General features: G+C 57.4%; 1 protein-coding gene across 2 annotated transcripts; it reads left to right on the top strand.

The window, feature by feature from the left end:
• Nucleotides 1-26,573: 26,573 nt before the first annotated feature.
• Nucleotides 26,574-55,230, top strand: EPHB3 (EPH receptor B3). 2 transcript variants are annotated; one of them, XM_059479041.1, is made up of 16 exons: nucleotides 26,574-26,728; nucleotides 40,074-40,138; nucleotides 40,542-41,214; nucleotides 48,197-48,352; nucleotides 48,487-48,822; nucleotides 49,611-49,735; nucleotides 49,891-50,059; nucleotides 50,154-50,259; nucleotides 50,627-50,724; nucleotides 50,891-51,013; nucleotides 51,112-51,359; nucleotides 51,591-51,806; nucleotides 51,889-52,038; nucleotides 52,132-52,325; nucleotides 52,480-52,635; nucleotides 52,954-55,230. In XM_059479041.1, the coding sequence occupies exons 1-16, from the start codon at nucleotides 26,632-26,634 to the stop codon at nucleotides 53,060-53,062; spliced, it is 3,021 nt and encodes a 1,006-aa protein (XP_059335024.1). In that variant the 5' UTR covers nucleotides 26,574-26,631; the 3' UTR covers nucleotides 53,063-55,230. The 2 variants fall into 2 exon arrangements, with proteins under 2 accessions (XP_059335024.1, XP_059335025.1); XM_059479042.1 differs by having other exon boundaries at nucleotides 50,672-50,724.
• The last annotated feature ends 5,718 nt before the right edge of the window (nucleotides 55,231-60,948 follow it).

Genomic DNA, 60,948 nt, shown 5'->3' on the forward strand with positions numbered 1-60,948 from the left:
GCTGCACTTTGTGTATTTGTGCCTGCACACATTTCAGCTTCCCTGGGCATGCTGTTCAGCATGGTGGCTGTGCCCCATGATACTGGGCTCTGCACTCTGAAGCCATCGTTGTCCAGTGGGCAGCAGGTGGTGCAGGCAAACTCCAGGCAGGAACAGACAGCATCCTGCTGCCAGTTCTGTGGAGTATCAGTGTGTTCACAGCAGCTGTCAACCAACATCAGCTGGGCAAGCAATAAGTGGTGCCACCTCAGTAATTCTGCAGCTCTGAGCTGCCACAGCTTCCCTGCAGTGCACAGGAGCTGAACCAGAGCTCCCAGAGGAGGCTTGAGCAACCTGGGCAAGCCTGGGTGCTTCTGAACTGGGGACAGTCCAAAGGAGGCAGCCAGCCAGCCCTCAGCACTGCCACACAAATGTTTTATGGTCCCTGTCACCACGGGCTGGGCACTCAGCAGGATCTGGAGTGCAATGATGACTCTGCCAGACAAGACTCAGGCTGCCTGTGTTATCCTCAGGGTGGATGGCTGGGCTCCCTTGGCAGGTTTGGAGAATAAATGCTGGGGAAACCTGGTCCCTCCTGCTGGGTGACAGAGATGACAGAGGTGACAGAGGTAACAGAGGTGACAGAGACCTCACAGCCTGGCTCTGTGGGCAGCTGGGTAGGAGAGGGACAGACAGTGACTTGACTGGGTATGAGGGCCATACCAGCTTTGTGTGCAGATCATCTCCAAGAATGATACATATCCAAGACTGCCTGCCCACGAACACCTCAGGGGCAAAGCACCATGCCACAGTGACAGGGGACAGCATTGCCATCATCACCTCCCCTGCACATCAGATCTTGGAGAGTGCAGTGTTCTGGACTGAGAAGACACCACCACATCCCCTCTCACCAAGAGAACAACTGCCCTTGCTGGGCCACCCCTCTCCTCCTACTGCCTCCAGGCTGGGGGACCTTGCTGAGTGCCACCAAATATTTTTGCTTTGGAATGGCATGGGGACACATTGGAGTTGGGGACCTGGAGCTGCAAAAGGGGATGATTCAGTGCTGTCCTTTGCAGAGTGAGGAGGGCACCGCTTTGTGTTTAGCAGCACAGTCACTGGCACTGGATGAACTGTCACCCAGCTGCCCTTGCATGGGGACAGCAGGGCAAATGCAGGGTCACACACAGGGCAGGAGCAGCCCTTGGCCGTGCAGGCCAGCACACACAGCTTCCTTCATGGCACCGTGCCCGTGACTGTGGGACTGGCCCTGCTGGGCCACATCCCTCATCCTGCCAGGCAGGAAAGGCTCCGGCCCCCTGCTCCTGCTCGCCTCTCCACATCCCCTGGCCTCTGCCCCGCCACCGCCGTGGACAACCCCGTGCTTGCCAGGTGACTTCCAGCCTCGCTGCTCTTCGGGCTGTCTGAGCAGCTTGTGATCTTGGCAGGCAGCTCAGAGTCCTACCAGTCATCATTACAATGATTATTTGTGTCTTCCCAGCTCAAAAGGGCTTTCCTCTTACCTCTCCCCTGGCTGGCCTCGAGCCAGGTGGAACTGTGGATGGAGAAAGGGGAGAGGGCAGCATCCTGCACTGTCAGAGCAGCGGACTGGAGTGGCATGCAGGAGATGGGACAGAGGGAAGGACAGATCTTGTCCCTCCTCCTGAATGCTCAGATTGGAAATCAACACCCTCTTGGTTAACTCATTAGCTTTGATTAGCAGCTCTGAAGCTCTGACCAGCTAATGGGCTCCCTCCCTCTGGTTAATCTCCAAGAGGAGCTCAGCAAGGTTATCTGAACCAGGAATGGCAAGGGAAGGATGGGGATGAGTGCAACTGAATTAGGAAGCTGTTAAATGAAGAAGCCAAACTGAGCCAAAACACAGCCATTGTAAAATGTCCCCATGGCTAAAACATGGGGTAGACCATCATTAAAACATGGGGCAGAACACAGCATTATGGTTGCACTCATCTGGATCAGGGCTGGGGCTGGGGCAGCGAGTCCCTGTGGACACCAGCCCAGCCTGGGGCTTGGGGTCATGTTTGCCAGCTCCACCCCACACAGATCCCTTCACCAACACCTTCATCTCCCTACGTGGCTGCATCTTCCTCCAGGTGGGGGTTCCTCTGCAGCCTGGATTTTGCTGTTGATTAAATTAGCTCAGCAGTAACCTATTTGTGATGATGATGTGAGGTAGCAACCTTCAGTGTTTTCATTAAAATATACATGTATATATTTGTTTTCTGCGGTTATGAATGTAATTCCACAATCCACCGAGGAGCCGGTAATTTTCTGGCTGAGGTGGGAAGTTGCTGACATCTTGTGATACATGACAAGATTGATTGTATTTGCTTACCCTTTAACCTAATAAAGAAAAATAATGTTCCTTAGTCTCACTAATTCTCTATAAACTTGGACATTGCTTTAAATCAGCTGGAAGTGCAGGCGCTGAACCGTATCATTGCTGGGGCAGGAATCTCGCTCCCCAGGCCCTCCCCATTCCCAGATGAGGGGGACCAACATGACAGCACTGTCCCCAAGAGCACCCAGCACCTCTGGGTCTGAGAGGACTGCGGTGGTCGTGGCAGGGAGGTGGCCTCTGCACCCCGTTCATCCTGCTGGCTGGGAAAGCATTAACCAATTTACTGCTAATCGTGTTATCACCAGCACATCTGAGCAGCTGCTGGGGCAGCACAGGCCAAAGCAAACACAGCCCAGTGCCCTGAGGACACGGAGCAGTCAGAGGCAGCTGCGCCTACTCTCGGGTTTCCAGGTCCCACATCTCCCACCACAGTGGTCCAGTTGGCCTCTGGAAGGAAGGAGGTTGCACAGGACAAACCCAGAACTGCAGTGGGCAGCAGGGATGCTGCAGCAGGGAGGGTGGGAGCTGTCCTGGTTGAATTTGGGCTGGTGCCCTGACACCAGTGCCTGGGTGACCTGGGGTGTGCTGCACAGTGGGTACCGTGTCTGCAAAACATCCGCCTTCCTTCACTGGGTGATCAGATGTAAGAGGTGAAGGAGCAGGGTGGGTGTCAGGGTGCTTACAGCAGTGGGTCTGCTATCCCAACACACCATCTCCTCCATCCTCCTTCCCCTTCCAGGGGAAGAAATTACAGGGCAGGGCAAGCAATTGCCCTCTCAGTTGCCCATCCATCCTCTGGGGAATCATCAATCCTGAGTTGTTCTTAGTTCCTCAACCCTGCATATCTTTGCTTCTCCATCCTTCTCCACAGCACAGCACCCAGCAGACAGGGCATAAATGTGTCTCAAAGTCAACAGCATCTGTCATTGTGTTGTCCCAAAGTGATGGGCTGTGCCCACAGCAGAGTGCCCCTGGCCTGGGCATGTGTGGGTGAAGGTGCTGCAGCCTGGGGAAAGGTTTTCCCTGCTCTAAAACAGGGGCTGCTCACCTGCCCGGCCTGGTGGTTTGACAGCCAGCTGCCAACCAGCCGGGAATTGCCTTTGCCTTTGCTGGTGTGCTTAAAAATAACCCGCTAGCTTGTCAAGGTTATAAAGAGAGAGAGAACAAATTGCTTTCTGAGTTGATTAAACTGCTCAGCGTGGCTGCGCACGCGGCGCTCCCCGTACGGCTGGGACAGAGTCTGGCGCGTTAATTTGCGCTCGGCAGTTCCTGTGCTAATAAGGGCTTGATGAGCTGCCTCCTCACACCCTCATCACCGGCCCCTCTGAGCAAGGAGCAATGCTTGACTGGGCCCCGAGGCAGTTGGGGCACGTTGTCTATTCAAAATGTCCCTTTTTTTGTTGCCTTTCTGTTGCTTTTGAGCAGTGCCATATCCGGAGCTGCCCTGGAGCCACTGGACCAAATCTCCGGAGGATTTCAGCAGGTCCCTGCTTCATCCCAGGGCAGCCGAGGGAGTTCAGGCAGAAGAACAATCCAAAACTCAGCTGCAAGGAGAAAAACCCACCTGTGGCCACAAATTGCTGCCAGATATTTCTCCATGGCAGTGCAACAGCCGCCCTCACCACCGTGCCGCTCAGCGTCACCCCACGACGCTGCCGCCACAACGGGGTCTCCGTGCTTGAAAGAGGTTTCCAAATATAACCAGCCCCTCGCTACCCCCACCCTCCCCCTGCAACTTTCTGGGAAAATCCCTTTCTGCCTAAAATTATCCAGATGTGCTTTACAGCTCGAGGGGAGTTTGTGGGAAAAATACGAGGTTCACTGGATGAGATGTTTCCTGAAGTGTGGGGCTGGGAGCTGGTTCCACTTTGGAGCAGACCCGCGCAGCTCACGCGCCGCCACTGCCAGAGCTTGGCTTAGTCAGTTAAACCAGATTGACTTTATCTCTTAATAAGAACGAGGGAATGAAAGCGCTTTTTTCTTTTTTCTAACCTTTTTTTTTAATTCATACTCCATGTTGGGAAAAGGCAGGAAAGGATTTACTAAGCAGATTGGTGCTTCCGAGCACTCTGGCTCTGGTGTCCCTCTGGTAGGTGCCCTTTGCGGTTTATGTGGCTCATTAGCTCTGTGGGTTCCTAGTGATGCCCTGCACCCCAAAGGGCATCCCAAGGAGCTGACATCAGGGATCCATCCAGGGCCCAAACTGGGGACCAAACTGTGCAAAGCAATCCAGGGGCTGCATCCTTCAACTGATGAAGGAATTTTCAGTGACGACAAAGCAGCGGTGGGTGCAGACCCTGGGCTAGGGGCTTCACATAAATCGTAGCAATTTGCTGGCTCTGCCACTCTAAATCCTGTCTAATTATACCAAGTGCAGCATCTGACATTAATTTGTTACAGTGTGTGTGTATAGAGCACCAGACATTTTGGGGACCGATTTAAGAGCAGCCTTTAGATCTTTGCCCTTGCAATCCACTGCCAGTCACAAATGATTGCATTTGGCCTCCTAGTTACCTGCCTACACTGGAAAATTGGTTATTTTGAAGTCTCAAATATTATTATTACTTTCATTTACAATCAATTTAAAGATGCAAAATTCAAGGCTGCATTCAGGCACCTTTGAGGGGAAAAATAAAAAATAAAAAGAAATATTGGCCCTCTTTGCTCCTAGCTGCCCTTTTCAGTCTCTGACCTGTAAAATAAGATTGACAGTGACTTCGAGACACCAGCAGCAAAGCACAGCCCAGGTCACAAGCCTGCAGAGCACTCTGGAGGGGAGGATGCCTGGGATCCAGGCTGAGGAGTAGCTGGTGTGGACTGAGCCGTGCGATGTCAGGTTTTTAACCAGCTTGCTGGAGCTCTTTGAGGATATTACTGCTTTGCTAGATAAGAGAAATTCAAGGGATGTGCTATACTTAGAGTTTCAAAACACACTTGGCATCAGTGCAGATCAAAGCCGAATGGTACAGGCAGCATCCCGGAATAGAAGGTGAAAGAGGGAAAAGATTTGGAATTTACTGGGAGGAAAAAAAATATGCTGAAACGAACAGCACAAGGCTGCTGAGCTAAAAATAGCAAAGAAGGTATTAGCAGTGGCTCCACACACAAACTGACACTCGGCTCCACTTCCCAGCCTGGGAAGAAACCTTCCCTCCAAGTGGGAGATGCTCGAGGAAAGCACAGAAGTCCCTGCAGAGTGCACTGCCCCAGCCCAGCTCCCAGCCCAAACCAGTGGCACCAGTAAGGTTTGGGAGAACCCCAGCAGGGCAGGCTCTGTGTCAATCTGTCCCCTCAGTAGCCCATCATCTCCCTGCTATGTCAGGTTATCTGTGCTCCTCCAGCAGCTGTTTCCAATCCCATAAACTGCAACAGTGCTGCTTTGTCAGCTCCCACGCTGGTGGCAATCCATGGCCAGGGGGTTTTATACAACCACCCTGTCCTGCCCTGGGCCGTGGTGCTGCCACCACCACAGTGGGGCTGGGGAGTTCATACCCTCCCCACGATGTCACACACCAAGTGTTTCCCCAGCCCTTCGTCTTCCTCACTGCTACTTTGTGCTCATGGCAGCAGAGACAAATCTGTGCCTTGTCACCCAGGCTGGCCAGGGGAGTCCAGGGAGGGCAAGGTGACCACATCCCCCACATCCCCCACATCCCTCTGTGGTACCTCTGGTCAGGGCTGTGCCTCAAGACAAGATTTCCCTACAATGTCCAGCCAGCAAGGAGGAATCACATTCTCAAACCTACTCTTGAAGCACCACAGTTGCCTCACAAACCTGCAGCAGAGCCAGGAGCACTGGCTAAAGCATCTAAAGCATCAGCTGCTGGGTGACAGGGTTTAGCTGGGGGAGATCAGAGCCAGGGAAAGTCCCGTGGAGGGACACCTGTGAGTGATGGATGGCTGGGGCTCCTATAAACATCTCACATGGCCCTGGCTGCGTGATGGGGTGTTTCTTGTAGTACAGAATGATTTGGGCTTTAAATTATGGAGGGATTTGTCTCCTATATGCTCTTCCTGTCCCTCTTCTGCTTGTGGATTCAAAGATGAAAGTCATTCTCCCCTCTCTGGGAGGGAGGAATATTTCTGGAGCACCTCAAGCCATGGAGCCCCTCTGCTAGGTTAGTGCAACTGAGCTAATTGCAGCTCTGCAGGGGACAGGCAGTCCCTGACACACGGGACCCCCTAACTCCTGCTAGGCTGAAAGGGACAAGTCGGCTAGAGCAGAGGTGTTTGGAGCTGGTGACATTCCCCATGGGTCCTGGCAGCTCCTCTGGTGGCTGGCAAAGGACTTAATCCTGTACCCCTGCAGCAACGCCTCCTCAAAAAGGGCAGAATCCCAGGGTGATGCTGTGTACCATTTCTGAGCATGCACATCCTCAATCCCAGGGCAGCCCTGAGCCAGACCCCATCCCAGGGGTGCCAGTTCACCCTGCCCCATGCCTGGCACAGGGGCAGCTCCCTGGCTGGGGTGGGTGCTGGAGCAGAGCCATCGTCCCGGTCCCGCCGCGCTTCCTCTGAGCCGTGCCAGGCTCCTGCCAGCTGAGCCCGAGATGAGGCATTCACACTGGTATCTCTGTTAATATTGCCATAAAGCAATAAAGGTAACTTGATTGCGGAAAGGCAGGGAGACCAGTGGGTTTGGAGCCGTTCCACAGCAGCGCTATTAGAAAGCTCGAAATGAGAGTTATTAAATTACTGCCAGGTACTGCAGGTTTTTCCTAACAGGGAGACTTCGGCTTGGCTCGGAAACTTAAGCTCTGGCTTGTTCAGGTTAATTAAAAGAGAGCTGGACATCTTCCAGGGCCTTGCTTCTCATTCCTGAGGGCCACCCCCTCCCCTCCAAGGCATGGGCAGAGTGTGCCACGAGCACCCATGAGCATTACCCCACTGGGGGAGCACTGGGCAGGGCTGACGGCCCAGGGAAGCCAGGCTGGATGTCCTGTAGGATGCTGGCCTGAGTGTCACTTGCTTTTGTGCCATGTGTCCTGGCATGCTGTTCCTGGGCCCACGGAGCATGGCAGGTGCTGGGGCTGAGATCCCTGCCCTCTGTCCCAGGCAGGGGCCTCAGGCACCCAACACAAGTTACAGCCAGAGGTGTCTGTGATGCTCTGCATTTGCCTGTTGCCCCTGGTCCCCAGCAAATTCCTGATTCCTTTATAGGGAAACAAGGGGCAAGTACAGTACAGTGAGAGAATGGCTGGTGGGAGGTAGGGGGCAGGCAGGCAAAAAATGCCCATGCTGTCCCTCTTCCCACTCTTTTCGTTGCATTGCTCTTGGCATCTGACATGTTCGTGCTGCTGCACAACTGGCACTTAGGGGTTCATGTGGCCTCTTATCACAGAGAGCAGGAAACACAGTGCAAACAGGAAAGAGAGGGCAATTTGGGCTAGGTTTGGAGAGGATTGCCTTCTCTGACCAGGAGCAATTTTCCTTTCACCTGCATTTAGTCATCCCTGCTGCTGCTTTGACTCCGGCCTCGGCCTCTGCAGGTATTTTCCTGCTGCCTCACGGGGTGATGGAAAGTTTTCGGCAGCCCCCTCTCCTTCCCCTGGAGCAGATCACCTGCAGAGTGGCCTTTGTAGGGCTGGGGGTGCAGGCAGGTGGCTGCTCTGCCTGGCCCCCTCTGGCTGGGACTACAGACACAGGGGATGGGGAATCAGGGCTGTGCTGACCCTCCCTCCCCCTGCCTGTCTTTGATTCCCTGGTGCAGGGAGAGAGAAGAGGGTTTACCCAGACATTCAGGCCCCAAAAGCTCCCATTGTGTTCTTCCAGCATGGCTCTCTCCTGCTGTGCCTGACCTCCAAGCAGAGGGGGACAAAGGCAGTGGCACACCTGAGAGGCACTGAGCTGGGTCCCCCCAGTCTGTCCTGCTGTCCCTGGGGAAATGAAAAGCAGCCAGGGGTGTCGTGCAAGGAAAGTGCATCCCACTGCCAGACTGGTGGGCATGGGGTGATGCCAAAGTCAGGCTGCCATGGTGGGGAAGGATCCTGTCTCCATCTCCTCCCCAAAAACACCTTTGGGAGAGCAGGGAACACCCCCAACTCTGACTCCTCCACCCACCCCAAAACCTCCAGGTGGCAGAGGGGTGCCTGGACTTGGGACCAATACCTGGAAGGGCTGGGGCAGTTGCCCTGTGTGTGAGCACTCCCAGACCCCCTCAGGACAGCGAGAGGGGGGTGAAGAGGGGTGCTGTAGCTGCTTGCCAGCCCCCACCCCTCTCCTGGCCTGGCCAGGCAGCCGGAGGTGAGGATAAATGCTGCTCACAGCTCCGCTAGTGACTCAACCCCCCAAAACACTTCTTGGACTCATTTTCCCAGAGAGAGTTTAATGGGGTTTGTCGTGCCAAAACCCCAAGCTATGCCTCACTTTCATCCCCTAATGCAAGCCATATATCAAGAGACACTAACAGAGCAGGGAGGGTTTCTGACAAGGGGATCCTGGGAACAATCAGCCAATACCCCCCTCCCCAGGCTGCGCCCCCCTGTTTTGTGCATTCCTGGTAATGTAAATAGAGAGGCGAGCGCTTGCAGCTCTCTCGGACCCGAGGAGCCGTCTGGGGACGGCGCCAGCAGCTCTGCTGTCAGTCTGCTCTCGGGGGCTTTGCCTGGTACCGTTTGAAGTGTCTCAAGTATCAGCGTCAGCGCTGTGTCCCTGGAGAGAGCATCCCCGGGGCCGGCAGTGCCCCCGCGCTTCCCTGCTGCAAACACTCCGCACTTCGGAGGTGGGAGGATCCAGCTAAGCCTAAATAGTCCCCTTTCCCCCCTGGAAAGCCACCCATCCTGCCAAAACAGCCTTCCTCTAGCAGGCCATGAGATGAGGATGGAGGATGCAGCACTGACAGCATCCTGAGGAGCCCCTGGGCCCTGAGGCCCTTCAGGGTAGCAGCTGCTGGGTCTGCCTCCTTCCACGAGCACCCTGAGGTGCCTCCATGCCCTGGCTCTCATGAGGGGACGGATGCAGCTTCCTTGCTCCAGTGAGGTGGGGATGGCTGATGCAGCAGGTCAGGGCTCTCACATCCCATTTAGTACAGCACTGGGTCCTGGGGAGCAGGTGGTGGTTTGACACTGCGCACCATCTCCAGGGTGGGTGGGTGCCCCCTCTGTGGTGTTTTATGAGGCATGGGAAAATCCAGAAGAATAACTTTTCTTGATTTAAACACCCATGTGTTTAAATTGCCTGCTGTGCATGTCAGCAGCGTGGGATTAAGCTCTCCCGGAGGACCCTGGTCATGTATGGCATTGTGTCACTTGGAGGGGACCTGCATGCCAGCCTGGACATGCATTTTTGTTCCCACAAACTTCACTCACCATCCCAGCAGAAACCCAAAGCTTCTTCAGGCAGGGCCAGGGAACCCAACCGGGCACACTTCATCCTTCTAAGGGAAAAAAATATTCAAGCCAAAAAGCCTCCCCTGGGAGAGTTTCCAAAACAAATCTCAAGCCTTGGCTCACCACACAAAAGCAGGAAACCTCCTGAAGGTTTTCCTTCAGCTTGTCTGGATGAGAATCCCCAACAGCTTTGCAGCCAGGGCCAGGGACATGGGACCCAAGGTGCCACCATGACCCTCAGGGCAGGAGGAGCAGACACAGCTGGGAGCATCAGGGTGCAGAGGAGGCTCCTGTGCTCAGAGCAGGGTGGGCTCTGGCTGTGAAACACTCACAAAGTGCGAGGCCAGCAGGAGAAATCCCTGAGCTGAGGGCCTTGGTGAGCACAGGCAGCCCATGGGACCATCCATGTGTGCCTGGGAGAAGCTCCAAGGAGAGAAGGAGCTGGGATGGTGGCATGCAAGTGGTCTCACCATGAGGAGGAGAGACCACAGTGGAGATAGGGACCCCTCAGGACCACCTTCCTGCTCCCCAGCCTGCCAGGCAATGGGGACAGTGACTCAATGGAATGGAGCTGCTCCCCTCTGTCATCCACATGTCCCCAGCAAGGCTGCAAGGAGGTCTCCCAAAGCAGAGAAGTGGTACCCCTGAGCTCCCTCCTGACTCTCTTTGGTGTCAGTAATTCAACCAAGGCTGGGGAGAACAGGAGGAGGAATGCTGCAAATCCTCATGCAGTGATTGCTCGGGGAACATAGGAGAGGTTGCCCCTGGCTGCAGTGGAAGCACTCGAGGGGCAGGAATGGCACTGCAGCAACTCATGGCTGAGCGAAAGCTGTTCTGAGAAGAGGGCACCCAGCTCCATGCCATGAGGGGTGTCCCTGTGTGGATACCTTCTCTCTGTGGGACCCTTCCCCAGGGACCAGCCACCAGATCAGAGCTGTCCCTGGCTGTCCCTGGCCTTGCCCTCTCCCACGCACCGCAGGGAATCCTGCCATGGGGTCAGTGATGCTGGGTGGCCCTGGGGGACCGCAGGGAGTGCACAGGGGGGAGGGGGTCTGTGAGGGGGGGTTTATTTGGCAGGAGCAGCCCTCGGCGGCCCCGAGCTTTACGAGGCAGCCGATGCGGCTGCTTCCTTGCGAGCCGCAGCAATAAAGCCTGCCGGGGGGTCAGAGGTGATCCCAACTGCTCTTAAGTGGCCAAAACCGGTGGTCTGTGATGGAAACTGAACTTCTAGAGCCATAATCAGAACCAGAGGGGTTAAATTCCAATGGCTAAATACCAAAGACTTAGCCTAAACATCTCTCCCATCTTGCTCGGTCTGTCCCAAACAGGATCCTGTAGCGTGCGGTTGTTTGGGCAAGGTCAGGCTGCTGGCAGGTGAGGTGTGTGTGCCACATCTCCCCGCTGCCTTGGGATCACACAGCACCAGCTCCTCCATCTCGGTGCGCTGTTGCACTGGGTAAACACCTCTGCAGTGCTTAGGAAATTTGGAGCGACCTGCAAATGGATGCAGAGTGAAGCGTTTGCTGGTTTCAGAGGTCTCCAAAGCACCAGGATGAGGCTGATGCTGGAAACCTGAGCCCTGTAATTGTATTGTTCTGCCTGAGTGATATCTGAAGGGCTGGCTGGTTTGTTTGTGTGTTTGTTTGTAGTGTAACTATCAAAGGAGGTCTCAGCCCTGATGAACGCTGCTTCTAAAAAAGGGCCTGCCCCGGAGCCAGCACCAGCCCTTCTCCAGTCGAGCCACTACATGTCCCCATAAGCATAACCTGTCCTACCAGTGGCAGCTCCAGAGGCATACCAGCATTCCTGTAGGAGTGGGGGATTGCCTGCCATGCCTGAAAACAGGTTCCAACATCGCTGAGCACTTCCAGGAGAACCCTGAGAAGGGCTCTCCGCAGGGGCCAAGCAATGGGTGAGAAAGGACATTGCCAAAATGGCTGTGAAGAGGCAGAGGGAGCAGGGAAGTCGACGGGAGCAGGGCTGACCAGATGCACCATTGTATTTGCTCACTTGTGGAAAGCTAACAGACACTTCCCTCCCCCCTAGAAAAAAACACCAAAGAAATGCAAACATGACCATGCATCCCAAAGTCTGTGTGCCAGATAGAGCAGAGTCCTCAGAGGAGACCTGGCTGGACCTCTCATGGGCTGATTTTCCTGTTGGCCAGCCCAGTGGGGAGGAGGGAAAGCCCTCAGCAGCATCCAGTGCACAAAGCCACCCCCACCCCTGCGTCTGTCCAGGAATCCAGGCACCTCCACCTCAGCAGGCCCTGGTTTCCACCCCCAGGCTGTGTGAACAGCCACTGCTCCCTGTGGCAGGAGGTGAGCACAGGGCCAGGCAGGCTGCTGAGTGTTAGCATCAGTGTGGTTTATTACGCTCATTAATGATGTGGAGAAGGCAGCATGTTAGCAAAAACGTGACATATTTAGGTTAGTTAAGGCTGAAGGACTTTGCTGCTGTGGGAAAGGATTGCACGAAGATATATGACATTCACCATGGGCCCGTGCGAGATGATGCATCTTGGATAGACTAATCAAGATAATTCACATATATTGTCCTAAATTAATTATAGCCACTAAGTACAAGCCCAACATGTCAATGCAGACAGCTCAATTAACAGCTCTTATTCAATATATGCTGATGGTCAAAAGAGCAAAGAAAAGATTACAATGGGCAGAGAGCACGGAGCAAAGCACTGGAAATATTGCAGTACCGCTGCTTAAATAAATGGCTTTGCCAGCACGTGAGGGAGCAGAGGGTGAGGGTGATGGGCACAGGGCAGTGTGGAGAGAGGCTAAAAGGGGACAACAAGGACCTTCTTTAGCCCTCTCTTCCTGATAACCTCTTAAAAACAGAATAGATCAAGTATATGAAGCAGATTTTTAAATAGCAAGGGAGAGGGGTGGGATGAAAAGAGCTATTTTGGAAAGCAAGTGCTGTTTGGGTGGAGCAGGAGAAGAGGTTCCCGTGCATGCAGAGCAGTGACCCCTGGGCTCAGTGCCCGTGTGCTGGCCAGGGTGTGACTGTTCAAGGAGAAAAGGTGGAGAGAGGAAAAAGATGAGTCCAGCTCTGGGTACAGCGGGTGAGACAAGGACTGACTGCTGCATCCTGGCTTGATAAAGGACATGGAAGAGTTGGAGAGGGCTCAGGAATATGGGAAACTGCTTCTGAGTGGGAGGTTGAGGCAGGCCCCTGCCCATTTTTCTATCACAGCAGAGGTTAGGATGTGACTCCATTGCAGTCAGCACGTACTGAAGAGTAGGGATTTCTTTCAGTCAAAAACACACAATTAAACCCAGTGACCAGGACTGGTGCAAGTCTTGCACCATGGCAGGAGATCTCTCACCCATTCCATGCAGCTGAGGGGGTTCCTGCAGCCTCACTTCAGTCAGGCTCCCTTTCCCTGGATTCTCATCAGGAAACCCCAACACCAAGTGCCCTGCACCAAGGCAAAGGGTTTCATGCCTGAGCCCAGCACTGGCTGTGGGAAATCTTCAGGCTGATTTCCCTCCTACGAGACTCCAGCCAGCATCATGCAATCTCTTTTCATTCCTATTTCATGAGATCTGAATAATTAATGAGAACCACAATGCAGGGAGGATAAAATGAATATATAGATGTATACATATACTCATACACATGCATATATAGTGTTAGAAATAATCAAGGCTCAAATATATAGGGAATGTTGTGGTACAGCAGCCATGAAAATGTGGGCTAAAGAGCAGGAGCACAACAGAGTCATAAAAGGCAGATGGAGGGGTTTGAGGGGCTGGGATGGGATACAGGAGCTGTCTCCTATGGCAGCAGGAGCCTCCATCCTTCCCAAACAGCCCAGGAGCTCATCACAGGGAGGCATCTCTCCCAGCTCTTCCCAGAGTTGTGCAGGGCTGTGCAATGCCACAGGGAGGGCGATGCCAAGGGCTACTCCTGCATTGCCTGGGGAAGGGGTGAGATCTTGGTGGGTGCCTGTGCTGCAGTGGGAGGCGAAGCCCAAGGAAGGCTGAGAAGCAGCATCTCTGGGAGCTGGGATTCTGCATCCCTGACCAACCACCCTCCACAGCCTCTCGGCAGCCCTCCAAGCCTTTGCTGTGTCTGTGTGCACTTGAGCCTCTCACCAACCACAGCCAGCCAACAGGCAACTGAATTGTATGTGTGAAACCCAGAGACTCTCCCTTCAAGTGCACAGAAAATCCCATCACCTGCTGCATCCGGCTCCCAGCTGCCAGCCAGGCCTGACCAGTGCTAATTGGCAGTCATTAATTAGCCTTCCGGCAGGCTCTCACCCTGTGCACTTGCTGACAGAGCCCATTGCAGCCTGCTGATGCAGGAAGAGAGCTGGTGTCCCCCTGCCCATATGGACTGCTGGAGCCTGCCCTGAGGAGGGGAGAATCCCCCAGACTCACCCCAGCCTGGGGCATGGGGACAGGGAAAGGGATGGGACGGGGAAAGGGATTGGACAGGGAAAGGGATGGGGACAGGAAAAGGGATGGGGACAGGGAAAGGGATGGGGACAGGGAAAGGGATGGGGACAGGGAAAGGGATGGCTCCTGCTGCCCACCCACAGCCCCACTCTCTGGGATTAGGTACCAGAGTCATGGAAAGCCAGCTGCCTTCCATGAAGCTTCTCTGAGCTAACCTGGAATGGTCCTGTGGTGCAGTTCCCTGGCTGCTGTTCCAGCTCAGAGCTGAGCCATGGCAGAATGGAGGTGGGGACAGGGGACATGGAGAACTCAGAAATTGTATAATGATGTAGCTGTGGGTGATGGTTCCTGAACTCAGTCATCAGCATGGTCACAACTTCATTTGCCCAGGACATGGAGCACTTGGGCCATCCCCACAGCCCTGGCCCATGTTGCACAAAGCAGATTTGTAGGGTTTCTGCACCCCAGGAATTGGCTCTCATGGCCCACCCTGACCCAAGGCCCCTTGTAACAGGAGGGTCTGTGCTGGCAGGGTGTGTGGGGCCCCCACACAGGGACAGCAGGGATACATGGCCACACTGTCACTGTCACCTGCACCCCAGCCAGGCCCTGTGTCCTGGTGGCACTTGGAGCAATGGACATGGGGACTCCATAGCCCTCTTGACTGCATATTCCCCAGGCAAAGCATATGGGGCCATGCCTCAGCCCCAGCCACAAGCTGGCTTCATGGTGGGACACAGACTGGAGTCGCTCCACCTGAGAGCTGGGTGTTTTCCTCTTTGTCCCTGTCTTGAATTTCCAGCTTTTGAATTTGCTTCACCCCAAAAATACCCTATTATAAATAAACCCACAGGAGCCCTCCTCTGCACAGTGTCCTACCCAGTGCCAGCTCCCTTTTCCACTAGCTCGTTCTCCCACCACAGCAGGGACAATGTGTCAGGTTGGCATCACCAGCAGGACAAGGTTTGTCAGCCCTTGTGCTGGCCCCAGCCTGGCTGTACCTGCACCTGGGCTGGGGACAGGCAGGGGCAGTCCACGGCCAGTCCTGCCCATCCTGCCTTTTATCCACAACCGGTGGCCCCCATTTCCCAGGTCTGATTTATCACCCCACGTTTTATAAATGGGTCATTTCCCATCCCCAGCCCGAGAGACAATTGTGATGGGCCCTGGCACCGCGCCACAAGCTCCTTTCAACTTCATAGCGAGTTCATCAAAGGCCGGGGACACCATTTCCCCAAACAGTAAAAGTGTCAGGGAAAGAGGCGTGTTGGGAAGCCTCGGTGACAGCCAAGTGCTTAATTAGTGGTAATGCAGAATTTACAGCCCCCCTCACGGCCCCCCTGGCCCCTTGTTTCTGGGCAGGGTGTGAAGGGTTAGACAGGTCTCTCTGCTGCTCGGTGACCCGTGATGTCCCTGCAGCGATACGGCGCTGCCAGAGGGGATGGGGACATCCCAGCCTGACTGCTGGGACGAGGAGGAACACAGGGAGGGATTTGTTCATGTGGCACTCACTCAAGAGCATCCCCGTCCCCTAGGTCCCACTTGTGCTACAGCCCACCCCAGCACCCATGGGTGCCCTGCATCCGCAGGCATTCTCTTTTCCCTGGCGGCTGGGTGACTGGGGAATGTGTGGGAAAGACCCACTGAGGCTCAGCAGTGGAAAGGTTGTGTCCCACCCAGCCATCCTCATCCCAGGCACAGCCTCCTGGCTCCTGTGATGCCTTGCAGTCCCATGAGACCCAGTGGCAGAGCACTGGGCTGGTGCAGGAGGCTGCAGACTACTGTCACATCCCTTTCATTCCTCTCTTTCTTTTTTCTCAGAAATCACCTTCCTGCTGTCACACTCCCTGCCTCTCTCCGGGCTGTTTTTTATGTATCCTTTTGGCAACAGAGCAGAGGGAGCTGAGCATGGTGACTGGCACGCAGAGCATAAGTATTAACAGAGCTGTGGGCATTTCAATGTTGGCACTCATCTCTCACAGCTTCCCTCATAAAGCCAAACATCAGCCAGGACTTTTAGCCCTGATGGGGAATTTAGCAGGGACTTGTCTCTGACTCCCACGGCCACCAGACCCATCCTCTCATTGCTGATGTTTCTGGGGGTCAAAGTTTCCATCAGAAGTTGCAAAATACAGGTAAGGATCAGAAAGAAAATCAAGAAGTTTGGCAGTACAAGGCTTTCTCCATTCCATTACATGAATGCCCAAGGCTGCCGGGGGAGTGGATCACCATGGGGAGTGGGTCACCTGGGGACCACTGTCAGTGCAAAGCTGGTGGTACAGGAGCAAGCAGAGGAGCCTCTATGGTCACTTGGTCAGTGAAGTGCCATGTCCTGCACCAGGATGAAGCTGGCCCCAACCAAAGCAGCACCTCTGTGACTTGGTTTCATGCCTGTGAAGGTGCCACATTACCCTCTGAGGACATGCATGTGGCCAATGAGGATGAACAAGGGGACGGGCTGTACTGTGGCACTGCTTGCTCTCCAGGTTCTCCATCCCCCCAGGGCTGGAGCAGTGCTGTGCTGATATAAAGCAGATATAAAGGTGATTTTCATTAGGGAGGAGCACCAGGTTTCATGGTGGGGCCCTGCTTGCACCCAGCAGGGCTCTGATGCCAGCAGCTCTGCCCACTCCCCAGGCATGTTCCCCATGCTGGGTGACAGTGGCATCTTCCCTCCACCACCCACAGCACACAGCACCCAGATCCACGCTGGGATGGGATGAGATCTGGGATGAGATCTGTGATGGACCTCACCCCCACAGGCAGGGCTGTAGCACCCTCTGCACAGAACACTCCTGCCTGGATGAGCCCACAAAGGGAGCTGGCAGCTCCCTGGCACACCCCACCATTCCCTGCTCTGCCTCCCTGAGCTCCTGAGTGCCAGGCTCTCCCCCCGCCACCCTCCTCGGCACGGCTGGGGCCTTGCAGCTACAACCAGGAAACTATAAAACTTTACAGAGTGCGGCTGGAGAGAAACAGGAATTGCTGCAGTGACTGCCAGAAGGGCCAGCGTTAGATTCACAAGATTTTCCAGGGCTTGGACTCGCCAGGAAGGGATTTATCCACCTAGGAGGAGCTGTAAAAACTAAAATTAAATTCTTCATCTTGGAAAGGGAGGGGGGAGAGAATGAAGAAATTGCTTGACCTCCCCCCAAAATGTTGTCCTGGAGGCCAGGAACCTGAGGAGATGTGAAGCACCCATGGCTGCACCTGCCCAGCCCCTGGCTGAGAGGTCCTGGCATGGCAGGGGTCCCTGACACTGCTTGTCCTGGGGGCCACATTCAGCACCCCTCCATCCTTTAGGGCATTATCTGGAGGTCTGTGTGGGTGCCACATCCATGACCATCCTTTAGGGCATTATCTGGAGCTCTATGTGGGTGCCACAGGGGAGGGTTGAGGTCAGTGTCCTCTCCCATTCCCCATCAGCCCACCCCATGTGCTGCCATACCTGCTGCAAGCGGAAATGGTGCTGGCCATGATGTGGGAGCAGTTTGGGACTGCAGCAAAGAGTGAGCATGGATGTTCCACCTGGCATCCCAGCAGCTTCACTGGGGTAGTTTTCCGTGGTGTTCTGGCATTAGTAAGCAGTTAGAAGGAAAAAAACATACTGCCCTGTGGATTACAGAGAGGTGCCACAGCATCATGGGCAGCCATTGCAGGGGACAAAGCAGTACCTGGCTGGGTCAGGAACTGCTGCTTTCTGAGGTGGTGCAGCTGATTTGGGGACCACACCTGGGCCCCTGCTGCCAAAGGACAGCAGATCCCCTCCTGTGCCAGACCCACCAGCTCTCAGCCTGGGAGTATTTTGGGACTCAGCACAGTCCCATGTGCACCTTTCTGCCTGTCAGCCTTCCCTGACTTCTCCTCCAGGCAGGTGTGGGGTGGGCAGATCCTCCCTCACCACCCTTCTCCTCCCCATCCCAGCAGGCTCACATGGAGATGGTGGATAGGGGCACACCAGGGTCACCCAGTCACAGCCTGCAGAACAGGCCCTGTCACCCACGGGCTGCTGGAGCAACACAGCTCACATTCCTCCACACCTCCTCACTGGGTTCTCCCCAGTATAATGGTGCACATTAATGCTTTTAGGAAAAGCTCACACTGCTGCAGGCTTTGAGGGCCATTTCCTATGTCAGGGGAGCCAGGAAGGCCAGGACAGCACCCTGGTCAGTGTACTGCAGAGAGGGCTGTGCTGTGACAGGCTCTTTTCAGGAATTTTGCACTCTTAGGTGATGAATCTTATGTCACTGATCTCTTTACAACCAGCTGAATCCTTGGAGCCTCGCTGCTGAGCAGCATGGGAAAGCATCCCAACATAGGGAGAAGTCAGGCTGCTCCTCCAGACATGTGGAGGCAAAGATCAAACAAGGCTCACTTGGAAACCTCAGCAGAGCTGTGCCAGAGGACACAAAGGATGTCCGGGTCATGCCAAAGCTGCAGCTCTGCCACTGCTGGCTCCCAGGGAGAGCCAGGTTGTGCTGGGGCCCCAGCAGGTCCATCTGCCTGGCTGGTGGAGCGAAGCATGGCATGCCAGCAATTTGTTTTGTACTCAATCTTTCAGGCTGGAAAGCCAAGGGAAACCTGAAGATGTGAAGTTTATGTGCAAAATCCCATCAGCTGAGTGCCTGGCTGTTCACAGTGCCACATCACTGGCATCCTGCCCCACTGGGACACCCAGGTGCTGTTTTGCAGATGGGCTTTGAGGCAATTTTCCTTTTATTCCAATTTTTTTGCCCAGAATAAATTTTACACCAAAAGCATGGAAGCACTGCTGAGAAAGTATGTATGGGGAATGCTCTTTCGTTGCTTTTTCTGGTTTTCTTTCTATTTTCCGCTTGTCACTGCCAGTGCAGGCTCTTAAAATAACTGGCTACTTTAAACCATGCTCCTTTGTTCCCTGGCTGAGCACCGCTGGCTGCCAGCTGCAGAGAGAGGGAGGTGAAGTGTCAGGGCCCTGCAGAGAGTTTTAAAGGAGATTTGTGGTGATGGGGACAGTGTGTTACACCTCGAGTCCCAGCTGCTCTCCCCCTTGTTACCAGCAGGGCCCTGTGTTGTGGGATTTCCCAGGGAAGCAGTGAGTTTGCAGGTTCTCAGCTGGTCCCCTCTCTGCCACCACCCAAACTTCATCCAGGCTCCAAAGGGGCTGCTGTGGGTCTGTACCCCAGCTGTGCAGCCTGCAGACACCTCCTGTGGACTCCTCACAGTGCTGCCCAGCTTCAGACCCTGCCCTCAGGACTGCCCCCTTCCCACCCTCGCATCGCCTGCTTTGCAGCAAATTGTTTAAACCATGAAAGCTCCTGAGCGCTGGAGGGAAGAGGTGGGACGGAGGCCACACAGCTCCCTTGACCCCAGTTAGTGTGGGAAAGGGCTACGGCAAAACTGGTTAGGAACTGGCAGCCAGCCCCAGGGGAAGCAACAGCTAAGCCTGGGCTTATCCCTCCCAAGCCAAGCGCCAGGGCAGAGGATGCAAATCCCAGGCAGGCCAGGAATTGCCTGGCACCTCTCCCAGGGTGTTTGCACCTTCATCCTCGGGCACCCCAGGAATGTGGTGTGACGGGGAGAGGGGATTCCTGCAGCCAGGGGGGCAGCTGGGCTGGGGGTGCGGCCGGGCCAGCAGGCCGGGCTCCACCACCTGCAGGCACCGGGGCTGGGGCACAGCCCGGCTTGGAAGGGCTACGTCGGAGGCTTGTGCCATGCCTGGGCACGTCCCCACTTTGTTTATTCCTTTGACTTATTATTTTATTTGACTATTTTTTCCTGGCTGCCTTTTTCTCACGGTGGCTGTGTTTATTTAGCACGCCAGGCCTGGAGCCTGGAGCCGGGCTCGTGCTGCTGCCGAGCTCAGGCGTAACCCGGGCACAGCAAGTGCACGACAGCAACCCCGGGCTGAGGTTTCTCCCAAGGGCCTGGTGGGGTGTTTGCAATTGGTGGGACCATGTTTTGAGGGGACAGTGGGCAGTGGACAAGAGCGTGGTCATGCGTGCCTGCCACCATTGGTGTTGCCAGCACGCAGCCACACCAAAGGGCTCCAGCACCTGCGTGCCTGCCCACCAACACAACCCTGGGGGCTGTGGCAGCTGCACCAAGCAGAGCAACTCTAGGCTGGAAGGAGACAGGCTTGGAAAGTACCAGGCTGGTCTGCAAAGTGGTGCCATCCCCATGTCATCAGTGATCCCCATGAGGACCGTGTCCCCACCAGCCTCCCAAGGTCCCAGGTGGTCCCAGAGCCTGAACCTCAGTGTGATGTGGAGATGCCAGCAATCCATCAGCCCTCCTCGCTCCCAGTCCTGTGTGGCATCTCCCACGGTGACAGCCCCCGAGGACCCAAATCACTGGGCCCTCTTGATGCCGAGGATGCGGCTGCGGCTGGGGGCCGGGGAGCCATGGCAACCCGGCAAGAATGGGGGTTGCCATGGCAATGAGAAGCGCAGCATCCGGAGCAGGCTTTGGGCAAGGGATGCTCCAGGTGGGATGGGAAGCAGGATCAGGCTACTGCCCCAAGGTCAGGGAAGGCCGAAGCCTCACGTTACAGCCCAGGAAAGCAGCCCTGCTCTGAGGCTGCCCCTGGCCGACAGTGCCTGGTGGGGGTGGGCAGGTGGAGGCTGCTGGGGCTCAGGCTCTGTGCTTGGCCCTGCTTTGGTCCCATTGTGCCCACTGCCACCATCACCTCTGGCTATTCCCAGGCAGCCCCAGCAGGACACAGTGCTGGTTCCTGTTCAGTCCTGAGGAGCAACCATCTTTGCAGAGCATGCAGGGCCAGGAGAGGCCTTGTGGATTTTTGCAGCCAGGAAGTCTGCTAGCATCTCTTGTTATGAGTATGAACCCCAAATATCTTGTCACCCCATTTGGGGGTCACTACGCCCCACCTGGGAATGTCTCTCCAGGCTGTGGCACAAAGCAGGTTTCAGCCCCTAAATCTCTGGGTTTGGAGATTATCTGCTTCCTGTGACTAAAGCAGGCACCCAGCTGACCCCAGCTCAGGGCCGAGAGTGCAAAGGGCCTCTGCACTGGCATTTCAGCTGCAGCCCCCTAAAATGTCCCTCCTAATGGGGCCAGGCTGCTAATTGCCTGGTTAGCAAAGGTGCCTGAGAGAGCAGTGGGCTGGGTGGGGGTGATGCATCAGCAGCTGTGACCCTGTCTTTGTCCCCTCAGTGCCACGGCCACCCACTCACCAGCGCAGCCCCGTCCTGCCGCAGGACTGGAGGCAGAGAGGGGAAGGGGGCGATGGGAGGAGGAAATGGACCTCCCAGCTGGGAAGCACGCAGGAGAGTGACATTTGCCAGACACTGATGCTGCTTTTGATAAAGAGCAGGGGGCAGTTCGCTGCCCACAGGCACCCATGTTTCCCACACCTCCCAGCAGCTGGGGGACAAACCTTGTCCCCCAGCTCTGGAGCCTTTGCCTCCCACAGAGCCGGAATCACGCGAGGCTGGATGCCTTCCTTTCCCTTTCAGCCCCAATGGACTGCAGAGCAGTGGGGGGAAAGGGAAAAATCCTGATTTTTATTTATTTTTTGTGTGGCATTTGTCAGCACCCGAGGACAAAGGACTGGTGCAGAACTGAACAGTGTCACCTGGACAGCATCAGCACGGTTGCAACATGCACCCTGCAGCATATGGACAGGGCTTGCTGTGCAAACACACAAGCCTCATCAGATTCTCCCAAGGGCACATCCCCAGCGCAGGAATGAGCCCAGAAGCCAGGATGACAGCCACCCTTCCTTCTCATGCTGCCTCCCCGGGCTGCAGCACCGAGCAGGCCCTTTCTCCCTGCAGACATCGTGGCTGAGCTCTGCTGCAAGCGCCAACGAAAGGGGCTGCCGGCCGCTGGCAGCCGCTCCCAGCGATTCCACCCTGCAGCTTGTGGCTGGGCTTTAGATCTGCTAAGCCTGCTTCAAACTTTGCTCTGGGAGAAGTGATTTGTCTGCAAATGTTATGTGGTTAAAATAAATGCAGAGAATTTTAATCCTGGGAATTTGGAAAGTAGGAGATTTAAAATAACAAAACCCTTTCATATGGCACTTAATCCAAAATTAGCTGGGTTTTAAGTTTTACAGCGGTAGCTGATCATTCCTCGGCCACCTCCTGCTCAGCGTGGGAAGGGGGGGCTCCCCAGATTCCCGGGGCAGGGGCAGAGGGGGCTGCAGGATGGGCTCTCCAGGCCCTGTGAGCCTCATCGTGCCAGGGCGGTGCCGGAGCAGTGACGGCACTCTTTTTTTTGTTGACGTGGAATGGATCTCCCACAGCTACTTAAGGTTTTAATTGCCCTGTGATTAAAGTTTTCATTACTAAGCAATTAGCACCTGAAATTTTAAGTGCTGAAGTGTTTAACTGCATCCTGAAGCTGCCAGAGGTGAGGGGTGGTGGATGTGGGTGGGATGGGAGAAGGTTTTGAAGTAGGGACCACGAGCAGCAGATGGTGGCTTCCTTGCTGGGCCCAACCGGGCTGGCACGGGTGCTGCCGGCTCCCCGACCCGGTGGCAGCGCCAAACTCCTGGCAGCACAGGGAGGAGCTCCCGGAGGGGCAAGCACCCAGGAAGCCTGGGAAGGAGACAGGCTGGAGCCAGCGCTGGTCTGGCGGGGAGCACACCGGCTGGGCGAGCTGGCACCCGGCAGAGCTCCCTGCCCTGAGAACGGGGCTCCTCTTGCACTGGGGGTGGCACAAGGGGACCCCCAGCAGCCGCATGGCTGACCCAGGTGCCTGCTCAGATGTCGCCCCTCCAGTGCAGCCCTCTGGACAAAGGACGTGCAGATGTCACTGATGCCGTGATGGCCCCTGCTACAATGGTATCCGGCCCAGAAACGTGGGGAAATCCCCACCCAGCTTCCCCCATCCCCAGCACAGCTGTGCTCCAGGTGAGCACACAACGGAGGCCTCTTGCAGGGCTTTTTCTTGCATTCATGCAGTTCCACCCTTCAAACACACGTCCCCATACTTACCTTGTGGCAATGAACTCCTGGGACTGGCTGCTTCGTGAGGAACATACTCCCTTCTGTTTGTTTTTAGACTCTTGCCGGGTAATTTCATTTGATGCCCCTTAGATCTTCTGAGAAAACAGGAATAATTGTTCCCAAATCACCTTTCCAGTGGAACTGCACGGAGGTTGTGGCATGCAGAGGAGGTGAGGGGCGGTGGCTGGCTCAGGGTACGTGGGTGCCCCGTGTGCGGGGCCGTGTCTGACACACACCGTGCGTGTGCCCGTGTGACACGGACCCGGCACCGGGGCACGGCTGGGCTGTGTTTGGAAACGGGCAGTGAGAGTCAGGCTCGCTCCTGCAGGATGGAGTCTCTGGGTGAGGAATTTCTTAGGGAGAGAAGGCTGGGCTGGGAGGTTTGTCCTCTGAACCTTCCATGGCCGTTGCTGCTTTTGGAGGTTTTGCTTTCATGTCTGCCACTCCCTGTCTGCACAGGAATGCCTCCCAGGGACACCGTGGGCACCGCCGTGCAGGCTGGAGGCTGCTCTAAGGCAAAGCATCACTAACTCGGGTCGGTGCTGCGCACAAACTCCCCTGCCTATCCCACAGCCTCACGTTTCATCTCTCGGCCCGTTCCTGTCCACGTCTTGCCAGCACTGTGCTCATTGCAGCCCTATCCAGCTCCAGCCGTCTGCCCAAGGTGCCAGGGAGAGGATCAGGGCTGAGCGTATGCACAGGGACATTGTGTGGCTGGGATCTGTCCGTGTTTACACAGAAATGCCTCTCCCCAGCCACGCCATCACCCCGTCCCTCGGGGGCCACAGCAGCGCCATCCCCAGCCCCAGTCCGTGCCCAAGCAGGCGGGCTGGCACCGAGCACCCAGCCCCTGCCAGCAAATACCACGCAGTTACCACAGCTATTTGGTATTGTGCAGGCTCCGGAGCCCTGCCAGCGCTGCTCCCCGGGCTGCCCACCAGCTGCAGCGCACAGGCGGCCACCAGGGCTCCCTGGCCGGCGAGCTGCCCTGAAATCCCGAGCCCCGCAGGCACCAGGGAGCCGCAGGCCCCGGGGAGAGGCCGGCTGGCAGCACCAGCCCGGAGGGAGCGAGCGGGGCTCATTAATTACAGCACGTGGGGAGCGACGCGATTGTGTGGTGCATCCTCCCCCAGCCCGCGCACCCCCGCTGCCTGCTCCAATTTCTCATCCTATTCTGAAATAAATTCCTTTCGGGCTGAAATTTGCCAGGCATGGCTTGGCTCCAAGGGGAATTCTTGGAGAAAGTTTAAGTAAAATTGGTTCAGCCATTTTTGAGTTATTCAAGTGTGAATAAGCAATTTCCCCATGTGCTCCGTTCAGAAATTTTGTGCTTGGGTAACTCAGACCTCTGGAATTGCAGAATAAACGAGGTTTCTGCATCTCACTAAGCCGGCAGGGAGGGGATTTCCCGAGAGTGACTTCACAGGGAGACAGCAAATCTTCCCACCCTGAGCCTGGCCTTTGGTTAAGATTCTCAGCATCTCCACCAGCCTCTAGCCCTCTCCTTCCCCACTGATGCTGAATTATACCCCCATGCATGTGTTAATGATGCCAGCTTCATCACTCACTTCTCTGCTGCTTATCCCCTTGAGTGACAGCATGTGCAAACCAACAACTTCTGCTTCTTTGCTCAAACTTTGGCCTTTTCCACGAGTGCAATCCCCTTACTGGTGCTTTGATTACCTGAAGAGAGCAATGCCCCACTTGCTGCATCTCCTGTACCTCACAGAGATTTATCACCATCATATGTCCTGTCTTTAATCAGCACTCCAGCTCTTTTGGTCATGACTTTTCCTTCAGGAACCGTGCCCAGTGCTGCTGGGGCACTGTGGCAATCCCCAGGGCACAGCATTCTGGTGAGACTCCCTGCAGCTCCCAGAGGATGCCAGCATTCCTGCAGTAGGAGTCAGTCATCTCCAAATTTTCAGCTGCCCAGGCAGAGCTCAGGTGTGTGCTAGCCTCTCTGGCCAGGACTTGGGAAGCCAAATCCTTCCAGGACATGGAAGGAAAATGCCCATCCACAGCCCTGGTGGGAGTGTGCAGCAGAAGGCAGAGGGGATATGGAAGTGCTCTGTGTCTGTCCTCACAGAGGAGAGGTCAGCCACAGGCAGCCCTGATAACCTCCCAGATTCCTGCTCCTGCCAGCAGCCACGGGGAGCGTGGCCAGGAGTGCGGTCCTGCAGCCTCCCCGCTGCACCAGCATGGGGCCAGGGCTGGGGCTGCACGGCAAGGGAGTTTCTGGGGCAGGTTTCTGGGGCAGGAGCACTGTGGGGAGGTGCCACTTGCAGATGGCAGGTGTCTGCAGGGACAGCCCAGATGGCTCTGCCAGGGGCACAAGGCTGCCCAGGGAGAAGGAACCAGCCACGCACCCCACTGCCCCTGGACCTGCTGGAGCTCCAGCCGCTCCCAGGGACCGGGGGCATCAGCATTCCCCAACAGCAGGGACTTGCAGGATTTTGCTAAGCCCAAGTGAAGCCTCCCCAGGTATCTGAGGGGCAGATGCAACACAGAGGGCCAGCAAAGGTGGCAGTCCATGTCCCACATCCATCATGGCAGATATGTGTCTGTCCTGAAGGACGTGGAAGTGCCAGCTCCAGCCACCAGGACAATGTGTGTGGACACACCATCCTGAGGGAGCAGAGTCTGTCCCAGACAAGGCTCCAAAACCTTCCCATAGCAAAGTAAAGACAGAGGGGAAAGAAAACTGAGGCACTAACAGGCTTGTAAGCTGTGGCTGCATGCACGGTAACCAGCACCTTCTCCCACCAGGAATGTGATGGGCAAGGCACCTTGTAGGTAGGGGTAGGGGTCCTGGGAGAGGTCACATCAGGGTGCTGTCAGCATGGTCTCAGCATAGCCAGGATCACAGCATTCATCCCTGTTTGGTTGGTGGGAATTGTGGTGCAGATGAGGTAGGGAGGTGTATGATACAATGAGATGGAATAAGTGGAGCAGGATGGGATGTATGGGATGAGCTGAGGGAGAATGGGGTGAGATGGGTTGGCCAAGGGTGGGATGAGTGAGAGACGGAATGGGACAGTAGAGAATGGGATGGCAATGGGTGGCACAGCCAGGTAAACCAGGCTGCCAGTACTGTGGCACAGAGGGGCTCACGCTCCCCTCATCACCCACTCTACCAGGATCACGCACTCAGCCGCACCCGGAGGGGCGGGGGCCGGGGCGGCGCGGGCCGAGGCTGTGCGGGGCAGGCGGGAGCGCGCGGCCCCTTTAAGAGCCCAGTTCCGCGGGCGGCCGCTGGGTGGGGCGCGCTCCCTGCCCTGCGCCTGCCGCGCCAGGGGGCGGGGCCACGGGGGCGCGCCGGCCAGTGCCCGCCCCCTCCGATTCATCTTTCCGCGGAGGCTCCGCCCCCCGCCGCCGCACGGCCCAATCGGCGCCGCGCTCGCCGTCGCCAGGGGCGCCGGGTTGCCAGGGGCGGGGTGATTGGCGGGCGGGCCCCGCCCCGCTCGGCTCAGCGGCGGCGGCGGCGGCGGCGGCGCCAGAGCGCGAGCGTGGCGCGGCGGCGAGAGGAGCCGCGCGTGGCGCCGAGCTCGGGACTGCCCGGCGGGGCCGCCCGCACCGCCCCCGCTATGGCCGCGGCCCGCCCGGGGGCCCCCCCGCCGCCGCCGCCGCTGCTCCCCCTTCTGCTGCTCCTGCTGCTCCCCGGTGGCCGCCGCGCTCTGGAGGGTGAGTACCGGGCGGGCGTGCCCGTCCGCCGCACCGGGGCCCGAGCGACCGCGCACGGGTGCACGCATCCTCCGGGATGTCCCAGGCCCGTCGCGGCTCAGCGCGACTGGCCGTCGCGCCGCGGATGCCCGTTTGTACCCGCGGAGCGCTCGCCGCAGTCCCGTTCCCAGCGCTCAGCCGCCCTCAGTAGGTTTCAGAGTCAACGCCCCGTGGAACCGAGCCCGGCGCGGCAGAGCCGCGGCATCCGCGGCCGGCGGCTGCTGGCAGGGAGCGGCGCCTCTTTGGATACTCGGTTCACGTTTCGAGGCTTTTCGCCACGACCGAGAGGGCTGGAAAATTAATATTTCTTTCAGTGGAAGCTCTTGGCGTGCCAGAACTGGTGGGGCCGCGGAAGGAGTGTCCGTGTGCCGTGTCCGGCTCCATCCCTTCTCCGGCAGGGCTCGCCGCGCCCGCTGCCTTAACCCCCGAGGCTCCAGCGTGGGACCTCCGGGGCGAGTGGCCACGCGTGCCGCATCTACCCCCGAGCGGGTCTGCGCTCCGCGGCTCGCCCACCCTCGAGCTCCGATGGAGTTGGGAATAGAACGGGGAGTAATTCTCTCCCCCTTGGAAAGTGAGCCCCGGTCCGCGGGGCAGCGCCGCTGCGCCCGCAGCTTTGAGCGAGGAAAGAGGCTTTTGGCCCCGCTGGGTACCGGGGGTTCCCGAGCGGGCAAGGCGGGTCGCACTGGAGAGAAGGAGGAGAAGGGGGCCCGGACGGGTTTTTGTCTCGGCACAAAGTGTGCGAGGCTCCAGCCGGAGTGCCGAGGCGGCGGCGTTCCGGTGTCCGGTAACCGAACCCTCTGCTGGAGCGGCGGGAGGGGGCTGGCGAGAGAGGGACGGAAGGGAAGGGAGATCCCCCATCGGAGCGGAGCTGTGGGTGCCGTGCCCGGGCAGGGGGCGGCGGGGCTGCTCGCAGGCGGCGTCGTGCTTCGGGCTCCCGCTGCCGTCGCCCCGCGTTGCGAGGTTCGGGCCGCGGCGCCGGGGGTGGCCGTGGGCAGGAGTCCTCCCCCGCTGCGGTGCCTGGGGGACGTCTTTCCTCTAGCTTTGGGCTTTGTAGAAAGTTTGGGGGCTGCTTGTTGTCCGCGTTCCTTTTCATCCTCGATCCGTGCGATTTTTTTTTTTTTATTTTTTTTTTTTTTTCTTTTTCTTTAAAAGGAAAAAAAAATTTAAACCCCTCGTCCTTTATAGGCGGTAGGAATCAGAGCTGTGGGCCTGCCGGGTCCGTAAACTCCCTGCTCAGCGGGAACCCCGCGGCTGGAGGGGAAGGCAGAAGCCCCCGGCACTCAGCCCTCGCGGGATGGGGAGCACCCGCCCGGGCATCCCTGCCTTCTGGAGAGGTGCCGGGGGATGAAGTTGTGGGCAGGGAGCCCGGCGGGGCCCCACGCTTGCAGCTAGCCTCTCGCAACCTGCTTCCCATCAGCGGTTTAGGAATTTGGGAAGGATAGCTGGCGTGGGGGCTGGCAGCACCGGTGTGTATCACCTGGGGACAGTCCCTCCTGCCTCTCCCCCGCTGCCGTCTGGGGATGGAGCAGTGCAACGAGACGGATGGAGAGAAAATAAACAGGCCCTGCTGAGGAGTCACTGGGTTTTTTCAGTTTCCCAAATGTGTGGAGAGGTCAGGGGCTGAACGCACCGTCTGAGAGGTCAGGGCCCAGCTGGGTGCCAGCCCGGTGGGACCACTTCAGGGTTGGCTGGCAGCTGCCCAGCAGTTTTTGGGCTGGCCCTGATTCCTCGTGGGATTTTCTCTTTTTTTTTTTTTTTTCTTCTTCTTTTTTTTTTTTTTTAATTATTTTTTTTCCCTTTGCTCTTGTTCGAGCTGGAGGGAAAGTTGCAGCTGGCCTGGAGAGGCTTCTGCCTCTGCAGCTTAGGGAAGCCGCTGCTTGCATCAGGGTCAGCGAGCTCCCGCTCCCGCTCTTCTGCTACGTTTGGCATTTCTCTCCACACTCACCGCTGCTTCCTGACGGGGACTGGCGCGTTCCAGAGGTTACTGTAAATCTCATGTGCACGTTTGTTTGGATATTTTAGTGCTGATCATAAATCTGGCGTGGCCATAAATCTGTACGCACGTCCTGCAGACAACGGCAGCGAGCAGTCCCCAGACCCGGCCACTTTACCGTCCCCTCCGAGGTGCAAAGGGCCGGGCTTGTGGCTGGTGCCGGGCTGGAAGGGCAGGGGGCTTTGGGGCTGGATGGCGCTCCCCATTCCCCAGGGGATGGCGGGGAGCTGGGTTTCTTTACAAGGCCCCACGGGGGTGGAGGAGAAAAGCCGCGCTCGGCAGCAGCTCAGTGAGGGCTTTGTGCTGCCGAGGAGAAAATGGTTTCTCTCCAGATCCTGTAAGTGCGCTGGGTCTGTTTGAAGTCACAATGTGTTTTTCTTCTCCGGTTCAGCAGTCCCCGGGCCGGCTGCAGAAGGAATGCTCTATCCAGGGGCAACAGCGGATCCTTTCTCCAGCACAGGGGTTTGAGCCGAGAAGTTTGTCCCAGCGGGGCTGTGGGAGCAGAGGCCCTGTGGGGAGAGGACGCGGTGGAACAGCATGGGGAATGTGCCGCGTTACGGGCCCTTGCCGACCATCCAGGGCTAAAACCCCAGGCTTCAAAACACCCTGGCCCAAGGGAGCATGGACAGGCACAGACTGGATCTGCCTGTTGCCCTGGGGGTGCGGGTAGGCTGGGACAGGGACCTGCTCTCCCTAGGAGCCACTCTCCCAGACTGTTCCTGCTCTGAGCAGCCTCTCCAGATTCAGGACTCCATTTAAACTTGGAGTTTCCCACGTGCTTCCCTGTGAACTCCCATGCAGAAGCACTGCAGTTTGTTGCACGTAGTCCTGAGCAGACTTGGGCTCTAGTGAAATAGCCAAACCCCACAAAGCAGCAAGATTTCTAGGGGGGATTTTCTTCACCGGCTCTGCCCAGTGACACCCCTCAGACCCCCACTGGGTGTCACACAGATTGACCACGCTCCTCTCTGCACCGGCAAACCCCTGCTTAATTGACCCCTTTGCTGGAGCTGCCTGGTATTTTCTTGGCAGAGAGATTTGCTTTCTGTTTAATTACTTTTCACAGAAATGACATGTTTCTTGGTGGGGCAATGGGTGAAGTTTGCCCTGCTGTTTTATGGATGCTTGGGGTAGGGCTGTGAGGGAAAGCGAATCGTGGGGCTCTGCAACACTCGCTGGATTCATTAAATCTCCTGTTCCTCGGTAAAAGCTGCGCTCGAGGAAGCCTTGCCATCCGTGCTGCCGAGGAGGGGAGGAGAAGGGCTTTCCTTTGTGTCAGGCGGAGCATGCGGAGAGCTGGGGAGAGGGAAAACTTGGAGCACCGGGATCTGTTTGCAGCCCCACATTTCTCCCTCAGTGTACAGCGAGGCTGTGGCTGCCAGGCCATGCCTGCCCAGCCCTTGCAATTGGGAATAGCGGCCTCTGGTTTTTAAGGAATGAACCGAAACTCCTTGTTTTGTTATGATGACTTACTGCAAGAGATATTTGGGGAAACCAGTTTGTTGCATTTTCTTTCCGTGAGCCGTTTGCTGCTGCTGCTGGAGCAGAGGAGCTTGGCGTTTAATTAAAACAGCCCCAGCAATCTGAATCACAGACTTGCATGTTTTTAAAATTGTAGCTGTTCCTGTTGTGCTGAGTCAAACTGGTTTGTCGGGATTAAGCGTCTCCACCTGGGAGCCGCGCTGGGGGAAGGGTGCTGGGGTGGCCCCGGGGTCGGAATCCCCATTCCCAGCTGGTGCAGACCACAGGGTGGGTGTCAGCCTCCCCCGGAGGAGAACCCTGGGAAAGGGGGGACTCTACCCAAGGGCTGCGGTGGAGCTGGTGGTTGCCTTTGCCGCAAGCTTCTCAGTGGTTGAAACCATAATGAGCTGCTGTTGTTTCTGGGTCCAGCATGTTCCCATGAAGCGTTTGGGAGATGGTGGTGCCCCTCCATGGGCAGGAACCTCCTTGCAGAGCCCTATGCCCCAAGGGATTGGCTGCCATCTTGGAGGCCAGGCAGCCTGTTGCAGTGACACTCCCACCCGACTGGGACCATCCCATTTGAAGTCATGTTTTGGTTTTTTTTATTGCATTTTTGTTGTTGTTGTTGCTCCAAACCCAGCCCTGTGCTCTGGCTGGGCGGTGCTGGCTGTGGGGCAGGGGCTGTTCCCTCGCAGAGCTGAGCCTCAAGTGGGAGCCATTTTGTAGGGAAGGCAGGTGGGCATCCTGCCTGTGACAGGACAGGCTTGGCACTGTTGGTGAAGCCTCATCCTCCTACGCTTGGGGACCATTGTCACCCACCCTCAGCATCACCACGGAGCAGTCATGGCGCTGAGCTTGGGAGAGGGGCAACATCCCCTTTCTGGAGGGCCACATGCCTTTCCCACACTGCCACCACTCCCAGAGGGGCTGCATCCCTCCCCTGGTGCCCACCTTCCCCTCGGTGCAGCTCAGCCCTCCGGCCTGTGCTGCCTGAGCCAGGAGGTAGCAAGACCAGTGCTGTCTTCGCGTGGCCGCCCCGCTGAAGAGGAGCGGGAGCCATCTTGAGAAGAGGCTGGAGTGCAGCGCAGGGCCGAGCACCAGCTCCACGCATGTGCCAGCGTGTGCTGGCTGAGGGTCCCCGGCTGGGACAGGGGGGAGGGTTTTGCTGGGGGGCTCTCTTTATTTTATTTTTGCCCATTGCTAAGCCCTGCTGCGCTGCAGGGCCTCACGTTTCTCATGCATGTGGCAGGAGCTGTTGACAAACACCTGTTTCTGGGCCCCCTCCCCAGGAATGCCCCGGGGGCCCTGCGGGGGCTGCAGGGGTGGGCAGTGGGATGTCCCCTCCCAGGGGAGCCCTCCCCCAGGATTCTCCTGCCCAGCAGCTGCTGCAGGGGGATTTGAGCCTCCCTGTTCCTCTGTGAGGTGTGGCTGTTGCGCAAATCCATCCCTGTCCCAGGGAAGGGACACTGCTGTCCCCATGTCCCCTGAGCCCAGCGCTTCGTCTCTCAGGTGCTCAGTACCTGCCCAGGAAGGGCTGGGGCGCAGGGGGACCCCGCGGGGAGGGGGGCACGCACACGCGGCGTGCTATCCAAGGCCTTTTTTTATTAATGAGAAAAATGTGCAGGGCTTGAACGATCGCCAGGAACAGATTTATTCTAGTTCCCCAGAAATTAAACCGAAATGAAGGAGCGAGTCAGCCCGGCCCGGCACCCCCTCCTGACTCTGTGCTTGTTTTAACTTTGGAAGAATCTGACTTTGGGGGTGGGGGAGGTGGAGGAGGGAGGGGGGGGGCAGTATTTGGGTTTAAGCAGTTCCAGATGGGCTTGGTGCTCTCAGAGAGCTGAGGAAGTGAGCAGAGAGCAGCGTGGAGATTTGGGTAACTGCCCCAGGCAGTAGAGAGGAGGGAGATCTTGGCAGAAACTCCCACTCTGCGCTGCCGGGATGGGATGGAGCTTGGCAGCCAAGCTACCCGTCTGTGGGGCGAGCCTTTGGATGTGCACGGAGTAACCTTTTTTGGGGAAGGGGTGGTTGTTTTTTTTCTTTTAAATATCATTACTCTTTCTCTGGGCACTTTCCAAAAGTACAACCTGGAAAAAAAATGGAGCTGGAGGGAGAGAGGGGCCTTTTGGATCTCAGCCTGACGCAAGCAGTTGCCCTGCGGAGGCAGGTCTGCAGTACCGACCGCCTTTTCTTGGGTCCCCTGGGGACTTAGGGGCTCTCCATCCACCCGTACCAGCCCAGCTCAATTTGGTGGCCCCATGGGGACCCCTGGCCCATGAAACCATGGCCACAGGGCAGTGGGGTCGCAGAGAGAAGTGGCAGGAGTGTCCCCATCATAACATGTTCTGGAAACAAGGGTGGCTTTGCAGGCTGATTTGCTGCCCGTGTCCTAGTCAATGGCATTTGTGGCTCGAACAGGTCTGGCATCCTCTGATCAGATGAGTTATTTCTGTGGCAGCAGAGGACAGCAGCATGGCCATTCCTGCTGGGGATGGCGACCTATAAATCTGTCCTGCCTGCTGGCCCTAGAGCTCCTGCCGGCCTGGCACAGCTGGTCGTATTGTCCGTATGGCAGAGAGCTGCAGAGGGCAGCCCCTTCCCCTGGGCCAGGCAGGGACATTCCTCTCCCAAGTGGGCAGTCTGGCAGCAAGCAAGGCTGAGAGGCTGTCTGTGGGATCTGTCCATTCCCCTTTGCACACAGCCTGGCACAGCAAAAGCATCTTTTCCCCCTAGGCAGGCTGAAGCAGCAAGTACCAGGGCACATCCACATCCACCACGTGGGCAGGGATGGCAGCTCTTCCTTGGCCAGGCTGACCCTGGCATAGCACGCTGGGGTCTGACATCCGAAATCCCCGTGGTATTAATAGAACAGTAATTGCAGTGCAGGGCTGGGCTTGGGCAGCTGGCTCCCGTTTTCTCCCAGTGTTGGTACAGCCTTTCTGCAGGACCAGGGCCTGGCAGCAGGACCTGGCAGGCTTTGGGCAGCGGGCTGCACGTGTCCTTGGCATGCAGCTGGAGGGCAGAAGCTGCTGTCCTGCAGAAGTCCAAGGCTCCAAGTGCTGTGGTTTAGAAGGGGGTGCACACAGTGTGATGCTGGCGGGTGCTGGAGCCCGGCCTGGCATGGCTCTGCTCATAAAACAGCAGAAATCCGTTCTTCCTGCCTTGATCCAGTGCGTGACCAGGCGGAAGGGAGCACCCTCCCTGCATCCCAGCCGCTGCCACTTGATCTGCCTTTTGCAGAGCTGGCACCTGTCCTCTCTCACATGCTTCAATCTGTCTCGCAGCCATCAGGAAACAGCTCCTGGTGAGGAGCACGTGGCCGGAAAACCCTCTCCAGCCAGCTAGCGGATGGTGGGCTGGTGACAGGGCAGGGCTGGATGGAGGGAGCATTCCTGTCCCCCTCCACCCCATGTGCCAGGCAGCTCCCACTCATCTGGAATCTGGATCTGGGTCTGGATCTGGCCAATGCAGAAGGTGCAGGACATTGGGATTGGATGGGGAGGACTGTGAGAGAGATGCAGTAGGCCAGTGGCTCAGAGCCATGGGACCGTCTCCTGGCTTGAGGTTAATACCCCAGTGTAGGTGTGGGATTGGGAAATGAAGGATGCATCCTTGGAGCATCGTTGGAATTGGAGTTATGGGCCCTGCTGTGAGCTTACCATGGTTCTGGCAGGGCTGGAACTGGCAGTGGTGAGTGATGCCAGGACTGGCAGTGCTGCCCACCCCTGGTTGGGCTCTCTGGGCAGGGGCTGCCTGGCTTGGTGTGTGCATGTGCCCTGTGTGCGCAGAGGGGCCTTAATCTCAGTTTGGGCCTCTGGGCCCTGCCATAATGCAGAAATAATGAGTCTATTATTAAGTGCCCACAGTACTTCTTCACTCCGATGGCTCGCCTCCAGCAGCAGGCAGAACCTGCCCCGCTTGAAGTGGATGTGTCATCATTTGCCTCAGCAAATCCAATCCCCTTTGATGATGGGCCAAACGCCCTTGGCATGAAGGGCCACAGCTGTGATACAGGCCCCTTTTTTTCTTTCTTCCCCTCCTCTCTTCCCTTTGTTCCCAGCTCATTGACAAGTTGCTGGCTTGCCTTGGACCTGGGACAAGTGGACGTTGGTGGGCATGTGGGTCAGAGCCCCTGTGCCCCCCTGGCGAGGGCTGGGGTGGGGGGCCAGCTCCCACGGCAGCCTCGCGTCTCCCCCCTCGGCGCTGGGGAGCAGCAGGCGCCCTGCTTGTCATAAGGACAGGTTCCCAGCGTGGGTGGTGATAGGGAGTGCTCCAGCCCTTCCCTTGGGCTGAACCGCACTGCCTGGCCTGCCCGGCCTGACAGTCAGGGAGGGCAAGGGTGGAACCAGCACAGCCCCCTGGCCTTGCGCTGGGCACTAGGGGGTATGCAGGGGGTCCCTGGCAGAGATGGGATTCCTGGGGGAGAATGAGGGCGTGTGAGTTGTACAGCATGCTGGCAGTGCTGCCATTCCCATCCCTGCAGAGAGAACTAGCAAATAGTTCCTGCCAGAACCTTCCCCAGGCTCACAAACCCCATGCCTGGCACCTCCACCACGGGTACCCCCTGACCACCGAGGGTGCCTGCTGGTTCCCTGCCTGATACCTCCCACGCTGGCTGCAGCCTTCCTCCCTGCTCTCCTGGCTCTTGGCTGCATCAGCAAGAGCCTCTCCTCCCTGCAGTGCAGCTCCGGCACAAGGGGCTGCCAAGTGCCGAAACCTCCCAGCACGCCACCTCCTGTGCTCCAGAGCTCTGTCTGTGCTGTGCTCCATCCACGTGGGCTGAGCAGGATGGGAGAGCTTCCCAAATGCAGGCAGCATGAGGAGTCCCCTGGCCTTGGAGCAGGGACATCCCATGCCTGGGAGCAGGATGGCTACAGGGTTTAGCTGGGGTCAGCGGGGGAAGAACCCTCCAGGAGGAGGAGGGATCTGGGTGAGCCACATGCTTCAAGAAAATGTGTTGCGGGGTCTCCCAGACCTGATGCGCTCACAGGGCGCTCCTGTGGCTCAGCTTTTGTGTACAGAACGCTTGTCAGCGGGAAAAGTGCAACCTCAGGTTCTCTCCCACAGGCAGCTCTTTGTTCCCAGATAAAGGACCTTACACCAAAGGCCCTTTGTGCCGCTGCTCAGAACAGTGCTGGGATTAATTGTACCGATAGGTGCTTGAATGGGGAGCACGCAAGGCCACTCACTCCTGGTGTAATTATCTTCAAAACTGAGAAAGAAATTAAAATATGCAGAGATGCCCCTTATGGTCGCTTTTTGAATAGCAGGCAGTCTCTAAGATTAAAAGTGCATCTCTAAACAAGCTAGCTTTCCTTCCAGAGGAGAAAAGCATGGCAGTGAGGGGGAAAAAAGGCACCTGGCACCACTGTTAGCAGCCACCATGGTGGAAGCCAAGCCATATCCTGGGGCAAATGGTCCAGCCATTGATGGCATCTGCAGGAGCTCAGTGTGGGGCGAGGGGCCACATAAGGCTGGTCCAGGCCACTTGCCCCTTGCTGAGCTCCTGCAGACATGGTGCCATGGTGTGCATAGCTCACAGAGAGCACGGGCACGTTGCAGAACAGGTTCTTCTGTTTGCAGCAAGGCTGTGTGGGTGTCTTTACTAACTCTTCTCCCTTGCCTTCTTCCAGGATGCTCTGGACTTGCATGAGCTGCCTTCTCCTCATCGGGCCAAAGAGCTGGCATCTTATATTGCCAGTGTATCCTGATAAAAGCCATCAGTCCACGTATTCTAAGGGGAAAGCATTCAAAGTGGAGCTTATTGGTGGAGAGGATTGAGTCTTCCCCAGTGGCTTCATCTTGAAAGAATTTTGATATTTCCCCCCCTTTTCTGGCTCAGCCATCGCTGCCGCGCGCGTCTGCCGCTCAACAGCGCGAGACGGGCTCTCTGGGCCTCTTAAGGGGGGAGTTCAAACGTTTTCGCTGGCCTCAGACCATGCATGCCGCATTCCTGAGCCTCAGCACCGTGAGAGAGAGGTCTCCAGCTCCAGATGGGTCCTTGCCAGGGCTTCAAACACCTAGTGAGCTGCTGGGCCTCTGTGGAGGTGATGGGAGGGCTGCTGGTAGGGGACTGCTTGTCTTTGCAGCTCAGGGTGTGCTTGGGAGGAGACGTGCAGGCCAGGGAGGAGGCAGCCAGAACGATGCTCACAGCCCTGTCCAAGGAGTAAGAATCTTTCCCTGTCCTGGGATCCCACTCTACCTTGGGACTTCTGCTTCTGTGTGGAGTCAAGCCTGGCTGGCTGCACTTGCTGAGCATAGTTGGGCTCCTTCTCCTTGCCTTGATTTTGCCCAGCTGAAGGTAAGGAGAGGACAACTCCTAGCGCTGCAGACAGTGATAAAGCAGGCCTTAGGGTGACTTCCCAGGCCAGCAAAATTGGGAGCCAATTTCCCGTTGACTAATGGGACCAGGCTCTTGCTGTGCTGTGCGGGATTGAAGTGGCTTTGACTCACTGTTCAGCCAGCCCTGACGCCGTTCACGTCGCTCCACAGTACCTGCAAACCTGAACCACACTGGGAAATCACCAGCGACACCTCTCAACCCCCTCTGGCGCCATGGGCCAGAGGAAGAGAGCAGCTGCTTGATCCTGAACCACTGAAGCCCAGTGCTTGGGCTCCCCAGCCCAAACATGCCCTCTCACACATCCTTTTGAGGGGGACCAGTGCTTGGTGTGCCCCAGTGTTTTTGGAAGAGAGGACCAAATTCAGGGCCAGGTCATGGTGAGAGCTCTGTGGCACCTTTAAGGGCTCGGAGCAGTTTCTGCAGCTCAGCTCAGCGTGTGCCACCAGCCCCTGGACCATGCAGCACAGCAGCCCATAGGGCCTTCCACCCATGACCTTCACAATGGCAGGCTGCAGGGGTCTGGGAGGCTCCACTGACCCCACCTGGGTCACTCCTGTGGCTGCAGGAAACCCCCTCTGCCCTCTCTGCTCAGCCTGTTTCCTTTAGCTGAGTTGCTCAGTGAATATTTTTTTATCATTATTATTTCCCCTCCCCGCTCTCTCTGTGTGGTTTACGTGGCTCTCACGCCAACAGCCGGCTTGGCTCTGTCAGATTTTCTCTCCTCTGCTGGTCAGATGGCAGATGCTGCCAAATTAGGATGCAGGCAGTGAGCCTCCTGTCCAAGCTGAGGTTCTGCCCACGGCCAACACTCAAGGGGAAGGACGCTGCTGGAAGGGACAGCTGCCATGGCAAGGGCTTCCTACATGGGGCCTGCTGCTGGGCAGGAGAGTTCCCGCATCCCCTGGACAGGTTTGGGAATCAAACACCCACTATGGTCTGGTCAGTCCATGCTATACTGTGGCTTGCCACAGCATCCTTGTGTCACTCTATTTGCGGGCACACCCTGCCACCCAGATCCCCATCTCCCCAGCCTGACTCAACGCCACAGCCGCTCATCCATCAGCAGCCCCAGCCCTGAGAACACAGGGCATCCCTTCCCCACTCCTCCTGCAGGAACACCCCCAGCTGGCCCTGCGCTGGCTGGACCCGCAGAGTCTCTGCCCCGGGAGTTGGCAGCCCCGCACTGTGAGCGCTGAGCACACGCTTGGCTCTGCTTGCCGCCAGCGCGGCGTGTCTGGGCCCTCAGCACCGCTGTGCCCTTATTAGGGCAGCCAGCACGGGGCCTGTCCCTCGCAGAGGTGTGGGCAGCCCCCTCCTGGAACCTGCTCCCCCATCATCTGGCACTGCCTGCCCACGATGCAGGGGTCTGGGAAGCGCAGCAGTGTCTCCTGTGGTCTTGTGGCTGCACAAAGCCACACTTGGGATCCTGCTGGGGTTCAGTAACTGATGGTGTGGGAAATGGGAAGGGAGAGAGAATGGTGGCTTGCTGTGTCCCCTGGGCAGGTAGTGCCTTGGGACTGAGCAGAAGTTGCCTTATTGGGTGCACAGAGCCATTCTGCCCATCCTGTGTCCCACCCTTCCTGCATAACCTGCTTGACAGAGGGCTTCTTCCTTCTCTCCCTGTTTTTGCCAGATGCCCCTAGTTTGTGTTCTTGAGAAACAGCAAATAACCCCTGCCCAGCAACCATCTCTGCATTGGAGTCTGATGTAGATGCTGCCCTTCTGCACCTCTACCAGTGGGGAGTGGCACCATGAAAGGTTTTCCTCCCTCTGTCCCCAGTGCCATGCCCACTGCTAGTGCCACCAGGCCACAATGGGACTGTGTTTGTGTTTGCTCTGGGCGAACAGCCTGGGCAAGAAGCAAGCTCGCTGGCCCAGCTGGGAACCTGGCAAGCCACAGGGGAGGTCAGAGAGCCCACGTGTCCCCAGACGTGCTTGTTTATCTGTGCCGTGGTGGCACCCACAGCCTGTGCTGCCAGCCTGCCTGTGGGTGCTGGCCTGGGAGCTGCTGGCGGGTCTCGCCAGGGTGGGACACGGGAAGAAGGTGTTTACCTCCAGTCGGGCTTCATCCGAAACCCTGCGATGCGTGAATGCTTCCTTCCTCCTCCACACTTCCTCCCTGCCTAGGTCAGCCTGAGGTTTTCCTGCAGTGAAAGGAAAGAAGCTGAAACTGCCTCTTGCTGTGGGGCTGAGCCATGGTGCTGGCACAGCTGAGCTGCCCTGGCACGTCTATGTGCCCCAACCAGTGAGAGTGAGCGGTTCCCAGCCCACTGCTGGGTCTAGGAGAGCCATGGCTCCCTGCCCTTCCTCCTGAGCCCGGGTGGGCTGAGAAGTGGATGGATGGATGGATGGATGGATGGATGGATGGATGGATGGATGGATGGATGGATGGATGGATGGATGGATAGATGGATGGACGGGCAGTGCCTGGGGAGCTGCACAGGGTTTCACATGGGGCCATACTTGTGGCTGGGGAGGGGGATGCCCTCATCAGGGAGGTGTTTTGGCCCTGGTCCTGGGTCCTGCTCAGTGCAGGCAGCAGAGTCCCCCTGAGCACACCAGGGTCTCCAGGCATTTGCATCCCCCTTCCACCAAACCCTCCCTAGGCAAAAGAAGGTTCAGAGGACCCCAGGGTGCTGGTGTGCCTGCTCCCCTCCAGACAGCCTAAGGGCCATCCCTGGAGCAAAGCTCACAGGCCAGCAGCTCACAGAGGGGCCGTTGGCCCCTGAGCATGGCAGTGTGCTCTCATGGTTGTGTTTCACTGCTGCTTTTTGCGCGTGGTGCTCGCGCGGAGCCACGCGGCTCTGCCTGGGATTAGCGACAGCTGCCTGCAATTGCAGCTCTTCCCAGACAAGCGTCTCGCTCCCCCAAGGCTGGGGCTGGGGCTGTTTGGGGAATGCTGCCGGGGTGGTTTGTCTTGTAGTCTGCTCCAGGAATGTTGGCCAGACGGTCAAATTCTTCTCCCCTCTTGTAAAATGAGTGATGTGGGGCGTCTCTGGGAGAGCAGCCTGGCAGTCCCTCCTCCTCTGGATAAACCTGCCTGGCCCGCACCGCCCTGTCATGGGAACGGGCCCTTTCAACCCCAGCCACATTAAATACGCGCCCTGCCAAAGCAGAGGGGGAGGGTGCGGACAGGGGCGCCCGGTCTTCCTCCTTTGGCACCCCTGCACTGCCTGGGGGACACGTTTGGCTGTGCTAGTGGCTGGGGATGGCAGCTTGTCCCCATCTCCCCCTTGCCACCTGGCCAGCTCCTCGTCCTGCCGCTTGCCTCCTCCAGCACAGCTCTCCAGGGACGCCTCGCTCTTCCTGTTCTCTTGACAGGAGAAGAGAAATCTGGAGTCTGTCTGCGCCGCTCCCCCCTCCTCCCACCACGTCTCACCCCCCAAGTTGCTGTTTTCCACAGAAATGTCAGGCTCAGCTCTCCTCTCCCCCACTCCTCCTGGTTTTTTTCCCCTCTAATCTTGGCCTTCATCTCCAATTATTTCTTTTTCTCCTTCCTTTCTCTCCAGAGACCCTGATGGACACAAAGTGGGTGACCTCTGAGTTGGCATGGACAACTCATCCGGAGACAGGGGTAAGTTTAGAACCAGCCCTGGTCCTGACCTCCAAAGGGCAGAGCTGGCCCTGGCCCCATGGGAATCGAGGGCAGAGCTGGCCCTGGCCCCATGGGAATCATAGTTGCTCACCACTGCCTCTGTGAAGCTGGCTGCATCTTTCTCCTTTCCTCCTGTGCATATCCTCGCCTCGTGAAACCATCTCCTCTTGACTCCGTGCCAGTGGAGTGGGAGTGTCATGGTCCCTGGTCTGGGTTGCTCTTAGTCAACATGATGACCAGGAGGGTTGTGACAGGTGAAGGTGTAGCTGCTGCTCTTCCCTGTTGACTGTTGCCTGTTCCCCCCCACCCTGTGCCATTCACGATGTGTCCGTAGCACTGCTGCCCCTGGCTGGGGATCTAACCCTTTCCCTCTCAATCACAGTGGGAAGAAGTCAGTGGTTATGACGAGGCCATGAACCCTATCCGCACGTACCAGGTGTGCAACGTACGGGAGGCCAACCAGAACAACTGGCTTCGTACCAAATTCATCCAGCGCCAGGACGTCCAGCGCGTCTATGTGGAGCTGAAGTTCACTGTGCGGGACTGCAACAGCATCCCCAACATCCCTGGCTCCTGCAAAGAGACCTTCAACCTCTTCTATTACGAGTCAGATACGGATTCTGCCTCTGCAAACAGCCCTTTCTGGATGGAGAACCCCTATATCAAAGTGGATACAATTGCCCCAGATGAGAGCTTCTCCAAGCTGGAGTCTGGCCGCGTGAACACCAAGGTGCGCAGCTTTGGCCCTCTCTCCAAGAATGGTTTTTACCTTGCCTTCCAAGACCTGGGAGCCTGCATGTCCCTCATCTCCGTCCGGGCTTTCTACAAGAAATGCTCCAACACCATTGCTGGCTTTGCTATCTTCCCGGAGACTCTAACGGGGGCCGAGCCCACTTCCCTGGTCATCGCCCCGGGCACGTGCATCCCCAATGCAGTGGAGGTGTCTGTGCCCCTCAAGCTGTACTGCAACGGCGACGGCGAGTGGATGGTACCTGTGGGAGCGTGTACGTGTGCTGCTGGATATGAGCCCACCATGAAGGATACCCAGTGCCAAGGTATGTGCATGGCAGAGTGATCGTGGCTTTTGTCCCCATGGGTGCATTGATGTGAAGGAGGTGATTTTGCGTTGAGCTCAGTCTGGTTTTGGAGGCTTTTCCCTGATGAGTGAGCAGGGTTACATCTCAGAGGACTGGTCTGCAGTTGGACTCCGAAGCCTTAAAACCTTTCTGGTCCGGACTCATGCAGTGTCTGCTGAGACACACTGGTGAGCAACCAGCAGTGCTACCCTCTGTGGGATGCATCTCCTTGCACAGAGCTGCAGCTCAAGGCATGGTCCTCAGCAGGGATACAGCACATTTAAGCCCTTGAGCATTACCAAAACCTCTCTCTCATCGCTGCTGCTGTATCCAGCATCTTCCCTCTCTCCCTCCTGCAGTGCTCGTGGCTGGGCCAAGTGATTGTTCTTGGCAAGTGTGATTTCACGCTGCTTGTGCGGAGGCTTGTTCAGAAGCCCTGGTGGTGAGCAGGGCTCCCCTGTGGGAGAAGCCATGCTGATGCATGCTCCCCCTGCCAGTGCTGAAAGCTTGCAGCAGGGATGGTAGGGACCAGCACGAAGGCAGTGGATCTGAAGCTCCTTGTTCTTGCTGGAAGGGAAGGAAACATATCCTGCACATGGAGATGTTGGGGATGGAGAGCCGCCCTAGCAGCAAGATAGCTCTGTGTGAGTCCTGCAGCTGCCATGCTCTCCCACGATAGCTTTGGTGTTGCTGTTTAACCCCAGTTGGGGTGTGTTGGTAAGGAGAAATCTGTCTGGATGAATGTTGCATTCCCTTAGGGTGATTTTTTTCTTGTGAGCTGTCTCTGGCAGGGAGGACCCTGCCCTGGGGTGGCTGGGGTTTAGGGCAGAGAGGTTGCCGTTCCCCTTGGCTGCAGACATTGCACAGGGAGTGGGATGCTGGCGGGGCCCCCAGCCCTGGATGCCTTGTGCTGGCCCATGACGGGATGCTTGGCGCCAGCCCTTTGCTCTTGGCAGGGGCCATGTGATTTGGGATGGCCTGTGATGTGGGGCTAGGGCCAGGCTGGCCTCCCCGCTGGCTTTGGGAGCAGGGTAGCTGACAGCTGTGCTGCTGTGGCTGGGCAGGGAGAGGTCAGTCTCCACAGGGCCTCAGCTCTGCTGGGGATCCAGAGCCTCCAGCACCATCAGTGCCAGCACTGCTCTGACTTCAGTGCCACAGCCCCTGCATGAGTCTTGTGAGCCCCAATCTGGCTCCTCCTGAGCTGATGGACAGCAGTGCCAGCCATCCATCCACACTTCACACTGCACTGAGGTCCATGCTCATGGGTAGCTGCTTTCCTTCTTGCTTGGACTGGGAGATCTTAGACCATGCACGATGTTGGCTCTTTCCCAGCAGAGAGTGGGGATTGGGCACAAGGTGACAGTTTCCAGCCAGTACCAGGGATGAGCTGAGAGGGGGCATCCCAAGGCAGGACAGAGCTCCTCAGATTAGGCTCAGAAGCCTGGGCAAGGTCCCATCTCCACATCCCCAAGCTGGACAGACCCCCATGTGGCAGCTTCCCAGCGCCTTTGATTTCCCACCAAGGCCCAGCTTCTGCTGCAGCAGGCAGGGAAGCCACGCTGGGCCCCGGGCACGTCTCCATCCGGCAGCCTGCCTCCTCGCTGGGCAGCAGTGGCGGCGTCCTCACGTTTCTCTGGGAAAGTTGCACTGCGCCTCTAGGATCAGATTTTCCGCCATATGATCGTATGTTTTAAGTGGAAACAGCTGAAGAAAGGCCGGGAGAAGCCGGAGCTGCAGCTCCTTTTCTCCTCTTGGCTGGATGTTCCCTTACCCCATTTCCACAGTCCAGCACCCCCAAGAAGTCTCGGAGCCGGTGTTGTGGGCAGAGGTGTGGTGCAGCCCCCCAAAGCTGGGGTTTCATCACTCCTGCCCCAGAGAGCCCGCAGGGGCTTCACCGTGCAGGCGAGCAGCGCTCCAGAGTGCCAGATGGCATTTTAATAAATAACAATACCCAGTTACTGCTTAGATGGGATAAGCCCTGTTGTAAATCTCCCCCTTTTCCCAGACTTTCAGTGGCCTTTGAAGACCTCCTCCTCCTCCTCCTCTTTATCTCCATCCAAGCCAAGATTAGAGCTCACATTCAGACCTGTTACAATGCAGCTTGTATCCCAGTCCCTCGGGAGCAGAGGGCTCATCCTGCCCGGCTGAAGACAGTTTCTTTGGCGTGCTTTGTAAGGCGATCCGCCAGGCTGGTACCTGGTGCTCTACTCCTGAGTTGCCACAGCATTGATTTGGCATCTCATTCTCAGCCTCATTATCTTTATTTAATTAGCACACGGCCCTTCTGGGGGTTGTGCCGCTTCCCACACACTCCCTGCCACGCAGAGCTGCAGAGGCAGCTCTTGGAGGACAAGAGGAGCTGCTGGCCGGGGAGGAGAGCAAAGGCTCCCGCATGCCTTTGGGCTGGGGTACACGGCACTCACACCCCACACCCTGCAGCCCCTGGGGTTTAGCTTTTCCCCAGCCCCATCCCTTCTCCTTTTCATTAGGAGGCACCCAAACAGTTCAGGGGATTTGCTGTCAAGGGGCTCCCCAAAAATGCTCCTCCTCCACATCTGATGGATTTGTTTGAATTTGCACCTTTGTGTTGCTGGCTTCACACAAAGGCAGAAAGGCTGCTGTGCCAGGGTGAGCAGTGAGCCCCCTCCTTGCATGTCCCCTCTGCTTGGGAGGAGGACCACAGAGCCTGCACCCCACCTGGGAGGGGAGCTGAGTCTGTGTGGTGCAGTCCATGGATACCCAAACTGTAGGAGCACTGGGGGTGACAGTGTTCAGCATGACACCACACCTTCCTGAGACCCATTTCTCATCCTTCTTGATGTTTCTTTTCTCGTGGCACCAGGCACTGAACATTTGGGCACAATCAGTAGGTGAGCGCAGGTCAAGCTGGGGCCAAAATCAGAATTTTTGCAAAAATAAATTTCCCTTGCAATCAGTGACTAATGAAAACGTCACCCTGAATTAAATAAAAAAAAAAAATTGCCAAGCAAGCATTGCACTTGCCAACTGTTTGCAGCTTTGCATTGCAACATGGGCTTGCTGCATGAAACCCAGGAAGTGAAACTGCCTGGGATTAATTGCCCGGGATTCCAGATCAAAGGCAGCAGCAGGGAAGGCAGGGAGAGCTGCCGGTTTACAGCCAGGCAGCTCCACAATGGGTTACTTGTAACACAGTCGAGGAAATCTGCCCCTGCCGTCCTGCCTGTGACCCACTGTGGCTCAAGAGGCAGCTTTGCTTATTGAATTTTTTTTCTTTTCTTAAAAAAAAAAAAAAAGAAAAAAATTGTTTTGTTGCCTGTTCCTTGGATGCCACTTCAAACCCCCAAAGGCTCTCTCCCTTCTCTCCCTTCAGATTTACTCCATTCACTTTTGGACTGCGCTAGTGTGAAATATTTTCACCCAAAGGGTGATTATTTTACTTTATTTTAAATAACTGCCTTTTAAGAGAAACTTAAAAACAGAGTTACCGCCTCGGCTGTAGCCAGGCTGTTGCTTCCACAGCTCTGCTCCATCTGTAGCCACTTACAACAGCGAGAAGGGAGCGAGCTGTGCAGGTTCATAAAGCACAGATCGTCCCGAACAAACCTGACTGCTGCCTCTAAAGAAATTACAGGGTTGATGGGCAAAGGGATATGATCAGTTTAATTTATCTAGGCTCAGGCGAGGCGTCCTGCTTCAATCCTACAGGGAGAGAAATAGCTGGAAGGATGCTGGAATATTGTAGAGTGAATGGGAAGCGGCTGAAACATGAAACATGGTAGTTTGGGGCTGATTTTTTCCAGCGTGTCATGGCAATCCCTGCCTTTCCAAGGGGAGGGGACCCCAGAGTTTTGGGGATGCACAGTGGTTCATTGCTGCTTGCCTGCATCCCATGCAATAATGGAGGCTGCCTACGGGATGAGTCACTGCTCTCTGCTGCTGGCAGAAGGCTTTTATTTCGGTGTTTTTTTCAGCTCCCTTCCTTGAACTTTATTCACCACGGTGGAGATAGTATTTGGGAGTAGTACCCCCCTCTTCCCCCAGCTCTGTGCTGCAGCTTTTTGAGACAGGATCAGGCCTTGGAGGAGGGTGACTGATGAAAATCCTTGAGGGGCTGCCAGAGCCGGATGGCTGCGTTTGCCATGTCGGGAGTGCGATGCCCCATAGGGGTGCAGGGGCAGCTTTACAGCAGGGCTCTGTTACTGTCCTCTTCCCTCCCATGCCCCACACAAATCCCCTCTGTGGCTGATCCCCGCTGTCAGGCCAGGCTGCCTCTCCCTGCCATCAAACCAGCGGCTCCTCTCCGCTTCGGTTCCCTGACCTGTTATCCTGTGGCTGTCACTGACTGTCATGTTCTCCCCAGAAGTGACCGCAGCACAGCACCAGGAGATGTGATCTGTGTGCAGAGGTTCAGAGTTGTTATTTTATTTGAGGACACTTCAGCAGGAAAAGTGCTTATGCAAAGCTCTCGGCAGGGAGAAGGGAGCCTGGCTTCCCAGCTCCGGCTGGATGGAGTCACGTTCCCACTCCAGAGCTCCCAGGCTCGTTCCGCAGCGTGCCGGCCAAGACAGTGGTTGTTGTACAGGCAGTTTCTTGCAGAGAAGAGATGACACAGCGGCTTATCCACCAGGGACCTGGGATCAGCTTTCAGCTCGGTTACTGCCTTCAAATGTGGCGGCTGAGAGCTGTCACACTGCCACCGAGGTCTTTATGCTCTGATTTATTAAGCAGAGTTGGAAATCTACACACTGGAGTGCATCTGGGCCTCAGTGCCTCTGCTGCTCTTCCCCTTCTAACAGGGCTGGTTCATGGCTCGTCCCCCTCCTGCCAGGATGGCATAAGGATGCAAAGAAGAGGCCTTCACCCCTTGTGCCTGCACTGGGCACTGCTCAGGGGTGGCAGGGAGCTGCTGAAGGGCAGCTCTGCCTGTCCCTTCCTCCTGTGTCTGGGAGGCCACTGTCACCTTCGTGCCTGTAACCCACTGGGCACCGGCTGGCACTTCATGTGCTGGAGACCAAATGTTCTCCTGCATCCTTTGCAAGCCCCTGGCTGTCCTTGGCTGCCATGCCATGCTTGGGCTGTCAGCTTCACACAAGCTCTGGTTGCTCCGGCTTCACTCCCCCCCCAACAAGCCTGTTCAGGGGGTTTTGTCCCTGATGGATCTGGGCTCCTCTCCATAACCAAAGCATGTTTGGCAGCTTTCTGAGCCCAGAGCATTCCTGTCCAAAAGGTTTCAGTCATCTCTCATTCCTCAACAATCTGGTTCCTTATGTGTGAATCTGCATCCACCCAGTTTGAGCCACCCGGGACTCCAGCCGGGGTGCATCTGTCTATGCCAAGGCTTCTCTGCGACCTCTGGGCCTCTGCTGTCCACATAAAGACACATTTTCTAGCGGCCTGGCTGTCCCAGGCTGGGGACACAGAAGCCCTGGACCTGCTGGCTTCCCATTGCTTGCCAAGGAGCAGATCTGTGCACTGCTTTGCCTTCCAGCCTGCACAGTCGGGACGGGCAAAGCTTTCATTTCCAAAGGGAAGGCCCAGAGGCTGGGTGAACTCAGGTCAAGGAGTGGAGTTAGTAGAGCCATGTAGTCAGTCCTGTTTTGACCAAAGAAGAGTCTCACTGCTGGGAGGCTCACACCCTGGGAGCAGGAAGCAGCTCCTGACACCCATCCAGGCAGAGGGGTGGGAGAGCAGGCAGCTGTCTCTGCAAGGGCTGCTCTCCCTTGGGCTTGCTGCTGCTTGGTGCCTGGACAAACCCAGGACAGCACCTGGAGCTGTGTGCGGGTCCCTGCGGGGCCGGCCTGGCAGCGTGTGACTCACAGCACTCCACGCCCCATGTGGGGCCACAACCAGCCGGAAAACTTCCACAAAGGGTGTCGGGAGATGCCTCATAGCAGGAAACTTCCACTTGCCACAGCCTGGTGAAGCACCAGGAAACCTCCTGCTGTTTTCAGGATGATGTGTGGCTGGCGTGGCAGGGTTACCTGCCCTGGGAGCTTCCCTAACGTGGTGGAGCAAGGAGGATGTGCCCTCCTTCGGGGCCATCGGTGCTGATGCTGCCCCAGCTGTGGCAAACAGGGTGATGCTGAACAGAGCCGGCGCCAGTGGCTCTCTCACCTCATCCGGCTGCAAACACAGAGCACAGAATCTGCTTCCTTGGGCAGCAGTGTGATAAATCAGGCTATTTTGAGGTGTGGGTCAGGTTCCCGAGGCCGCTCTGCTCCTTGGCTCAAGTGCTGTTAAACCTTTCACGTGCCCCTCATTACAAACAAACACCTTGTGGTGCCAGTGGGGCCGTATCCCAGGACTCGTGGCTCCTTGAAGGAACCTGATCGGAAGCGGAGGAGGGAGGTGGCAGTGATGCTGAAGCAGCTCTTCAGCCAAGGACCTGCAGGAATGTTTTCATCTCGCTCAGCGCTCCACTTGAGCTGACCTCGTGAGGTGCCGCCGCCCCGGGTCTGAGAAGTGGCTCAAGAGCCTGAGGCGGAAGGTTTGGGGCTGAGTGGCTGATTTTGGGTGGTGGAGGCCTCTTGTAGGGGCTGCTGCAGGCAGTGCTGTAGAGGAATTCTTTCCTTCCCAGCCGTGTTTCCCCAGAAGGGAGAAGGGAGTATGGTAAGACCCTTAGGAAGGGAAGTGAAGAATCATAACTGAGGAATGGAGCTCTGGATGGAATACTGCTGGTGGTGACCAACTCCTCCCACCTCCAATCACCTCGGACCTGCTGCTGGAGCCCAGCATTTCCTGGCAGAGCTGTGCCTGAGCCATCTGGTGCTTCCAGCAGCCCACTCTTCTCACCCTTCCCTGCCATGATTCCCTGGGCATGGCTGATGGCAATGGAAAGGCTTGTAGGACGCCTGAGGTCTTCAATCCACTGATCAAAGATTTGGCAGGGCAGTGAGGAGGAGTCTGCCCAGCTATGGTGGGAGCAGTGAATGTTTTCTGGGTTCACTTTATAACTCAGGTCTGGTTTTCTTTCCTCCAGCGTGTGGCCCAGGAACCTTCAAATCTAAGCAGGGGGAAGGTCCCTGCTCTCCCTGCCCTCCCAACAGCCGGACCACCTCTGGAGCAGCAATGGTCTGCACTTGTCGAAACGGCTTTTTCCGGGCAGACACAGACCCAGCAGACAGCGCCTGCACCAGTGAGTCCTGCTCTGGGCAGGGAGGGGAGCAAGGGAGGCTGTGGAGATGATGGGGGTCTGTGTCTGGCATGGGGTATGTGCTGAGCCCATGCCAGGGCAGAGCTGGACGTGAAGACACCCACATTTCCCTGCAGGTGTCCCCTCAGCCCCCCGCAATGTCATCTCCAACGTGAATGAGACGTCGCTGGTGCTGGAGTGGAGCGAGCCGCAGGACACGGGCGGGAGGGATGACCTGCTCTACAACGTCATCTGCAAGAAATGCAGCGTGGAGCGGCGCCTGTGCACCCGCTGCGACGACAACGTGGAGTTCGTGCCGCGCCAGCTCGGCCTCACCGAGCGACGCATCTACATCAGCAACCTGATGGCCCACACCCAGTACACCTTCGAGATCCAGGCCGTGAACGGCATCTCCAACAAGAGTCCCTACCCTCCCCATTTTGCCTCTGTCAACATCACCACCAACCAGGCAGGTCAGTGGAGCCACCAGGGAGCAGGGGCTGCATCTTCTCCACAGAGCAGAGTGGAGCAGAGATTTCTTTCTGACAGCCTGGGAGGCTGCAGTCCTTTGTGGTACCGCCTAACTGGCTCTCTGGGCCTGCATCTAATCCCCTGGGTAAACTCTCTTCTCTGTTTAAAGCATGTCCCTAGAGGAGATGAGATCAAAATGCATGCAAGTGGAGAAGACTAGGGCTGGCAGATGCTCCAGAGAGCTCTGGATCTTCTAGACCTACCCCAGAGATGCTGTGCCTGCTGTGAGGGGAGGAGGAAGGAAATGAGATTTCTCTCCTGTGTGCCTGGGAAGGCTCAGCACCAGCCCAAGCCTTTGCAGGCGGCCAAGTGCTCTGCCATTCCCTCCTTCCTCCCGCTCTGGCCCCGCTCCAGCGTGCTGGTAATCTCCAGCCACTGCGCACTGATCTGATTTCACGGGTCTTGCTGCTGGGGTGGAGCACAGAGCTCCTGGCAAATGGAGGAGGGGAGGGAGCCCCAGTTTGGGTTGGCAGGGCCCTTCCCCAGACCAGTCTGCAGCTAGGCATGGGGTGAAGCATGATTTCAGTGCTATTTCTGAGGCTCCCCTTGGTGTTGAGATCACATCTCCTTATGGAGACTTGGGGGAGGCCATGAGTCTCAGAGCTTTTCCATGCCTTTCCACCAAGATTATCCAAGCAGGTCACAGGCAGAGCATTCCCTACACTGTGTGGGATGGTGGAGGTGGAAACCTGGTGCAGGTGGCTCATTCCTTCCCTGCCCTCCTTCCTAGCCCCATCTGCCGTACCGACGATGCACCTGCACAGCAGCACTGGGAACAGCATGACGCTGTCATGGACTCCCCCAGAGAGACCCAACGGCATCATTCTGGACTATGAGATCAAGTACTCAGAGAAGGTAAAGCAGGAACAGCCTTTTCCCTCCTCCAGCCCTTCTAGTTGGCCATCAGCACCATGGCATAGGGGGTTCCTCTAAACCTGGCTCCTGGGGGATGTGGGAGCCAACAAATGGAGGGTGGCTTCACAAAGGTGACACCCACGTCTCCCCTACAGCAAGGCCAGAGTGATGGCATCGCCAACACAGTCACCAGCCAGAAGAACTCGGTGCGGCTGGACGGGCTGAAGGCCAACGCTCGGTACATGGTGCAGGTGCGGGCGCGCACCGTGGCGGGGTACGGCCGCTACAGCCTCCCCACAGAGTTCCAGACCACTGCCGAGGGCGGTAGGTACCAGCACTGGGCTGCCTCCATCGCCCAGCCCTCCCGTGCCTGCTCCTTTCCCAGCCTGACCTCGATTCCTGCCTGTCCCTCCATCAGGTTCCACCAGCAAGACTTTCCAGGAGCTGCCTCTGATCGTGGGTTCGGCCACTGCTGGGCTGGTGTTTGTCATCGTGGTGGTGGTGATTGCCATCGTCTGCTTCAGGTACTGGTTTTTCAGGGAGGAGGGCTTCAAATCTGGGTTTGGGGGTTGCTCATGTGTGCCACAGAGCTTTCCCCTTCACCTGTGGGCAGAGCTCTGGCAGCTCTAGTCACAGAGTGAAGGACTGCACCAGCCACACATAGGTCCCAGAGCAGGGGTCCTGTGGGAGGATTGTGCCTCTGCTTCCCCAGCAGGAGCTGGGCTCTGCCCAGGCTCCTGCCATGCACTCAGCACAACTAGGCCATCTCCTCCCATCGCACCTCGGGTGGAGGAATGGCTCTGTGCACAGGCTGCCAGAGGGAAGGCTCTCTGGCAGAGGCTGTCTGTGCTGGGATTTGGAAGTTGGCAGTGAATGTCTTTGCCCCATCAGGAAAGGGATGGTTACTGAACACCTCCTCTCGTCTCCTTTGGGCAGGAAGCAGCGCAACAACACCGACCCTGAGTACACAGAGAAGCTGCAGCAATATGGTGAGTGTGAGAGCCCAGCAAATGGACTCTGGCTGCCCTCTCCCAATTCCTGTCCCATGCAAAGGGACAGCCTTTTCTAACAAGGGGTGGGCTGAGAGCCAGCCAAGTGGCTTGACATCTGTCACCCTTGCTGTGTCCCTCCTGGTGATGGCTTCTGTCCTTGCAGTTACCCCTGGGATGAAGGTGTACATTGACCCTTTCACTTATGAGGACCCAAACGAAGCTGTGCGGGAATTCGCCAAAGAGATTGACATCTCCTGTGTGAAAATTGAGGAGGTCATTGGAGCAGGCAAGTCCTGGGGCTGGGCACAGCAGGTGCTGACACTGCTGCCTCTCACCCTGTCCTGTGGCTCACTGTACTGCTCCCCTCTCTCCTTCCCACTACAGGGGAGTTTGGTGAGGTGTGCCGTGGGCGCCTGAAGCTGCCGGGCCGCCGCGAGATCTTCGTGGCCATCAAGACCCTGAAGGTGGGCTACACGGAGCGGCAGCGGCGGGACTTCCTGAGCGAGGCCAGCATCATGGGCCAGTTCGACCACCCCAACATCATCCACCTGGAGGGCGTGGTGACCAAGAGCCGCCCCGTCATGATCATCACGGAATTCATGGAGAACTGTGCACTCGACTCCTTCCTCCGGGTGAGCATCCATCCCCTCCTGCCCTGGGCTGGGGGGTGCAGTGCATGGGGGGGCAGCAGCTCTGAGCCCTTCTCCATCTCTCTGCATTGTCATGCTGGTGTCCCAGGGTTAGGCTGTGAGTGGGAGAAGGGGGTGGCTCTAGAGAGGAGGAAGGTGATGGTGGTAGCGCACTGGGATCCTTCCTCAATCTGTTCAGGGTGTTGCAAACCCCTCTGATCTCTCCTCTGGCAGCTGAATGATGGGCAGTTCACAGTCATCCAGCTGGTGGGAATGATGCGAGGCATCGCCGCTGGCATGAAGTACCTTTCGGAGATGAACTATGTGCATCGGGATCTGGCTGCCCGCAACATCCTGGTCAACAGCAACTTGGTCTGCAAAGTGTCTGACTTTGGGCTCTCCCGCTTCCTGGAGGATGACCCAGCTGACCCCACCTACACCAGCTCCCTGGTACGGGACACTCACAAGGGATCTGGGGGCGGGGGGAGACACCTCAGGGATTCACTAATCATGGAGCTGTGTATCCGTGCAGGGAGGCAAGATCCCGATCAGATGGACAGCTCCTGAGGCCATCGCCTACCGCAAATTCACTTCAGCCAGCGACGTGTGGAGCTACGGCATTGTCATGTGGGAAGTGATGTCCTACGGGGAGCGACCTTACTGGGACATGTCCAACCAGGATGTGAGTGCTCTCTGGGGAGGAAGGAACCGGGAGCTGTAGGCTGCCTGTGGGAGCCAGGTGGCTCACAACCTGCCTCTGCCAATCTTTCTGCAGGTGATCAATGCTGTGGAGCAGGACTACCGCCTGCCACCCCCCATGGACTGCCCCACTGCACTGCACCAGCTGATGCTGGACTGCTGGGTGCGGGACCGCAACCTGAGGCCCAAATTTGCACAGATTGTCAACACGCTGGACAAGCTCATCCGCAATGCTGCCAGCCTGAAGGTCATCGCCAGTGTCCAGTCTGGGTCAGTGACATCCTTGTTTCCAGCCAGCACTTACCCCAACTCCAGGGAACACTGGAGTGATTGGGAGGGAGGGGATAAGAATGGGGATCCCTTGCTTCCAGTTACACCTCTCTGTGCCCTGCTCCTTGTGACCTGTGGCTCTCTTGCCCTTTAGCATCTCACAGCCGCTCTTGGACCGCACTGTCCCAGATTACACCACCTTCACCACCGTGGGAGACTGGCTGGATGCCATCAAAATGGGACGGTACAAGGAGAACTTCGTCAATGCTGGGTTTGCCTCCTTCGACCTGGTGGCACAGATGACAGCAGAGTAAGTCCCTGCTTGGAGGGGAGGAGGGAGCAAACTGGGACTGGGGCTGCTGCACACTCTCCCTTGCCTATTTGACAGTCTGACAGCCACCTCCTCCCACCTGGGTGCATGTGGGCTGAATTAAGGACTGGGATTCAGCATCCAATCCCAAGGGAGTTCAGGTTTAGGATTCAGCATCCGGTCCCCTCTGGTGTTAGAGGGAGCACTGGAGCTTGGCAGAGGGCTGTAATGATGGATAGATCCATTGCCCTAGTGGAGCAGGGCCACATGTTGATGTTGCTGGTGGCTGGGGGCTGAGTCGTCACCTTTTCCTTGCAGGGACCTGCTGAGGATAGGGGTGACGCTAGCAGGGCACCAGAAGAAGATCCTGAGCAGCATTCAGGACATGAGGCTGCAGATGAACCAGACGCTCCCAGTGCAGGTTTGACCACAGGGGACTCTGCATTGGAACGGACCAAGGGAACCTGCCATAAAGGTTCAGTTTGCGGTGCAGCCCAGCTTCCTGTTTTCCCCTCCACACGGCGTTCCTCTGCCTCGGACGGTCGCCTGGGACGGGATGGGATGGGACACCCTTCCCTGGATCGAAGGCACTCATGCTGAGGGAGCCCAGCTTTTCGTCCCTTGTCCTGGAATGGCGAGGCAGCGACACATCTTCATATTGAAGATGGATTATGGGACAGAGATGGCACATCCCACTTCCCACCCTGTCTTGGTGCTCATCGGTTTGAAGAGTTGTTCTGCTTCTTGGATTTCTTTTCACCCTGTTTTCCCCCAAATCCTCACTTCCCTCACCTCCCCGAGGCCACAGACTGTTGACCCGTCCACCGAGTCCGTCAGACATGTCCGAAGCTTTCCCTAACTCGGTTCCCCACGTGGAAGCAGCCGGGGGAGGCCGAGCCAGTGACAGGGCTGGGGCTACCAGCCCCAGACAATCACTCCTCTTCTCCAGCCCTGGCAAGCCCTCCGCCCAAGGGTCTGCACTGGAACGTGTCCGAAGGGAAGGCTTCGCTCCCTTTCTTGGCTTTGCACGCCAGAACCCGAACCCGATTTACTATGCAGGGAGTTAGGCAAAAAAAAAAAAAACAAAAAAAAAAAAAAACAAAAGAAAAAAGAAAAAAAAAGAGATATATTAAAAAAAGATAAGAGGGAGCAGAAAGGGGAGGGAGGGGGACCAGGTGCCCGGCTCCTCATCTCTTACCCTCTTGGTTCTCCTGGCCGGCTCTGGACTGCAGAGCGAGGCCATCAGCACGTTTGCACAGGGACCCTCCGCCCCCGGACCGACGGACGGCAGCCGCTCCCCCGAGGGCCGGAGAGCGGGGCTGGGGCGGGGGCTGCGCCGGGGGCCGCGCCTCCCCCAGCCTCCTCTTTTATGCAGAAGGAGCAGGCGCCGCCCGCTCCTGACACACGCTGTGATTGCTGCCAAAAGACTCACTCACCTTTCCCTGAGGATTCACTGCAGCCCGGTTCCTCCGAGCCGAGGGAGAGACTCCCAGCGTGCCTGAGTGTGCGTGAGTGTGTGCATGCGTGCGTGGGTGTGTGCTGGCCGCAGGACTGTGGGAGGCAATGGGCAGAATAAAGGCAATAAGAATTTTACCCAAGTTTCCTTTGCTCGATCGCGCTCTCATTGGATGGGCCCGGCTGCCTGCAGCTTCGCTGCCCACCAGGGTCATCCTTCTCCTCCTCCTGGCCGACCCCAAGCTGGCTGCGTGCCCCTTTCTGCTGTCCCCTTCTCTTGCTGTCATGTTTTCAGGTTGTCCGACAGGGACCAGGCAGTGATCCTGTACCAACCCTGTGGTGCTGGGAGACACAGCACGCTCCCCGTGAGGCACACAGGGTGGAGGCTCTGAGTCCCAGGTCAGAGCCAGTCAGGAAACTCTAATGTACTAGGAATACTCAGCATTTTTCCCCCCTACTCTCCTCAAGTCAAGCTGGAACTGTGGGAAGCAGACAGGGAGTGTGAAAGCCAAGCAGGGAACAGCAATGCCCGCTGCTTTTCCAATGCCAGAGGGTCCCCACAGCTCCGGGGCTTCTCCATAGGGCACTGCTCCTCCCCTGCCTCCCTCTGGGCAGCCTGCTCTCCGCAGGAGGGTTGCAGCAGCCCCTGGCACCCCTGGATTATGGCCTCACTCCTCCTCTATAAAATGGCTCTTGAGCAGGGGGAGCTCAGCAGGGTGAACAGACCAGCTGCAGGTGGCAAGGTGCCCCCCTGGGAGAGCAATCTGGGGGCCATGCCCTCAGTCTAGGGGAGATTTGTCCACAGTGGCCAAGTGGAATCCCAGTTCCTCATCCTGAGTTTCTCAGTTCCCCTTGGCTGCACTACCTTGTTAACTGGCTTTTGGGGTGCTTTGCTGGCATTCCATAGGGGCGAGTGTTGTCTCCCCAAAATGAGGGGGTGCACCCCTGTGCTCCCCAGTGCTTGGCCCCAATCCCCCCCTCCCTGGGCTGACACAGCAGCTGCTGTTTTTCCCTTCCCTTGGAACAGGCCTGCCCTTGGGTTTCTCATTAACCCTGTCCTCCTCCACAGGGTAAACAAGTCCAGGAGGGCAGGTGGCAGCAGGAATGGTCTCCCCACATCTCGCCATCTCCTCTGTGGGATGTATCTGGGATGTTGGCTGACAGGGACACCACAGCCCCATTCTGCTGGGGTTTCCCATCCTGGCTTGCTCCCTACCCTGGCAGCTCCCCAGCCCCACCGTGGTGGGACCCCAAACAGCAGCACTGGGCAGACCTCACCCCTCTCCCAGATCAGAGGAAACCTGGCATTGAGAGGCTTCTAAGAGCAAGTGGCTGAAGGGATATGAGAGCCTGTTTGGGGCTTGCTAACCACCCACAGCCGCCCATGCAGAAGCACAATGGGGCACAGGGGCTGCCCCTGCCTCCCTTGCCCCCCAGCCCCTGCTGCTGCAAAGTTTGGGGTCCCACCAGCCCTGGTGCATCTCAAACATCCCCATCTCAGTCCCCCATCCTGGCCTGGCTTTGCTTTGAGGAGGGGTTCTCATTTTAAACAAGAAACCCCTTCTCTCACCCTTCTCTATGCACACCCTGCTCCCTTGGGGCAGGACACACCATCCCTGCAGCCAGCCCCGGGTCTCGCCCCAGCCACAGGGGTGCACCCAGCAGCTCCTCACATCCTGTACCTGCCTCCTCCCTTTCCACACAGATCTGGGGGAAAGCTGTGTTCCATGGTGAAAGAAAAGCAACAGCGAAAAAAACAGCAGCCAGGGAAATCAATGCGAGCGTGCGTTTGTAAAAATATTTTTTAACGGAAAGACTTTTTTTCAATTAAATTATTTAAGGAATTTTATGGAGGTCTGTGGTGCCTGCGTGGTTCTTGGGGGGCTCTGGGTGGCAGGGTGCCCTGTGCTGGGCAGCTGAGGGTGTGTTTGGGCACTGTGTGTGTAAAAGTGGGTCCGTGGCAGTGAGCAGGAGCCACTTGACCCCACGGGGGTGCAAACCCAGTCCAATTCCCTCCCAAAAGATGCTCCCTGCCTCCTCCTGGGACAGCCAATGGGTGAGGATGTTTTGAGGGGCTGAGTGGACCAGATGATGCTCTCAGGGCCGCCAGCCCTCGGGTGCCACTGCGGGAACATCCTGGGGCCATGGGAGCAGCGTGGGGTGGCCCTGGGGACCCTGGTGGCCCTTGGGGACCCTGGTGGGCCTTGGGGAGCGTGGTGGCCAGGCTGGGCTGGGGACACGGCAGCCCTGCCTGCACCCTGCCTGGGCTCTGCGCTTCCCCCCTCCTAGCCCGTGCAAAAGAGCCTTTTGTGCTGCTGGGTTTTTTCCCCCCTTTTAATTCCTAACCAGGAGATTAAGGGAAGACAAAGGCTGCGATTGTTCCCGCTCTGCAGAGAACTGGAAAGTTCGGGGAGGGGGGATCGTCCCTTTGCAGACAGGCCCAGAGGAGGGGGCAGACGCCCCAGGTGGAGGGGCCGGGATGGGGAAACACCCTGGGAGCGGCGGCGGAGGGTCCCGGGGCACAGGAGGGATCAGGGCACGCTAAGGGGATCCCTGCCGGGGTGGCCCCGCGGCTCCGGCTCCAGCGGGAGGGTGGGAGGCTCTCCGCAGCAGAGGAGGAGGAGGAGGAAGGCTGAGGAGGATGGCTTGGCCGGCTCGCCGGCTGCTTGGCGTTTTCCCTGCTAACTCTTGGCTGACACCTCAACAACTTGGCAGGGAGAGGATCCCGCAGCCCCGTCAGCCGCCTGGGGCCGGCGCAGCTGGAAGGGATCACGGCTCGGCACGGCTCGGCGCGGCTTGGCACAGCCGCTGTGACCCGGCAGGCCAGCACGAGGCACGGGGCAGGGAGGGCACAGGCGTTCCCCACCATGCCTTGTCCCACTGGCACCCTGTGCCCAAGGGAGAGGCCGAGCCCAGCCGTGCCGGGGCCGCATCCTGAGCCCACAGAGCCCGGGATGGCCGGACGCCGGCCAGGCGGGTCATTGCCTCAGCCTGGAGCCAAGGACACACATGACCCGGGAGGGGGCTGTCCCCACAGCACAAGGGACAGGACCCGGCACATTTTCCCATGCTCACAAGAAGCCACGAAACACCCACGAACACCCCAGTTCTGCTCCTTCTGTTTCCCGTTAAGATTATTTATTGGTAATTTTTAAGACCACTTACAGACTCTGTTCACGTGCCAGGACCCTACACGGTTTTTTCCCAGGGCTTTTTTTTTAATTATGAAAAAAAAAAAAAAAAACAAATTGTTTTAATCATTTTCTTTCCATTCCTTCCTTCCAGTCTCCTTTGGTTGCTAGCAGAAGACTTGCACATGGTGCAGCATCCGTCCTTGTCTGCCACCACCACAGCCTGTCCTCCCTGCCCACTGCTGCTGGAGCCCTCATCAGGGCTGAGTGTCCCCACAGGGGGACAAGAGCCCCAGAAGCTGCCAGCCAGTTCTGGAAAAGGGGATCTGAGGCCCGGGGGGCTGCCTTGGGGAGCAGGAGGCAGCTCTCTTGCAGATGCCTGGGAGCTGACATCGTCTTTGGCAGCACAGCCAGCGAGCAAATGCACCCACATCAATCACCCCACGCCTGTCTGCCGTGTTTAGGGAGCAGAATCTGACCCAACACTGGACCAGGAGGCAAAAAACAGCTTTGGGTTATTAAACAAGACCAGGTCAATGCCTTGACTCAGTGTGGTCTGGGAAAGGCTGGATCTTCAGGGGAAATCCGATGGAAAGCAGTGGTGGCCTTGCTGGTGAGGCTGGGGCTGTGCCAGGGGCTGCATTGCTCCCACCAAGGGCTGCCCTGGATGGAAATGCCGGCTCCTTCGGGAATGAGGGGAGCAAAGGACTGCTGCATGGCTGGAAGTGAGATGTAGACATGCCCCCATCCCTGCTAGCTCGCCTTACCCAGGTTTCACTGGCCAACACCCCTGCCCTGTCCTGAAGCATCACAGATATTGACGCCTGTTCCCCACGTGGCAGATTACCCATGCCACTCCCCACCCAGCCCTTCATGCCACCTAAATCTGGCATTTCCAGCTCAGGAGACCCTTCACGTGCCCCGGTCCCCCAGCAAGCCCAGCCCCGCTGCTGCCGAGCCCCCTCGCTGCCGCTGTCCCGCTTTGATCCCCCGGAGCCGGGGCCGGTATCGCCGCCGGGGCCGGGGGCCGCCCCGCGTGTCAGGCTGGTTCAGCCGCACATTTCTGGCTAATGAGAAATTTCCTCTCCCCGGCGCTCGGCCAGGTTTTTTTTTAGCTCCGGTATCGCTACCCCACCTCTGCCTGGGCCACGGCAGGCTGAGTCACGGGGGACCCGGGCCGCTCCCGCACCGGCACCGGCACCGGCACCGAGCCGGCCAGCACCTCCTGCCCGTGCCTTCCCCGACCGGGAGCCCGGCACCGAGCCGGCCGGCAACCCCTGCCCGTGCCTTCCCCGCAGCCCGGCACAGCCAAGACTGCCGTGACCCAACGTGTTGTGAGAACCAAACACCCCGGAGTGATGCCCGAGCCCGGGCGCTGCTCTGGAGCCGGGGCGGACGGGCTGAGCCTGGGGAGGGCTCGCTGCAGAGCCGGGGGGGTTCGGCTGCCATACCCTGCTGTGCCCCATGGTCCCGGCTGCCCCGTCCGTGCTCGGGGAACCACAGCTCGGGGCGGCTGGGGAAGTTCAAAGGAAGAGGAAAAGCAGCAGCCCCACTGTGTGTGAGGGTTTGGGCTCGGATCCCCACTCCCCATGTCACAGCCTGAAGTCATTTTGTGCCATTAACGGGTTTTCTCGCTCTGAACTCGCTAATGAGCCTGCGTGGGAAGCAGCAGGGACCGAGGGCCTCCAAACTGGGGCAGTGGAGGGAGAGAGTGGCTCCTAGCAGAGCATATCGGGGGAAGACAACTGTCATCCACCCTTAACTCCCTGCCTTGAGTCCTGCTTGCTCTTTGTGCTCCACAGCCAGCCCCACTAATCCCCAGCACATCCCTGACACCCCACCAACCCCACACAGGTACCTGGAAAGAAGGGTGGCTCATGTCACCACCTCACAGGGTGGCTCAGATTCTGCCACCTCCCTGGTGTGGTTTCCCCCCATCCCACTGTCCCCATTGTCACCCAGGCGGGGAAGCAGGACTGCACCCCGGGAGGATGAAGCTGAAACCATGACCCATCCCCAGGGCATGACTCAGGCTGTGCCAGGTGACTTCTGCTGGAAAGCACCTCTCAGCACCACCCCCATTCCTGTCCCTATCCCAATCCCTGTTCCCATCCCTGTGCCTGACCCCATCCCCATCCCACAATGGCACAGAAGGACCCCACAGGAGGCACTGGTAGAGAGGAGCGAGGTAAAAGCTCCATGGAGGTGTTGGATGTTTCTGTCCACAGCCCAGCCTTGCAGGAAGCAGAGCAGGAGGATGAGCCCAGCCTGGGGCAGGAGCAGAGGAGCAGGAGTGCCGAGGTGTGTGAGGCAGCGTCACCAGAGCTGTGCAAACAAACAGGCAGGACTGAGGGACGGGGGAGAGCCGGGCAGAGGAGTGGGGAGGGCCCATCCCAGAGCACCCTCAGCTCTGGGGCTCAGGGGACCAAGGACCCAGGGCATGGAGCCATAGCACAGCACGTCTGGGGGCTGGAATGAGGCAGGAGCTGCCCCAACAGTGTGATGGCAGCCATGCTGTGGTCCCAGCCATTGTCGCATTCCCCTTGGGCCCAGGGACACGGACAGGGACACGGACAGGGACAGGGACAGGGACAGGGTGCTCGGCACCAGGGCTGTGGGCTCCCGTTCACACGCCCCGGCGGGCGGGCAGAGGGTGATGGACGAGGCCTCCATGCCGGGATAATCCCGTCCCTGCGGCCGTGGCCGGCATTTATCTCGCGCCAGGACTGACGTCACCCCCCAAGACCCCAGCCAAGGAGGCCTCACTGCTCTTCCTGGCTTTTCCCAGGGACGAGGGGCTTTGGGCCCCTTGCCCCAGGCTGCGAGCAGGTGGATTTATGACCACAGCCATGCTCCAGCATCCAGGGGACAGGAGAGGCAACGAGACCTTTATGGCTTTAATACACCTTTCTGACAGTGAAGTTTAAATGGCCTCGTAAACCCCCTTGTCACCCACCCCCAGCAGAAGGCAGCAGTTTATTAGGGCTGTAATTCTTCTCCTGGCATTCCATCAGTGTCCTTTTAATCTGCACTTGGGGATTTTTTATTTCTGCTTAATACCAGCAGCTGTAAATGCTGTTAGGGATCATCTTGTGCAGGGACCCTCCGGGGGGAGACTGGGCACCGGGGCACGGATACAATGGAGCAGGGGGAGCTGGAGGCCAGGACAGCCCAGTTCCAACCGACGGGTCAAAGCGGGGAAGAGGAGCCAAATTTTCCTGCTCTGAGCACATGGCTCCTCTGCAAAGCAGGCCCAGGCAGGAATGCATCCATGATGCAAGGAAAGCCTTTCCAGGGAACCTTGAGATTTCAGCAGAGCAGCAGAGCCGGGCCGGGAGCTAATCCTTTGTGCCAGGCTTTCCATTTTCATCTCATTAAGTGCCGCTCTCTGTGCCGCTGCCCTCTCGGTGTTTCTGGCGGGGAGATAAGTCTGCGTGCTCGCTGCGCTGAATCCTCCGCGCCTGCTCGCCCCGCGCTGACGCTGGCAGGCAGCTTCCATCCAATTACAGCGGGGTGAAGCTCATTTTAATTGCACAGAGCAACTGGGATTACGCAGACTTTATCTCCTAATTCCCTCTTTATCTCTTAACTTCACACTCACTGCTTGCATTGAAGGCAGGACAGCCTGTGCCGGGGTTTGCTGGTTCTGAAGTACCCTTTCCCCCTGCTCCAACCCCTTGCCCAGATGGGGTTTGCCCCAAAATGCCCCTAAATGCTGATATTGGGG

This window comes from Ammospiza nelsoni, chromosome 10, assembly GCF_027579445.1.
Source record: "Ammospiza nelsoni isolate bAmmNel1 chromosome 10, bAmmNel1.pri, whole genome shotgun sequence".
Classification (NCBI taxonomy): Eukaryota; Metazoa; Chordata; class Aves; order Passeriformes; family Passerellidae; genus Ammospiza; species Ammospiza nelsoni.

Excerpts from the sequence above, each read along its gene's own strand:
- EPHB3 (XM_059479041.1), top strand. The coding sequence starts at position 26,632 with ATGGCCGCGGCCCGCCCGGGGGCCCCCCCGCCGCCGCCGCCGCTGCTC. Across the intron at positions 51,360-51,590 it reads CACTCGACTCCTTCCTCCGG|CTGAATGATGGGCAGTTCAC; the intron begins GTGAGCATCCAT and ends CTCCTCTGGCAG. Across the intron at positions 51,807-51,888 it reads CCACCTACACCAGCTCCCTG|GGAGGCAAGATCCCGATCAG; the intron begins GTACGGGACACT and ends GTATCCGTGCAG.